This window comes from Cupressus sempervirens, chromosome 2, assembly GCF_028749045.1.
Source record: "Cupressus sempervirens isolate cs-2001-9-10 chromosome 2, ASM2874904v1, whole genome shotgun sequence".
Classification (NCBI taxonomy): Eukaryota; Viridiplantae; Streptophyta; class Pinopsida; order Cupressales; family Cupressaceae; genus Cupressus; species Cupressus sempervirens.
Genome location: NC_143119.1, coordinates 124,055,319 through 124,127,407, shown reverse-complemented (window position 1 = coordinate 124,127,407; position 72,089 = coordinate 124,055,319). Strand labels below are relative to the sequence as shown.

The 72,089-nt window shown below is 33.0% G+C and overlaps 2 protein-coding genes across 2 annotated transcripts; both read right to left on the bottom strand.

The window, feature by feature from the left end:
- Positions 1-36,989: 36,989 nt before the first annotated feature.
- Positions 36,990-38,600, bottom strand: LOC149571333 (putative aspartic proteinase GIP2). The gene has a single exon (XM_089812887.1). It carries the CDS (start codon positions 38,504-38,506, stop codon positions 37,217-37,219), a length of 1,290 nt encoding a protein of 429 aa, XP_089669013.1. The 5' UTR covers positions 38,507-38,600; the 3' UTR covers positions 36,990-37,216.
- A 10,513-nt stretch (positions 38,601-49,113) lies between these two features.
- On the bottom strand, positions 49,114-50,878 carry LOC149571332 (EP1-like glycoprotein 2). Its single transcript, XM_089808879.1, has one exon. It carries the CDS (start codon positions 50,768-50,770, stop codon positions 49,301-49,303), a length of 1,470 nt encoding a protein of 489 aa, XP_089665005.1. The 5' UTR covers positions 50,771-50,878; the 3' UTR covers positions 49,114-49,300.
- Between the last annotated feature and the right edge of the window lie 21,211 nt (positions 50,879-72,089).

Here is a 72,089-nt window from a genome sequence, read left to right as displayed (position 1 = left end):
CATGGGAATGTCTAGTGGCTCCCAACCTAGGTTGTACACAATTTCTATTATGGTCCCAAGTGCTCCATTAATGAGTCATGTTTGTTTCCATATGTTTACTATAAGCATTATGCATTTGCCCTTGCATAAGAGTACACTTTTTAAAGTTGGTCTTCATCAATTTGAGCATATTAACTATTACAAATGTTCATGGTAGTGCTCATGACAAATAGATCATTTAGTTACTTTAATATTCTTCTATTGTGTAGGTCCACAATATATTTTGTTGCAAATATGTGGATGAGATAATTGTATTCTTTGTTTTCTTCAGGTGGAAGCCATTGTTTAGATCTTGTCATCAGTAGTTCCCAATGATTGTGTGTGGGTTCTACGTTGCATATATTGGTTGATGCCTATTTCAACTGTAGTTCTATACGTCCTTCACCTTATTGCATAATATGGTTTGTAATGTTGCAATAGTTGTGAATTGACTCTAGATTGCAAGAGCATCTGAGTGGGAAATGTATAGGGGCTTGTCTAATACTAGAGGCAACTATGTAAGGTCTCTAGTTAGGATTATGGATCTTCCTCCAAAGTGTTTAGATTGGTGATTAGGAAATGTCTCATGTAATCTAATGTTGATCTTTAGTAGTAATATGAGTCTAATGAAGCTCATTTCGTCGATAAGGATGTACTTGATATACTTCATGTCTTCTTGAAATGTGGTTAGTGCTTACCCATTTAGTGGATGCATCTCCTTGATTGGGATTTTGAGTGTTGAATGTATTATTTTTTCATTTATGTTAAATGTAGCTACTCCTATTGGTGCAAGTATAAGAATTTGACAATCCTGTTGTCTGGCATTCATGTCTAGTGCATGTCATATGCATTTGATCAGGTAAGATTTACCAATTCCTATTGTAACTTGGATTATCATGCATAGTGGATTGAGATTAGGATATTTAGTATTCTCTTTAATGACCTTAAAGATGTTCTCTTGGCCATTTGATAATGCATAGTTTGGAGTATTTTACTAGTTGAGTCCATTCATGAGGTAGTGGCAGATTTTGTTGGTACTTATAAAATCAGTTGCAAATTCATGTAACTATTGTGGTACACCATGTTCATCCCACTTGTAGTGCTTCTCAAATTCTCACCTTCCTAGCATCTAGATATCATCCAAATTATCATAATTAGTATGGCCCATACCTGATAGTAATTCCCATTCTTGCATTTCTATGTCCTCTAGTGAAGTTGTCTCATTTTTTGCTATCATCTTACTTTGTTTCGTTACTGATATTTTCCATGGAATGACTTACATGTCAAAATATATAGCCATTCAAATTCACTTAGTTTCAATTGGCTACAATTGCATCTTGTGTGAGACCTATATCAATTTCAATATTTTGAAAGTGCTTGTCTAATAGTAATTCATTCCAACAAAAAGTTTGGAATTGTTTAGAGCTTTCATTTGGAATGTTGTAGAATTTGGGATATACATTAACGATAGCTCAAACTTTATGCTCTTGCCATATTTTTCCTTTTTGTCGTGATACATAGGTGAATGATCAAGCTGATTCAAGCAATGATACTATTTCCATTTCTGGTGGCCGCTTCATATATGTCTGTAAGTAGTATTTTTGTATATGTGTTTTGCTTGTTGCGCCAGTAAGGTGATGTAGAATCTTTCAGCCTACATTTAGGTTGGAAAAAGGTCTATTGCATATGAATAGTGGCAATTTCTATAGCATATGATAAGTTTCTTGGGCACTTATATCTCATTCTACTACTAGCTCCATCATAAAATTTTGGTATGCTCTTGTAGTACTTTCTTTTTTTTGGTTGTTGGTACATATTCTGGTTAACATGTCCTTGCAATTTTTTGATGTTCTTTCCACCTTCACTCCATATTTTTCTGTATAGTTCAATACTTAGTCCTTTGAGGTTACAACTTCGTAGTCAATATTTTCTCTCCATATGGAGAGCATTTTAGGATTGTGTACATTCAACATGTCATCATTTCTTCTAGGTTCATATTTCTTTATGTTAGACTGGTCACATGTCAATGTTGAGCAAGGTTCTTCCTTCCAAGATGCCTTGTACCTACATTCTTTTATTTGTCCTCTTTTCTATAAGCATGTTCCCTCTCTATATTTCATGGGTCTTTTGACAAGATTGAGTATTTCTATGTAATATTTAAACCAATCTCTAGTGAGGATGTCATTGGTTTGTAGTAGGTAGGGATCATCTCTAGCTGAGTAGTGTATAGAGTTTCTCCTTTCAATTAGTTATCTAGGATTCCAAGCATTGATGTAGACATTGAAGAATTTTTGGGCTTCCTCTATGGGAACATTGTTCTCCCAATCTAAGTTTTTCATGTCTGGTGCATTTTCTATCCAAATGAACCCATGTGCATGTGTGGTGCCTCAACTTTTCCATTCATACATGTACCAATATTCTTTTACTCCAAAGAGTTTTTCAATTACTTCTTCATGGAATATTGTAAAGTGTTGATGTAGGTATAGCAATGTTTTGTGGGGGTTATTTTTTACATTTTCTAAGCAATGGCTTCCTGAATCTTGATGCAATGTGGAATTCCTGCAAAGGATGTTTTGTAAATCTAGCCATTTTGTGTTAGCTCCGCTTAGCATGAAAAATAATGTAGGTGAGCCCAACTAGTGAATCATGGTTGAAATATATGTTTTCCTTTTATTCTGATATGGTCATGTTCCCCTCATGGTTCTTCCATAATGCATAAGCTCTTCTGCTAGTTATGTATCAAGAGGTGTGTTCATATGTGTTTGTACATCATCCATATTTTTGTGAATATTTTCTTCTACATTTTCTTTATTTAAATCGTTGCTAATTGCTAGCTAGGATGGTGCATCATTAGGTTAAACACAAAATAGGGAAATCTTGGATGTCTTCCAAATCTCTAGTTTTAAAATCTTATTAAGTGTACTATGTACTCGTGCAACTTGACCTCCTTAATCTGCAATTTCATTGGAAGTGCTAAACTATTTGGGAACAATGTAGAAAATTCGGTATCTAGTAGTCCCTTTGTGTTGTATTCATTAATAGGAGATGTTACGATGTTAGGCCAATCAATTGTATCAATGCTATGATCTCCAAGGTCTAATGTTTGTTTGATAACAACAAGTTCTTGTTGCTTATTGTGTAGAGTAGATAGGAAGGATGATATATTTGATAAGGAAATATTTGTAGTCTTTGTCACTCTCACCTTCTAATATATCATTTGATGTGTCATTTATAGTTTTGATGCTATGAACGACATTTGAGACATTAGTTTTTCTCATTGGAAGTTGTGCGAGGTGGTCATTATTTATATTGACATCTCTATATAGTGGATAATTTTTTAATTTTTTATTCCAATACCTCTCTTACATGACTTATGCTTATGTAGCACTCGTAAGAATGGTCCTTTCTGTCAGACCTATGAACTATGAGAACATCTAAATTTTAAATTTTATGCAAAAGCTCTCTTGTTATGTTCTTGATATCTTGGGGAAAACTTATAGTATGTCCTCAATACATATACTACCCTCCTATAGCATGTGTAACTTGAAAAATTAGGTTGACTCTAGCTATGAGAATTTCTTCCACTTGTGTTAACCTAGCCAAAATAGATGCTTTTTCACCTGGATACATATTATATTGTTGTAATAATCGATGGGTACCATTTTCACTATGGCATCTTCTACAAGTTGTTATATTTTTTGAGTGGACTACCATGCTTGGATACGACTCTTAACAAATGGTACATGTTTGTTGGTCACTTAGAGCATCTATTCTTTGTCAAAATCTTTCTAGTGCAATTCTGAATTTGGGGTTGTCAATGAAGAGGTTTGTAGATTTTTTTAACTATTTGTTAAGCATATTTGTTAGTGGTTCTTTATTGTTGTTTCAATTTTCTACAAGCACATATTTGTTCTTTATGTCTTGCGTCATATGCTTTGCTTCTTTCTCTACATTGTTGTCTCTTCAACTCGACATTGTTGGTTGCATCCATGATGTTAATTGCATTCATATTTATATCATGGTTCTAAAGAAAAGATGGACATATTTCATGCTAATTGAACTTCAAATCAATGACAACAATGACATTTCATTGCAAAAAAACATTAGCAAGGTGACTATTATAGAGAAATGGATATAAAGTAAAGGAAAATAATTACTTCTATTGATTCAAAATCTTATTACATTGAGCACTCTTCCTTGTATAAGGATTTAATAGCCTTGATCATACATAATAGTAAATGTACAAGGGAAAATATTTTTCCATAGACATGGTGAAGTGGTTTGGAATAGTGCAAATTGACACTATGATTTTCCTCACTTATGGAAGGAGTATGAATAAATATGAAATAAAGATGTGTATAGTAGAAAAAGTATAATTACTGATTAGATTTTGCCTACAATGTGGAAGTGAAGATAAATTTGTATATGCTAATGTTGTATTTAAACATAAAGGTACAAGTTTTGATAGATTTTTACAGTAATAAAAGTACTAGTGCTAATATATTTTCCACATGAGAGTAGTCTGAATACATACATAGTAAAGATGTATACAGCAATAAAAGTGTAAATGTTGATTAGGTAATGCATACAAGGTGGAAGTGAATATATTTAGGAGAGTAACTATATTCGTAGCTTATTTTCTATTTTTTAATATGTTTAGCCAATGTTGATTGTAAATTGGTGATGTGCCTTTTCAGTTGGCTGGGTGATCTTGTGTCTCATTAGTTATCTATATGTTCTAGTGTAAAAGTGTGTTTCTTTTTTCCATGAGGTCCAATTTTTCCACTTGGACAATGGCCGCCTTCAGGGGTTCTTCGTTATTATATGTCTTAACCTAACATGTCAAGGTAAATATGTACTACTTATTTAATATGCCCCTAATAAATTTTAGAGTTTTTTCTTCATCTTCGTCTTTGCTTTCTACTTCTAGCAATACATATGTAGACATGTCAAACAGTTGTGTTACTCCATCAAATGTTGTTGCCCAAATCTCACCAATATTGTCTTGTAGTTGTATGCATACCATGTAGTTATAGTTTCATTCAGCATAAGTAGTGTCACATTTTGTGTAGAACCATTCTTCATTTTCATTTTGCATCAGCTTTTTCTTGCATTTCTTCCGTCTCATTTGATTGGGGCAAGCTAGGTAAGAAAGATTGTCTATGTTGATCTCTATAGTAGTTACCTTTAGTATACACTTTAGGGTGTGAAGAGTATGTATAACATGCTCGTGCATATTACCAATTTTCATTCATATTAATGGAGGAGATAGTGGACTGTATGTGACTGATGGATCACCAGAACCTTTGACATTGTCATCAAGCCATGTTTTTATTTGTTCGACCTTTAGTGTCTGAACATTCATCATTATGTGTGTGTTACTTGTGATGTTGATTACTTTGCCATTAAATTTTTTGACCCACCCACCCTTGATGACAATAATTATTATGTCTTGCAAGTAATATCTTTCTTGTAATTGGTTGCCCAATTGTTCAACTGGTGGTCCCTAGAGTGTTACATCAAGTGTATGAGACATATCAAGCAATTGTATAGCGTGTCAAGGTACCTCAGTTCTATTTTTTGTTCTTAGTGTAGATGTTGGTTGTACATAGGTCACAAACCCTATGACATCAACCACAAAGTTGTTTGGCATGTGTGCAATTAACTCTAGTGGTGTGAAGGAGAACTAGTGGCCTGGGATGTTGTGGTTGTCTTCACAAGGTACTAGTTTTTAGTTTTCTTGTAAGGTCACTTCTAGTCCATTGTTTAGTTTTATTTACACCTAGTTTGTAAGGTTTTATCACTCCACTTTTTCATAGTAGCTTGTTACCAAATCATTGAAAAAACACACTTGAGTTTCAGTCCCGTCACTGTCTATGATATCAAAAATGAACATTTGAGCTGACCCTCTTTTCATATTGTAGTGATGCATTACCTTTTCATAGTTACATAGACCTTGACATTCCATCACGGCTGGTAGGGATTTATATTCTTTATAGGCATCATTGCATCTGGTAGCTCCTTGAGGGTTCATGGCGGTGTGAGGCCAAAATGGTGTTTCCATTTCTCATGACTATCTAATGGCATTTAGTTGCTTTGTCTTCATCTACGTGTTCTAGTCTAAGGTTCATTGGTGTCCCAATTATTTCATGCATTTTAGCTACCAAATCTAATGCTAGAATGATAATCCACCTTAATTTTGAGACTATATCCAAATACCAATATTAGATTGTCTACTGTTGGAAGTATAGATCCAAATGTGGTAGTGTGTATGACTTAAATTATCTTATCATGCTTTATTTTTTGTAGAATAATTGTATCCTCTCAACTCTATTATCAAGCGAGTGATAATCTCTCCCACAACAATTTGTCCATTGTACCTTCTAGGAAGTGAAGCTCAGTGCACATGTGTACCATAAAAATTGTCGGCTATAACGTTCTCTATCAACCAAGCCTTGGCAAAGTTTACTAATTGACAATACTTGGACATTAGGTGATTGTATTTCATGTCCATCAAGAAACTAACATATTCAATTTGGTGTGAGTTTGTTCATCATTTATGGTGCTTTCATTTCTCCCAAATTCAAAAAGGATGTATCAACATTGCCAAGATTTAGTTAGAAGTCCTTTTTTGGTAGTAATCATGATGAGTATAGAATTTTGGAAACTTTAACAGAATGAAAGAGAGTAACAACAATATTTCTCCTTAATGCATTATATTTGTGACTTTAATCTCATACTGGTGAGTACCAAAGCTAGCAATTGTCTTACCTTTATTTGTGAATGTATCAAGAATAACAAGGGGATGTTTTGCCTAAATTCTCTAGCAAATAATTAATTAAATACCAACGCAAAACATAAGAATAAAAAGGGGCCTACTTGCCTAAATTCTATAACAAATAATTAATTGAATATAGATGCATAATATAAATCAAATCTAGGTTGTCATGCCCAAAATTTTAGGGAAAAAACACAATTTTCTTTTAAAGGTAACCTTAAGGTCTCATGTAAGAGATTGTACATGGACCACTAGGTCAAATAAATGACCAAGAGTTCTAAATATCAATAGTTAGGAATGGAGGCTTGCAATATTCTCAGTCTCCAAATTGAAGTGATCCTTATTGGGTTAGTTGAATGTTCATCTTTGATTGGCTTTGGTATTCAAGGTAGTAGTTTTTTTGATACAAAATCATAGTAAGGTGAGAGATAAATCAACTCTTAATAGTTCTTGATGTTCAAAGTGCAAATTTTTGGATTATACGACTTGCACACTCTTGTGTCCCTCTTAGTTTATGTTTCATAGTTGTTTCCCCATTAACAAGTAACCATTAGGCACAAGGTTCAAGGGTATGAAATGTAACTAAAGGCTAAATGCCCTATATAAAATAATGTTTGGTTATTTAACACATATTAAATGTCAACTGTAATTGCTAAATAATAGTGGATAGATAGTTTGTATAGAGATTTTGTAGATCATTATTAGTGGATGACATGGAGGGGTTAGTATAAATAACTTGATCAAATACATATCTTTCATAGCACACACATATAAGTGGTATAAAATAAGTATCATATGTGTATGTATATGTAATAGTCATGGGAAAGGTATGCTATACTCCAATGATCACCATTCACAAAATTGAAATGGTTATTATTATATATAGATATCTAATTATATCACTTAATGTTTAGCTAACTAACATATGATAACGTATCATGTTTCATAATCATTAATATCATTTGATGAATGCATCAACGTATTATAACTCACAATATGAGTTTCCTCTTCTAGACCTACCCTAATTTCTTCACCCTTGCTTAATCATACTTCCAATGTTGATCACTAACATTCACATTTAATTTTAGTTATTTTCCAAAATTACATCTTACTATCTCAATCATATTCATTAATCAATACATTTATATATTACCAAAATAATTATGTGAACCTACTAATTACTTCATCTACCTATTATTCTTAATTATTCACAACATGAAGTAATGATCTTACTAACTATGTATTAGCTCCTTACTAACTACTATATGAAGAACAACATCATACTGCTATTAATTCCAATATATGTATACCACTTTATATAACCATTATGAGCAACATTCTTTCATATATTTAATATGTCTTGTTGACAATATATAGGTTATGTTCTCTAATATTCATTACTAAATATAATTATTATACATACTAACCTTTACCTTTTACAACCTACTAATTATATAAAATTAAGTACCAATTATAGATTATCATCTATCTCCTAAGTCTACCACCCATCATATCATTCCTAAATCCCTAGCATGCTTTCTAGCACATAAATTTATGTTATAAATTATCCCCAACATTACTAACTAAATATTACTAACTTCCTAACACTAAACCTTTTTCGTAACTTCCACTTGACAAGCGCTCCCACCTAGGTCACGTGCCTTTTCCAAGCGCTTTTCCCTTAGCATTATCTCCTTCCTTCCGCCTTAGCTCACGCACTCCATGGTTGTTGACTTTTGATTCGAACTCTAAGGCATGTAGACTAATTGGGAGTTGTGGTGGTCATCAATCCCAACACCTTGCCTCAAGCACGAATATATGTTTTTCTATATTTATAAAAAATGACTCTTTCCCTTCCCATGTGTTGATTGGGTTCTTGACGATGTGTGCCAAGGGTGTCTACAAAGTGGTGCAGGTATTTCTAGAGCACCTAGGGAGGAAGAGGTATGAGTGTGGAGGGGACTGTAGACCCAAGGGGTTCCCATCATATGATCTTTCCTAAGTACTAAATGTACCATCCTCCATTCGAATGGGTGAAATAAAGTTTATAATATTATGTTTTCCTTTTTTCAATATGACATATTTAAGGGGTGATAGCCATAGGATATTCTTATTTGTTTTGAACTTGAAAATTTAAATCCCTATAGTATTATTAATCTATTATTTATATTTTTTTTTTTGAAGCTAGAGATTCTTAGGAATATCCTTTAAGAATATTTTACTGCTCTTTAATTGGGGAGTGGATTATTTCTCCCCCCCCCATACATTTTCTAGAGAGTAATGCTCACTCCCAGCCCATAGTTTTAACCTATAATGTGTTCCCTTTTGATTATTTTTGCTCTAAAATATATTCAACTATAGTTTTGTGAATCTTGGTTTGACATAAAGTTATGATGTAATTTTAATGTCTCAATGCAATTAACTAGATTAATGAATCTATTTAAAATATATGGAACAATAAACATAATGCATGGAATGCAATGGAAACAAGATCAACATGAAACTGGAAGATTAATCATTTCTATGAATAGTGGAACTCTAAATGACATTTATTGAAAATCTAATACTTGGTAGAATTTATTTACATAACAATCTAATTGAAAGAAATTTTGTTTGTGTTGTCTCATGATTCAATTGAGCATGATTCCAATAATTCATATTTATTAAATGAGTATGAAAACAATGGGCTATCATTTAAGATGTTCACCTATTTCATATTCCACCTATGACTATTATGATGCATCAATCCTTCCATTTCATTACATCTAATGCATGATATAGAACCTGACAAAACATATATTTATGATGATGTCCAAATTTCTTTCTTTCTTCCATGAAACCATTCTTCACAGTGATATACATAAAATGGAGAGCTTCTTTTTGCAGCACAATACACAAAACAATAAATGAAAACCTTGTCCATACAAATACAATATTCAATGGCATAGAGCAAGGTTCCACCTTTCAAATGCATTACATAATGAAATATCTCTTCTTTTCTACCATGCAATCATTCATTGCAACCACATGAACAATATGGAGAGAAATCCTCCAATACTTGTACAATGCAAAATGACAAGTTTTCTCCTTCAAGAAACATCTTCAATCTCATCATTCCAAGATTTTTCCATTGCTCCCATGAGCACAAAATCTGAAAATACGTCACAACAAAAAAAAAATACCATGGGTACTCCCCACCCAACCATAGTCCTCCAAAGAGACCACCCCCAAGCTAGGGGAACAAGGCTCAAACCAGGTTTCACATACAAACCTACAAATGCATATACATTGCATGGTAACACTTGAACAATCCCATCCCAAGGTATATTTCACAATGGTTGACAAATGGAACCATGAACATAGGGTGAAGGTGTGCTTTTCAAATAGAGACTTCCCATATCAAACAATATCTACAATAAAAAAAAATTCATGCCCTTTCAGGGCTTTCACAAGCATCCTCCAAACACACTACCATCAGTTGTAGCTTCCTTGGAGCCCATACTCAATAAACTTCCTTTCTACACCATACTTCCCTTATCACCCCCAGTAAGATATGAATGATTATGGCATACAATGGAGCCCATATTCTAAGGTTCTCAAATACATTTTCAAGCCCAACTAACCCCTACACCCTGGACTTCTCTTCTCTTCCCAAAGGGTGAGTGAAGTCCTCATACCCATAAGAAACTTACATAAAAAAATGGAGAAACAAGAGAGAATCAAATGCAAAAACACATTTCATCTCAACACAACAATGTTACAATCTTCCCACCGCATAAATCACCATTCAAACATTCACATGAATGCTACATCATAGTACAACACCATGCAATTTATATACAATATGAATGTCACACTCCTTCATGCTCATGAATGGAACACCATTATGAAAGTTTGAAGAAAAATACTACATGGGCAAGAAGAAACCAACCTTGAATCCTTTTGGAAAAATGGTAATGAATGGTTGTAGAAGAGCTCCCTCCCAAGCTTCCAAACCCTAAGAGTCTCTAAAGTTAGGGAGTGGGTGAGCAACAGACTAATTTCCCCCAAACAAGAAGCCTCCCTTTTCTTACATCTCTTGCCCCTTTCTAAAATTGTAATATTGACCAAGAGGGAGAAACATGTGAACTCTTCAATTTCGAAATTCTAAGAAAATGACTCGTATGGAGGGTTCCCAAGTTCATCTAGGCCTACTAAAGGTTAAATTTAGACCCCCAACCCATATTACTTTCATGAGAGCACTATTTTTCACCAAAATAACCGCCTAGGACCACTTTTTGATCCTTAAAAGTTAATAGGAAGGTGGAATTCGAATTTCCCTCAAGTGATGGAGACTTTTCTTAACACTCTACCATAAGGGGTTAACTTGGATACTGCATTGGGTTAGGTTTAGGTTAGGTGACGTTTGCCCAAAACCCTAAATGAAAATTCATCAACACATGGACAACACAAGTGTCAAGTGACACACAAAAAGAACACATTACATTAAAACTGACTTGTCTCCAATAATACATGAATTAAACTATTACACACATACAATTCATGTTTACACAGCAAAACACATTACAATGAGGTTGGAATCTTTTCCACCGATTCAACCTTGGCTATATCATGTTCACATAGGCTTGATCCTTGGTTCCCCATTAAAGCCCATGGCTAAATTCTTGCACACTAAACTCGAGCATCAATATTCCAAGAAAAACATGTAAGAAATATGTAAATATGTGCAATAATTCATTATCACATTCAACATTAGGCTTGCATATTTCATTTCCAATTAACTTACTTTTTTCCTAATCATTCTCACATTAAACATTCAAAATATTTAATATCAAATTCTGATTATCAACATTAAACTTTACTTAACATGATCAAATCAATATTCTAAATAACTTCATAATCTATTTTCCACCATAGTGATGAAATACTGAATCTGTGACTATTGATTCCCTAGGAATGTGAATTAGGTCATAGTGCATATCACAATCTATCCTTTAACTCTAACTTCCACTTAAACATTATCATTTGACATTTCAAACATTTCGACAATTCAATTTCTATTAGTGTAATTACATGAATGAAATTATTAAATATATCAATTAGGTCACAATGTGCAGACAAAATTGTAGATCACCAAAATGAAAATATTAAAATGGCATAACCCTATAGTCTCAAAAGTGTATCAAAACATTGAATTAGAAGTATCATAATGCAAATGTGTCATCTATGCTAGGGTAGATCGGGTGAGGCCTCACATAGGGGTCCCGACATCCAATTCCCACCTATTAAATTAATAGCTCTTCATTCAAGATCATCAATTTCTCAATAGTTATTTTCTTCGAAGTTAGAGTTATCCAAGAAGTAGTGATTATTTTGTCGAATAACCATATTGCTGGTGTGTATCCTACAACTCTAAATTAGATTGTACTATTTGAGAAATGTTGATGTCATTTAGATTGTAATGTTTGATAAATGTAGATGTCATTTTAAAGAAGTCCCTACATATTTTGGAAAATAGTGTAATTATAGGAGTGGTAGCTTTGCTTCTTGTGTCAAGGTGGCTATGATATTGTGGTGAAGGGGAAGCCATTGGGATAAACTTAACGAAGCTCTAGATTTGACAAGGTGGGTATGATATTGTGGTGAAGGGGAAGCCATTGGGGTAAACTTAATGAATCTCTAGATTCAACTCTATGTAATAATAATTTGGGTGTAGCTGTATTTGTCTGGTGTGCTCACTTTTAGGCATTTGTGCCTTCAATTACCAGAAACACTTTTCTTCATAAAAGAAGGTCCATTTGACCATCTATGTTTTGAAAATCACTAGTTCTTTGAAAAACAATATAATGGAGTGAAAGGTGTTAGCAAGTATATTGGTCCCCTCTATTTTTGACTAATGGAGGTATTGGTTCCCTTGAATAGTGATCGGTTTTTTATGTGAAAGTGTTCACTAATGAATGATATGGAGATGGATTATATGGAAACCATCATGGTATTAATAATAAGAGTAGTAACTCTGATGAGTTAGTTTTTGACATAAATTGTGCAATGCATATTTTGAGGAGGTTGCCACAAATCAATGTTTAATTTTAGTAAAATAGTAACCATTACATAATTGGGTTACTGTTGAAGGAATGTAATATTTGTTTGAAATTTAATATGTACTTACGTATATAGAGATGTGTAGAGGAAACTCAAAATCACAAACCACATGGTATCGACTCTAAATCACATTAAGATTTAGTGTATTTACATATCTATTAAGATAGGTCTTGGGAACAAGGTTTTTTGTGAGCCACAAGATATGTAGTAAGTGAGGTTTTGGGAAGCCCAATTGCTAACTCCTATGTACTCATCTACTATAGATATCTATATTTAACATGGCCAAAAAGTTCATGCCAAAACTTGCTCATTGTGTCTACATGAGCAATGAGAGAAATACCTATAGAATCAAAGCTCTCAAAGCCATCAAAATGATATAAGTAAGACTGAAGATCAACACTCCCAATAACAACAACCAGATTAGGATCATGGAGGTCTTGAATAACCACATCATGTGGTGAGAACTCAACTATATTTCCAAATCTAGAATGACAAATTTGAAAGATAGATAAGAGTTTCATAGAAATGGTAGGGACCAAGAGAACATCCTATAATGAACCACCTTCGAAAGAGATAGTTCCTGAACTTGTGACTAGTGTAGAATCACCAACTACAATCTATGTAGTAACACTATGAGTAAGTCAGGTAATGAAATTAGGTGAGTGTACCATATGGTGTGAAGCTCTGGAATCAAGAATCCAAGTAGTTGTAGAAGACAAAGCTCATGTAGAAATAACATGTCCTTTCCCTGAAGGATGAGGTGTTGGATTTAGAGAAGCAATACTATGCTACTACATGGCCTCCTCTAAAGTCTCAAGATGTTTCCAACACCTAAAAACTAGATGTTCTTCCTTGCCATAAAAACTACAAGGATCACCTATGTACTTCTTAGTATTGGAGGAAGACTCACCAGACTTAGAAGATTTACCCTTTAGAGAGGGTTTTTTAGCATCTAATTTAAGAGTAGGTTTGGAGGAACTCTCACTGCCTATTGAATTTGTCTTGTGCTTCACTTTCTATTTTGGCTTCACTGTAGATGTCTAAGCAACCAATGCTTGTTTCTTTGAGCCAGTGATATTATCCAATTGTGTAAGCTTGAACTACTCGCTAGTCAAGTGATCACAAAAGACCTCAAATGTGGGCATAACAAATTAGGGACCCAAGGTATCCATAGTGGAATGGAAGGTAGAAGGGAAAATTTGAAACTTTCCTCAAAGCTTTGAGAGAATCAGATAGATGCACTCCTTATCTATCTTCCCTTTCTTACATCCTTGCAACAAAGTCTTGTACTATTTGAACCCCAATAGAGAGGAAAGCATCAGGTACAAGAGAAGTAAGCTCCACCTTAATCTAAAGTTCTCTAAACTCGTTGATGGTGCCAAACAAGTCATTAAACTTGTCCCACATTTCTTGAGGAGTGGAACACTCATCAAGATGAAACTATAAGTTGTCTGAAACACTCAAAGAAATTAGACCCATGGATTTATTCATCTAATTCCTCTATTGAAAAGTCCAACATTGACTCTAAAATACTAGTTGCACTATATCTAGACAAGACCATAAACCCTTTCAATGGAGAAGCTGTTGCGTATGGGATTCCATGTATGATAGTTGTGTGGGTTTAGAAGTACTAGACAAGAAGAGCTCTCAGCCATTTTTTTAAGAAGGGGTTTTGAAGTTATCTAATATGTTGATATTATAATGTAAAGTAATATAAAAACACCCTCCATAATGAAAAAAACCACACCCCAACTTGCAAAAGGAATGAGTATACAAGAAAAGAGAAAAAAATATTTAGATGTGTATCAAAAATAGCTAGTATAAAATACTGGTAAAATGACAAAGAATTTGGAAATTACTTGAGAAGGGCTTTATAACTCTTTTCCTAGATAAAAAAATAGAATTATAATGAATAAGTTATGCCCCCAGAAGATGGAACACATTATTAGACTTCAAGTGAAAAATAGGTACCAAACTAGAAAAAATTCCAAAAAATGTGTGCACCATTGTCTCTATCTTTGAATCAGATTTCTAGCACTTCTTTTAGATCAAAAAAAGACCCTTGTATGCCCAAGTTATCACCAAAAAACTGACAGGGCCTCTAAAATTTTATTAAAAAAATTAAACCCCAAATAAATTGCTAAGGGGCTTTAATTTTGGGCCTTGGCCGCCCATGTGTCTATGGGCTGGGAGTGGCTAGGTGGCAGAAATTTGGCAGAGGCAGTAGCAATTGAGCTGAGGCTGGGCAGTGAGCCAAGGTCAAGCATGGGTAGTGTTTTGTAGTAGAGGTTAGACTGCAGGTGGCTGAGTGGTGGTCACTCCTCCCTCAGTAGTTTTGTGGTTTTTTAATAACTAAAAGTGTTATTTTTAATGCTTTTTTTTGCAAAATTACATCGAAATATGTGCTAGAGGTCGTACAACCCTGTTATGCAAAAAAAGTTCCACCTAGGTCAACATTATCCAAAATTGAAAAACTTTATATAAAAAGCAGGGGTTGTGGCACCTTCTTAATGAACTTGTGAGGTCTGTTTGGCCTCAAAGTGCTTCAAAAATTAGAGACCCCCTATTTTCGCTGAAAATACCTAGAAATGCAAGATATATTCTATCAAACTCTCATCGTTCTTTTTGTCCAAATACTAAACAAGCCCCAATAGATTTGGCTCTAATACCGTGAAGGATTTTATCAATAAAAATCTAGAAATCTCAAAGAATAGTTGCATGCAGGAACCTATCACATAAAATAAAAATCAAAGAAGAGGCAAGGGTTTTTCTCTAAAAATATGCAAACTGTATTATCAAACTGAAAAGAATTTAAGATAATTACAAAAGATCAATCCTTATAGGAGGAGATTAAAAACCTAAAAGGTAAACCCTATGAGGTAAATAGCATTTAATAATTACCAATTAATTTTTAAATAGAAATGCAAAGTGCATAAAGTGAAAACTTAAGAAGGGACTTAACGCAATTTAATAAATTAAATTAAATTAACACTTACTCTAACACCACATACCCCTTAGAAAAATTCTATAGTATTTATATATTAGAAATTTAATTATATCTTTAAAAATCATTTTTTAATTTTTGAGGCAAATGTGGCAGGTCATAAAATATATTAATAATAAAAATCTTATTCAAAAGCTCAATAGGGAAAGAACTAGAAAAGAAAACTGTAGGGCCCATTTGTCGTTGCACCAAAAGCCATGACTATTAGTGAACATGGAACACCACATAATTAACCACCTATGGGCAGGGGAGTGCGTCGCATCACCCAACAATCTCCCCCTCAACGTGCATACCAGGTGCTTATGTGGGTCGGGAAGGCACTGGGGAGATTTAAACCCATGACTAGGCCAAAACTAGGCTTTGATACCAATTATAGGGCCCATTTGTCATTGCACCAAAAGCCATGACTGTTAGTGAACATGGAACACCACATAATTAACCACCTATGGGCAGGGGAGCGCGTCACATCACCCAACAAAAACCCTATATCATCACTCCTATACAAAGTGCATAGAATAAAATAAAAAATAAAGTATGATCTAAATGATCAGTAATATTCATATGGAATATGACACAAGACCAATGCTTATAGATAGAACAATACATGTTTAGTTGTTGTTTTAGTTGCATAACCATGACCCTGTAACAAGAAATCCACAATGAAAAAATGTAGCTGAAAGAGGTACCACTAATAACTAATTTTTCATGTTTCTTGTGGAATACTTTGTCAACATAACCTCCTAGATCAGATGTAGCACCTAACCAAAATTCTTTTGTCACCATCAATGGTGGAAGATATGACCCTCTTATAATGTCCATCAACTAGAGGCATTACTCCCTTTATAACACATTAAAATACTACCCTTGTAATGGAAAAATACTTGTACTGTGTCATGTCTCTCACTTTGACAAGGTTAAGAATGAGATCAACATGGATTAATTCCTAAACCACACCACATACACCTATTTAGGCATGAACTTTAACACTTAAATTAACAAACATGTTTGCCACATATCCAATGAAGGGAACCATAGATACCATGACTCTGATCATAACCATTGTAACATTTTATACGTCCTAAACTAAAGTGTAAAGACTACATCCATATTGTGATAATGAAAGTACTTGTGAGGCTCAATTGGCCCTGATGTCAAAATATTTTAAATCTTCCAAGAATCAAAAGCTTTAGATGAGTCTCGCAACCTCAGGAGAAATTTAATGTTGAACTTAATCATAATTAATTATATGGAAGAAGGATTGTTAATTCTTAGCTAAGGGAGATGAGTGAGACTTGTTAATTGTGACATTATCACACCCCATATTAACTAAACAATCTGCTAGTTTTTTTATCTTCTCTGTATGTATGTGATATGTAGCATTCTTGAAATGTAACCAACAATGACCATATGTGATTAAAGATATATGATATTTTTCTATTTGAGAGCTTCTTCTAGTTACATGAATTTATGGTGACAAAAGAATCATCTTCAATATGAACATGTTTAAGAACCAAATTTTTTCTAGTAACCAACCCTTATTATAGAGAGAGTGCCTTAGTAATATTATTTGTATACAAGGGAGCAGGGGAAGATTTTAATGCCAATGCATCTCCCATATAATTACTAATGCATATGCACATCTCCTTAGGAGAAATTTAATGTTGAACTCACTTAGAATTAAATATCTAGAAGAGGGATGGATAATTCTCAGCCAAGGGGGAGGAGTGAGACATGTGTCAATTTTGACATTATCACACCCATATTAACCAAATAATGTGCTAGTTTGTTACCTTCTATGTATGTATGTGATATGTAGTGTTCTTCAAATCTAACCATAAATGAGCATATTTGATCAAAGATATATGATATTTTTTATTTGATGACTTCTTTAAGATACATACATTTATGATGAGAGGAGAATCACCTTCAATATGTAAATGTTTAAGACCTAGTTTTTTGCTAGTAACCAAACCTTGTAATAGAGATAGTGCCTCAACAATTTTATTTGTATCTAGGGAAGCAAGGGAAGATTTTAACGATAGTAAATCTCCCAGATAATTACTAATGTTTATGCCAATCCCTAATTTCCCAAGGTTTTCTTTAGACACCCCATAAAAATTAATTATAAACTCACATAAGAGGAGGAGATCATGTGATCAATGATCTTTAAGAAGCATTAGAATGATGGATTGTGGGAAAGGAGAAAGAGGGGAACTTGACACCCTTCCACACTTGAATGATTTTAGAATCCCAAGTATTAAGAACATGCTTACCTTTGAGTCTCTAAGTGACAACATTGACCATTTTGGAAAGATATTTGTCAAAAAAGATTAGGCCAGATTCAATTAGCAAGGCTTGTTGCATGAAGGTACATTTATTTCTCTACCACCATATTGCCCACAAGATTGCTTCTGGTGCATAGATCCAAAGGGAGGAAAATAGTGATTTTGAAAAAATAGTTAGCCATGATTGGAATAAATCCCAAAGGGAGAGAGGAAAGGGAAAAGAAACATTCATTTTTTGCAATGGGTAAGGCTACAATAATGATTCCCACTTCTCATCACGAAGAAATCAGATGAAAAGTGGGAAACTTATCTTTTAGGAGCTTCAAATGAAGCCTATGCTTTGAATTAAGCCCCCCTAAGGCTTCATTTGAAGTTGTGGCCCTATGGGCTTCATTTGAAGCCTTAGGCTTTATTCAAGGCTTCTTGTGCCAACTGCCACAAGGGCTTTGAGTGAGGGCCCTAAGGCCATTAGGTAGCCAAAAAGTGGGCTAGGGGAGTTCCTTTGAACCCCCTAGGGCCAATAGGTGGTTAGAAAGTGGGTCAAGGGGCTTTGTTTGAATACCCCTGGGGCCACCAAGTGGCCAAAAAGTCAGCCAAAGGGCTTAATTTGAACCCCCCAAGGGCCACCCAAATAACCCCTTCATTTGAAGCCTCTCCAAGGGCTTCATTTGAAGGTCCCAAAACTGGAAATTTTACAAACTTACTAAAATTTCTATCAATTTTTTCCCTTTTGATGGCTTAAACAAGGGTTAAATAGGTCCATATTTTAAAACTAAATATAGAAAATTATTGTACTCTGAATAATCTTTCCAATGACTATATTTTTAGTATATATTGTGTTTATCATGATGTTTAATTTTTAGATTTATTAAATATAGGTTGTTTGGCCATTTCACAAATCTAGATTTGAAGCTTTGGGAAAAATAGATAATGAGAAAATAAAAAATTTCAAAAATATGTCCATCAAAGGTATGTGTGTTACCTTTCTAGAAATCAAGAAAAAAATCATTTTGATAAATACAACTCAAATTATATTGATTAAAAACAAGCTATGCTAAGTTATCGTTAGCGTCACTTTGCCACTAAATAAAATCTATATTTTTTAATGAAATTGAATGAAACCAACTAAACTTGCTAGATAGTGATGTTACTATTCTATCCTTGAAATAATTTTCTCATTATCATTTTATTTTATTTTAAAGTTATCTTCATCAAACGACTCATCACTCTTTGAAAATGCCAATTTTCATATAAACCACTTCTCAAAGGAGATGGAAAAATGGACTTCAACTAATGTTTTTTTTTTTTAAATTAAAAAATACTTTAAAAACTAGATAGAAAATTCTAAGAATGACTAGGTTACATCATCATCAAATTCTTTACAGATTAGTACAGATTTGAAAATCAAGTCTTTGTTAAAAATATCTACTTTAGTGTCAAACTTGGCCAGAAAGTGGGAACCATTACTATGGCCTTAGCCCAATAAAATGGACTAACATTCCCTAGCAAATGAGCATTGAAGAAATAAGTGGTCCATTGATTACAACACCTTATTACATAGAATGCACTAGAATGGTTGTGCAATATTTAGATGATACAATCTATCATTGGTTATTATCCTATTTCTTAGTGCCAACCATGCAAAGAAACTAGATTCGGGGACGACAACTTTATTCTAGTAGAAGGAAAAATCTCTACATTTGGTTTTGGTATTAGCCATGTATTGAAGATCCTTCTAACCTCTCTTGAATGTATAATTGTCATCTAGTGAGGGAGCCCAAAGTAGTACATCTTCTTTGTTGGACGGATAAACAACCCTCTTCACAAGGATATCTTTTTGGAGTAATTTTTGGGGCTGGGGGATAATTAGTTTTGTAGTATCCTTCCATATAAATTTCCCAATTTAAAGTGATCAATAATAGAAATATAGCCAGATAATGAATTATCCATTTGGTTTTTAACTGAGGCAACAATGTCTAATAAATTTTCATTAAGATAGAGTAATGGGAGTCCATTCTAGGAATCATCCCAAATGTCCATTTTGACTCCATTACTGACCTCCCATGAAACAAACTTGGTGATGATATCCCTCAAATTAATCACCAAGTCCAAAATCACTAAACCTTTAGGTAAATCTTGAGTTATGATTATCTATGTGGGATCATGAGAGTCTAATTATTTCTCTTGTAGAATTGTATACCATTTACTATGGGGCCTAGAAAGCATATGCCACATTAACTTTCCTTGGAAAGCTTTATTGGAATTGACAAGTTGTGTAGCTCTGCACCACCTTCATTAGATGTGGAAACCATTCTTGGAAGGCTATTAATGAGATATTTCTTTTGTCTATCATGTTACATGGACCACATATATTCTCTCATGATTTTTGCTAATTGATGAATGATAGACCTAAAAGCTTAAAAAATAGATAGGAAGTATTTTGGGATGGCTACAAGGACATATTTAATAAGTTATTCTTCCTCACAATGAAAATCATCAAACTTTCCAAGACGAGACTCTTCTCTTGATCCTTCCACTATTGAATTCGTATATGAAATATTATTACCACCCATAAAGAATGGTATGCCAAGATATGAGGATGGAAGAATATAAAGAGTAAAGCCAAGAATAAATATTATGCTAACTGCTAACTTCTTAGGGGTATTGAGGATAAACACTTTCAATTTTTTAGTATTAATGCACTACCCTGATATAGATGTGTATAGGTTCAAGGCCTCTTTAATATGTTTAACCTCTTGTAGATTATACCTCCTAGATAGTATTGACTCGTTAGAAAAAATGGAGTGATTGAAATAGATGTAGCAACAATCAAAATTATTGTCTCATATTTCATGATTAGTGGTTCAAAAGAACACATATTTTATAAAAAATTAATGTGCTAGTTGAAATATACATTCTTTTAAAACATTTAAATAATAATTAACTATTTTAATATTAAAAATTTTAACATTATAGAGAAGTCAAGAATTCAAAAAAAATTGCAGATTATGAAAAGACTCTTGGAATTTTGGGCCAAAACCATGGTCATTGATATCAAGATTGTTTTGGGCTTTCATATTTTGCATTGAAATGAGCACAATTAATCAAAAGTATTTGGCATGATGGGAAACCTCTAAAATATCAAACCCCGTAATGACTATGAAATTGTAGAGGGATATAATGCATGACACTACATTAAGATAATAAGGTGAAATTATATTGGTTAACATAAACTTTGTTACCCTTTCATTTATAGACATATATTTCCTCACCAATTTAATGGACTAATTTTTGAAAGGCATGCAAATTCACAAGATTTATAGAATCGTAAGAAGTTACACCTCCATAAAAAATATCAAAGTCAAATAATCCTTGAAAATAAAGATTTTTAACCTTATAAAAATTGCACTAAATTCATAAATAAAATTGTCAAAATGGAGAAGAGTACTAAGGAATTATTGCTAAATGTCGGGGTTTACTCAATTCTTCGAGGGACTACTTGAACAGGGTTCTCAAAGTCACAGATAATGGTAAGTAAATTAACCTGGTGCTAGATTTGGAGGAACCAAAAAAGGATGAAGAAGAGGCTGAACTTGAAAAAGAGATGTGCTCCAACATGAAAAAGAGATAGAAGAAGTAGGTTCAAATTGACCAAAGCAACATAAAGAAGGTCATGAAGCGAATTTATAGGATTCAACATGAGTTGAAAGATAAGGTCAAAGATCTAGCCTAGGTGGCCTCCTTTTGTGTAGGTTACTTTTTTTCCTTATTGTTGTAGCTAGGTAGATTGTTAGTTTTTTCCAGATTAGGTTGCTTGTGGTTTTGGGTGGATCTATTGGTCATAACATTATTTTGTTTCAAGACTTAATGCTTTCTTTCTTCTATGTAACTGTTGGGGTTTTGGGTTTCCTATAAAAAGCCTATTTTAGCCTTAATAAAAAATAATTGCATTTTTCATATTAGTTATAGTTGGATATCAAGAAAGCATTTGAATGAGAAAATACCAACTACTATTGGGATCATTATCATCCTTACAAAATGAGACAACTTAATATGCCAATTTCTAGATTTTTTTAATCTATAATAAAAGAATGACGATATCAAATGAAAAACTATGTAGACAAACAAACACTATTTCTTCTTTTTTGTAGAATCTATCAAATTAGGCGATGCTTGGGTACATAAAATGATTAGATTATAGAAAGTAGAAGGAAATTTTTTCCAAGGACCAATTACTTCAAACATATTCGTAATAAATAGACCAAAATATTTATAGGTGTTTTCATGGTTTTGAATGTCCTTTCTATTAAAAAACATCTTACTTTCACTATTCTCAAAAAAATAGAAAAGATAAATAGTAAATAACACTAAATTCTTAGGGTTTATTAGCTAAGTTGAAGATCTTTAAGGAAAATTTATGTTTTTAATTTATGCATTTAAATATTTTAGATCTCACATTGTGTTCTATTATCACAAGATAAGTAGACTTGCAAATCTATAATTAATTAGCAAAGTTATTTCGCACTTAAAAACATGTTAAACTTACTTCCAAACTATCATAGTTAGATCTCAATTTAAACTATATATATATATATATATAGAATTCATAAACATGCATACATGTTCTTATGGAAATCTCTTTATGAATTTTAACAAGGCTCCAATCCTTCTAAACTATAACAAAAACCTAAGCACTCAATTGTTCTCCCTATTATGCTCTATGATTGTGAATCTTCTAATTTCTTGTACAATATGATCTTAAATGTATTAATATGGTCCAAGACTAAATAAGAGTTTTATTTATCCACTCAAGTTTGTGAAACTTTGAAAATCACTATTTTTATACTCCTTATGACCATTATTCACAAAATTTGGTCAAATCTTTTAATCTTGGTCAAAAGATTGAAAATAGTGCCTAGATACACTGTTAGAAATTACAAACCTCACAAAACCCACACTTTATTATAACTATGTTTAACAATGGTCCCTTTACTAAATCTGGATAACTTTTGTGCTCTTTATGTTTTGGTAGTGAAGATACTACACCTTTTAGTTGGACAGTATTGAACTCTAGCTAGCACATTTTATTTATTTATTTATTATATATTTTTTTTAAGGTTTTTACTCTCTTATGCTTTTCATAGTTGATCAATTTTCCAAATGTTAAAAAGGAACAAATAATTAAAAAAGAATATGGTAAAAGATTTTCTATTGATAGAAAAACCAAATAAAGTATGTGAGGGATGTATTTTAGGAAAGCAACATAGAGAGAAATTTCACATTGGCAGGTCAATTAGAGTAAAGGCACCCTTAGAGACAGTTCACTCTAATTTGTGTGGACCAATGCATACACCCTCAATTGGTGGCAGTGTTTACTTCTTGACATTTATTGATGACTATTCCAGAAAGACATGGGTTTATTTCTTAAAGCATAAGTCTGATGTTTTTGATATCTTTTGTCAATTCAAGTCTCTAGTTGAGAAGCAAAGTGGATATTATATCAAAGTTCTAAGAACTGATAGAGGTGGTGAATACATCTCAAATCTATTTCTCAAATTTTGTAAGGATCATGGAATACAAAAGTAATTTATTGCTAGGTAGACTTTGCAATAGAATGGTGTTGTAGAGAGAAAGAATAGAACTATTATGGACATGGCTAGGAATATGTTGAAGGCTAAGAATATGTCAAATGAGTATTGGGCAGAAGCTATAGCATGTGCAATCTACATAATGAATAGATGCCCAACCAAAAGAGTTATGAATGATGTTCCAGAGGAAGCATGGAGTAGAAACAAGTCTAGTATTTCTCATTTGAAAGTATTTGGATGTGTAGCATATGCTCATGTCCCAATGAGTTGAGAAAGAAATTGGATAACAAGGGAGAAAAATGCATATTTGTTGGTTATAGTGAGGATACAAAAGCTTATAAGTTGTATAATCCTATAACTAGAAAAGTGATCTAATAAGTAGAGATATAAAATTCATAGAAGAGGCAACTTGGGATGGAGCATGGAGAAAATAGTTAATGTTTCAGTATGTTTTCCGCAAGAGGATAGTGAAACTTTACAATTCTAACAAATGCTCCCGTAGCAACTCCACTCGTAATCACTCAAGCTCAACAAAGTGGTACACAAGAAATACCATCTCCAATAAGAACTCTTGGTGGAGGACCATCAAGCCTGAATCATTCAGGATCTACTCCTAGTGAAACATTATCTGTCTCAAGGAGACCAAGAACAAGAAGCTTAAGGGACATCTATGATCAAAATCAAGGTGAGAATAATATTGATCCACTTTCTCTTTTTGCATTATTTTCGCAAGTAGATGATCCAATTTATTTTGAGAATGCATTCAATGATGAAAAATGGAAACATTCTATGGATGAGGAAAAATTGCCGCTATTGAAAAGAATCATGCGTGGGACTTAGTAAAAATTCTAGAAGGAAAAGATGTGATAGGAGTAAAGTGGGTTTATAAGACTGAGATAAATGTATACGAAGATATACAAAAGCATAAGGCAAGACTTGTGGTAAAAGGATACTCATGACAACCTGGAGTTGACTACAATGAAACATTTACTCTAGTGGTTCGTCTGGACATAGTGCAAACAATATTGGCAATTGCAACTCAGAACAAGTGGTTAGTATATCAAATGGATGTCGAATCTACATTTTTAAATGGTTTTCTAGAAGAAGAGGTATATCTAAAGCAACCACAAGGATATGAAGTTCTAGGACATGAAAGTAAGGTCTATAGACTCAAGAAAGCACTCTATGGGCTCAAACAAGCTCCTAGAGCATGGTATAGTAGAATTAATTCTTATCTCATATAGGATAGATTCAATAGGTGCAACAGTGAGCCTACATTATGCACAAACATGAATGAACAAGGTAAAATTTTAATTGTGTGTTTATATGTTGATGATTTGATATTTACAAGTGATCTATCTGTTGACTTGTTTAAAGAAGCTATGAAGAAGGAATTTGAAATGACTGATCTAGGCCTTATGAAGTACTTTCTTGGCATTGAGGTGAAGCAAGATGAGAATGGTATATTCATCTCACAAGCCATAATATGCTAATGATATATTGAAAATGTTCAATATAATCAATAGAAAATTAGCACCAACACAAGTTATGACAGGTTTGAAGCTAAGCAAGGATGATAAAGGATCCAATGTAGATCAAACATTGTATAAAAGACTTGTTGGTAGTCTAATGTATTTAACCACCATAAAGCCAAATATAATGTATGTTCTAAGTCTCATTTCAAGGTTCATGGAGTCTCCAAAAGACTCTCACTGGCAAGCAGGGAAAATAATTTTAAGATATCTAAATGGAATGAGAAATTATGGAAGTCACTATTCATGTTTGGATTAGTTCAAACTCATAGGGTACACTGATTTTGATTGTGTTGATAGCATTGATGATAGGAAAAGTACATCTGGTTATGTATTTCATTTTAGAATAGGTGCAGTATCTTGGGCATCCAAGAAACAACCTATTGTGACTCTTTCATCAGTAGAGGAAGAGTATGTAATAGCAACAAGAGTAGCATGTTAGGCCATTTGGATGAGAAGAGTCTTAGCAGATTTGAGGCATAAACAAGAGGAAGCAACAAAAATATTTTGTGATAATAACTCAGCAATTGCATTATCCAAGAATCTTGTGTTTCATAAAAGGAGCAAGCATATAGATACTCAATACAATTTCATAAGAGAGTTAATTAACAATGGAGAGCTATATTTGGATTATTACAGATCTAAAGATTAGTATGCAGATATTTTCACCAAGTCACTAGGATGAGAAAGCTTTGATCACCTCAGAGATTGTTTAGGAATCCTAAGTTGTGGTAATTATGATTAAGGGGAAGTATTGGAAGTTGTAATCACAACCACCAAGACACATGCATTGTCAATATTGTAGTTAGATAGGTGCAGTTTTCAATATTGAGCACATCAAGAACTAATAAATTTTTTCTCTCTCCAAAGCTTATCTTATCTACAATTTATAGAGTTTGGAGTAACCATCTGAAATGATAGGAAAGCTCATAAATATTGAGATAAGAAATTGACTATAAATGAAGGTTGTGGGCAACAAAAGAAATATAGAGTCCTTTCTAAGAGCAGCAGCTCATAGGGAGTCTTTTAGTTTATGTTCCTTGTAGAAGGAACTTAGTTTGAGAATTTTTTTTCTAAGCTAGATAGTTTTTAATGTAAGAGCAATAGCTCTAATTTCTATGAGTGGAGTTTTATTTGTAATAGCAAATGGTTCTAGATGTTATGAAAAATATTGAGCATTGTTTTATTTGACCAATCTATTTGTTCGAATCAAGTGATCTATGTATATTATAGAATGAAAAGATCTCAATCTCCATATTAATCAGCTTAATCCAGATCTATGAGGTTGATTTTTTATATTTCCTATATCCATTTCACTCCTATTTCCTTCATAATAATCAGTTGAATATCAAACATTATTCTCATTATCAGAATAACGGAATAGGTCTAAATCCACTCAACATCTGTTACAATCCTTAGTCGGATACTCTTCAAAATTGAGATGCAGAGCACATTAAGATCCAAAAACTAGGATTCGAAGCACACGTTTCAAAAAGTCCAAAGGAAAACAGTTTGGAAGATAACGAGGTATGCAATCAGTGCGTCACCCGAGACAAGAATCCGTGCACACAGACAACCAGCACGCAGGCACAAATTTATTTATTGAAAGAAACATGATAAACTATTTGGAATTCAAGTGGTGGAAGTGAAGTTGAAGTTGGAGCACGTGGTGCTCATGCGGAGCAATGTGGAAGAGAATCCAAGGCGAGAAGTGGCCAAGTCGAAGTGCAACAGATTGTCTTGCATCTGGTGCCCTCCGATCATTATGTTATAGCTGCTACGCCACTCCTCCGCTTCAACCAATGCAAGGCACATGGCTCCCTCGCTCACCATCACCATCGAGTTCGCCCCCGTAATTCTCCAGATCGTCTTGCTGTTGTGCAACACGAGATCGATGGCCGGTACAGCCATCCCAACTCTGGTGGACTTGACGGTGGTCGCATCGAAACAGGCGTCAAATGGTGTCACAGCAGCCACGCGTGAGATGCTCATCGCCTCCGCTTCCTTCACAAAAGCGTCACGAATGGCGTCACAAAAGGGGTTGCGCGGCACGTGTGGTTATTGCAACCGATTTCACGAGACCGAAATAAGCAATCCCCACAACCGCCGAGCAAACCGCTGAGTTGCAGCCAACTGGTCGGAAGGTGGAGGAGTTGTATGTCACACCTGATCTCTTCCGAGATTTACCATCAGAAGTTCTTCTGAAGTGGCGACCCTTGCTCGATTTACGTCAGATATTGCAGAGTTTTCGACTCCCGAGTGACCTTTAACACAAGCCCACTTGGCCGTTTAGATGTTGCAGCTCCGTCAGTGAGAGATGCACAGAATAGAGCCAAGAAGAAGAACACAAGAACGGGAGCTATAAACTGCATCGCCATATTGTTGCTCGCTTCAAAATCTTTCTAGTGATGAGAAAAAGAAATATGTAAGAATGTGAAGCAACACGCAGGAGCGGGTATGGTATATATAGGTAGCATCGTCGAGCTCTCATTTGTTTATTCTATCTCTCATGCTGGTTCGGATCATTAGCACACCCACGTTTGGAACGTTTGGATTTTTCAAAGTTACAAATAAATGTACAATTATATAAGCCTCCATTATTGACATATATAAATGCACTCCCCTTATTTCACATGAGCGCCTTTGCATATCCATTTCAGACATCGGACATTACATATTAAATTCTCTTTCTCGCCATTCCTTTATTTATTTATTTCCGAAACCGAGTAGAATTATTTAATTTGTTGAACGTGCAAAAGATCGAGTGGCTTCATAGATTTTGCATTATTTGCTTACACCAGTGGATTAGTCCCATATAATATACACTACAGCAAATGGCTTTCTAATATTTCATATTATTAATTCTTTTTCTCAATTGTCTGCATTAAGCACAAGTGGAAGAAGTCATAATTACATGGACCAGTTTGAGAGACCTTTCCTACGCACAAGAGTTTATTGGCATAAACGCTCCCCGCCATTTTTTTTTTATCATTGCTGTTCTTTCTTTGTCCAAAAGCTTTTAATTGTCCTCTGTCGGTGCTCGGAGGACTCCCAGTCAATTCAAACTAGAGAACAAAGTAGGTGATACGGATCGTTACCTTTTCTGATTCTGAGTCAAAACAGCTATGGGAGCTTACAAAACAAAACCCAACCAATTGGAGCTTACAAAATATCAAATTGCTCCATGTGATTAATTATCTGCCATTGTATTACAGAGACTTGCGCAATAAAATAATAACCTATATAAAGGACACACACCATTTACCATAGAATGTGCCATTTTCTGTAAAAGAGTTCATCCATTTATGATGGCCCCTCTTTACCTCATCTTCTTCTTCCTATTCTCAGCCTGTTCAACTGCAGATCGGGTAGCCACTGTGGTTGCTCCGCTCTCAAAAGACTCCCCTCAAGAAACAGCGATTGGTGGTGGATCTGTCTGGAGATTTCCTGTGGCTTCACTGCAAATCCTCGTCCTACAAATCGGCCACGTACCTTCCCAACCCCTGCCACACTCCTCTCTGCACCGCCAATGTTTGGGGTCTGTCACATTCGGCTGTGGGGACTGCTCCAACGTGCCGCTGGGAACAAACTCATGCAGAAACAACAGTTGCATCGACTTCAACTTCAAACCAATAACTACACCACATATATTTAATTAAGGTACACAACCTACAAGATAACAAAAAGAGATAGGGCCAAAGACCCTTAAGATTATTGTAGATTATTCAAAACCTTAGTAACTTATCAAAATATTTATAGATGATTTCCTCGTTAATGGCCAATACATCATGAAAACGTTAGAATGTTACTTCTTTCCTTTGACATGGATACGGGTTCTTATAGGCTACCTTTCCATTAGAACTAAGCCTTCACCCTTATCCTTGTTTTTCATCATTATAGAGGAGCCCATTGACTTAACCTTCTTCATAGCATTCGTAGTGAGAACTAATGTATCTCGTTCATCTTACCAGGATCATTTGAATTATTCTCCAAATTATTTTTGTACTAACTACAGCCACAACTTTTAAGTTTCCACAACTTTTAAGTTTCTCATGAAACCTTGCAAATAGTTTCTTCAAAGAGTGTAATCTTTTCTTCCTGATCCATTTTCATGGTTGTGGCATCATTGGCCATAAATTGAATAAGGGGGAGCATACTATTAGATTTATCTATATAAAAACTAAAGCTTACATTCTATTATTGGTTAGTAGCCCTGGAATTGATGGAGTTAATAGAATCTCTCAGAGAGAATTAAGATCATTAACAGACTAGTTTAGACATTTTAACCAACTAATTTAGGATTAGTTCTTCAATAAAAGATATTTCCATCTTATAGGCTCTTTTGTTATATTTTCCCATTAAACAATAACAGAGGCCCAAAAAAAAACCAAAGCTAGGAAAGAACATGGGAAACAAATTGGAAAGCTCTCCTAAAGATATTTTCATCTTGTAGGCCCTATTTCTATATTTTCCTTCCTTCTGCATTTGATCATTTTAATTTTGATGTCAAAAATTAGTATGAAATGATGTCTTCTCACTTCATTTGATCATTCATTTTATGTGCAATCTATCCATTGTTATCCATGATATACATAGCTCATACAAGAAAACCATTTTTAAGTGTTCAAGCATGTGCATTCAAGGAGCATTTAAGAAATCAAGGGATTCATTCAAGTATTAAAGATCTTCATTATGCATTCATTTTCTTAGATCTAGCATCTTTCTTCATTGGAGTTGGTCATTTAAGAGCATATTCACTTTCACGCATGTCTAATTGTTCATCATTGAGGCAGATTATAAGAATTTGCACATGCAAAGTTTTGTCTTACATGATTCTTTTTATTTTGAGTCAAGACTATTGTATTAACACATTTGATCACATATTAAACATACACATTTATATGATATTATCCATTGTTAGATTTACTTCTACTACATGTTAGCATTCCTTCATTTATATCTATTTCAAATTTAAGGTCGATTCCTCAATTAAGGCTTGACCAAGGCAAGACCCTCCCCAACAATTTTTTTCCCCTATTCTTGTGTATAGGAACATGTTACAAGATATTAGGATTGAGTTTGTAGATCCATGGTTATAGGTCAAGGTTTACCTCAACTCTTGCTAGGACAATCCAAGTTGTCCCTTACCCTCTAGATCATCTCTTCCCTCTACATTTCCCCTTACCTAAAGCCTCTATAATTTTACGGTTAATAGACTAAAATCTCAATTCAAGATCCTGCTTAATTTTAGTTTTATCCATAGTCTAACAATCTATTCTAAGGTTTGAATCTTGGTCATCTTCATTCCCTGTTTTTTATTTCACAAAACATACTTTCATAGATTACAATTCATTTCATTATGGTTTGGGTTCTCTTAGGGAAATGAGGAATAAAGCTCAAGGGGACCTCATAGTATAGAGATTACACATTTGTACTTCTCTTTGTACTAATACAACCTCCCTTGTGGAGGAATCTTGGTCCTCCTCCAACATGTGTAATGGTGTAGCCTATTTCCACCATCATGTTTCCAAGTTGTTTTGTAGTCAACACCCTTTTTGTAGGATATAGGTCCCTTAATCAACTATGTTTTCTCTTATTTTGATGTCCTACGCGTACCAATTTAACCTAGATATCTACTTACTCTTTTCTATGTATGGCCTTGGAGACTTCAATTTTCTTTACCAAACTAGTGCATTTCAAAAACTTCCATTTCTCTATATCTAGTTCCATGCTCTAGTAAGGTTGTAAAATCTTTATGTTTTCTCTCCTTGTATTTCTCACATATTTCCTTCAAATCTTCCAAAGTAATTTTCCTTTCTTCCTCTATTTCTCATTTTCCTACCCTAAAATCCTTCATCCAAACCCCTTTTGAAATATTACATTGATATAGGTTAGTTAGTATAGTTAGTGATAAAATAAACAAATGTAGTTCATTTCTTGTAGAAGGTAGTTATAGTTTTTGGTTATTATTGAGATAATCATAAGACATTAAAAATTCATTGAGATTGTGGTATTTTGAGTCTAACTAATCACCAAATTCATATTTTCTTCTCTACACTCTCATGTGGTTTTAGATAAAAATGGTGATGGGTTGTAAAGGGGACTAGAAAAGAAAACCCTAAATATAAATTGGAATAGTGTGTAGATTTGACTAGGCATGTTAGTGTGAGTTATAGAGATGCAAAAAAAAAAATTATACCTAACAAAGAGTAGTTGGTGAGAAGTATTCTTGTAGCTACAAAAATGATGCTTTGAAATTCCCAAGCAAAACAAAAGAATAAGAACCTAGAATTTATCAATGGTTCACAAATGATTTCTTGTTTGGTTCTTGCGCATTCTCTATCAATTGACTATTTTTTACCTTATAATTGTATGAAGGTTGAGTGCCATTCAAAGTAGTTAATAGTAGTGATTATAGTTTTTTTACATTTTCTAGTGACATTTTATTGAGCTTTTCAATTTTTTTCCTTTAATAGATTGATATTTCATGTATATTGTCTTTCATTTTGACATTTTAAAAGGACATCAAGACCTATATTAGTAGGATCTTTATATTGACTTGACATTATGTTTGAGTTTTTTTAAAGTTGCAACTTAAAGAAAATCACATCCTATTTGCTAAAAATTTGCATTTGGATCAATACTCTAAAATTTTGCATTAAACTTTATTGATTGGAGCAATGATAAATCATACGTTGCACAATGGAAGCCATGATTACCAATCATTATTTTTATTTTTATTATTAGACTTATGCTTCCTGTTTTAGGAATAAAGACATTGGGCTTACATGCATATTTATTTCTATAAATATGCATTTAAGGGGAAGTATTATCGATGGGTAAAATTACATCAATATTTTCTCCCTACAAGAATGGAACCATTTCTCTTTGAAGGTGGGGAAGGATGCACTGGAAAAATTGGTGAAAAAGAAGTGCATTGCCGATAAGAAGGCCAAAAAGTAGTGCACTATTTTTCTTGAACTATATAGTTCATTCTAGTTGGTTAATTGGTACTTTACATGTTAATACTTGGATTTTAAATGGTATAGTCTATTTGATATATTTACTTCTTTTTTATAAGATTTTGAAATTTTGAAAAGTGGGCCAAAAGACATATTATATGTAGATAGTGTACATCGTTCTTACCAAGAAAGACCATATCAATATTTTTTGTTCATGATATGAATTGTTTCAAAAATTAAGGGTTTGATGATAATTGTAGTAAAGGTGAACTATTTTGTAGCGTGAAAAGGGAATCCAAAATTTTAGGTTTTTCATTCAACAAAAAGACCTTGATTAATAGTAGCACATGCAAGTGTATGATTATCAAGGATTTTTTTTTTCACATGGAAAGAAAAGAGAATGTTAACCTCAAATACATTATAGGATGCAGTATTATTAGTTTAATCTTATATTCCTATGTATGCAAACTTTTATAAATCAAAAGATGATGTATTCGTAGCAATTAATTGAGTCTTTGATAATTAAGACCTAAAGGGGTCCAACTGGAGGCTAGAAGCAATAAAGGAAAATGGTTTCTTATCATGCTTAATAATATTTTTTATAAAGAAAATATAATCTACTTTAATGCATCAATAATAAAATCTCCTTTCTCTGGTGTAGTACTTGCACATGTGGATATTTTTGTATTTTAGTTTGTACATTTGGTATCAGAGTTAGATTATATTTGAGAGAGTATTGTAGTCTAAATATAGATACAATTTCAAAAAGAAAAAAGAAAAAAAATCTCAGACCTTCAAGGAGCATTTAAGGTCTATTAGGTTGTTGATGAAAAGAGTTTGTGGTCAATAAAAGAAAGTGAAGTATAGTTGTGCAAAGAGAGAGAGATAGTAGGTTTGAAGTATATTATAGTATATTGTCCTTATTGTCCATTTTGAATTTTATTCTCTAGGAAGTTTATGAATAAGCATGTACATTGAGTTGTAATAGAATGATAAGGTAACATTTGTAACCAATTTCTTTAAATTTATGTAAGCAATAAAGAAGGAGAGCATGTTAAAATTTGGATCACTAAGCACTTGTGTATGGCACAATGGGAGTTGTTGAAAAATTACAAGGGTTTCACACCTAAACCTACAATAGAGTGGAGATCAAGTGTGTCAAAGCTCACGGTTAGAGCATCCCAAGAAAATGATGGTATTTCCTAAGTTTTATCTATTTGTGAAGATTTTAGATATGATTTGAAGTTTGAAAGAATTTGAAAAAGTTTGAGGAATTGAGTTGTATACTAGAACTGAGACAAATGAATGATAGGGATCAAGAAAAATGAATTTTTTCAGTATAATAGCATCTATTGTCGAAGCTAAGGAGGAGTGATGGTAGACGTAATTAGTTGTAACATATTCATGGGTACAATTAGAAATAGAATCTAAAAAATAAGGATGAGTGATTAGTTAGAACTCCAAGTAAATAATCATTTGTTTTTGTCCATCATAGTAGAAACCTATGTTATATTCTTGTTAAAATGTCAACTAATATAAACAATAGTATTAGTTAGGATCAAGCTAGATTTTTGAATGTAATCTCCACCATTGTTGGTGTAGAGACACTTTATAAAGAGAAAATGGAATATGTTTTAATGCATCAATAATAAAATCTCCTTTCTTTATTGTAGCATTATGTTTTTTTGTGTTTCTATCTTCTACAAATCAAATATTATTACTTCATCTTAGTGGTCATTGACATTCTTTGTCCACTCTATATTATTAGAGAAATATTTAATAAATCTTCAACTATTGAGTACAAGAAACATAGGGGGAAAAAAATATGTGTATGTACAATTTTATATATATATGTGTGTGTGTGTGTGTGTGTGTGTGTGTGTGTGTACACACACACACACACACACACACACACACACATATATATATATGTATATATATACATATACATATATACATATATATACATATATATACACATATATATACTATTGACTCTTCAAAATAACAATTGTCCACATATCATTACTATTAATCATTATTATAATAAATTATTTTAAACTAAATATTCAACAAAATTTAAGAATTTGTTAAAACATCAATAATGGTTATTTATATAAATCAAAATTCCAATTTATCATCTAAACATATTTAGAACTAGCATTTGCAACAATAGTTTACTCTTTGATTAATTATTTTTTCACATTCTTAATTTAAAATAAAATAAAATAAATAACATATTAAAGCTTATAAATTTTAAATCAAAATCACTAATGTAAATTATGGCAATGTTAAGTTCTTATCCATGTTCACATTTTTATTTTAGTATATTGATGTAAATTAACTCATAAATTCATTATGTATTTCCAAACTCATTGCCTTGTTGTAGTGCCTACCCCTAGTTTACATTTTTTTTTAATTCCTAAACTCTTTTAGTTTAGTTTTATGCTTGATAATTAGTGGCATTGTTTCAATATTATCATATATTGTTTCAAATTTAGTTGATTTATGATGAGATTACTTGAAATTATTTACTTCATGTATGCATGATGATTATTATAGCGATTTCAATTATTCACGATGATTAGTTAGATGGATTAACATATGTGTTTTCTTATGGATACTTACCCCATACTGCATGTGTATGGTGTGCGTGTATGTTTTCTTTATGTATGGCATTTCTAATGTGGTTAAGGAAGGGAGTCGTAGTCACCTGCTAGTCAAGATCTATACGATGCACCACTTCTTGCCATTACCTATTTAGGTTAAAATATTGTGTTTGTATATGCATGAATTTTATGTAGATTACAGGTACTAGATATTGACTTCTGTGAATTATCAAGATGAGCGTACCCTATCGCATTATCTCAATGGTAAGAGAGGGGAGATAAATTCTTAAATCCAAATCCTAAACCTTTAACCCATTTGTCCTAGAAAATTAGCACAAGTATCTAAATTTATTACCTTCCAAATGTGTCATATGACTTTAATTTGTGATTATAACCCTTTTGTTTGATCTTGTATGTGTTTTTCTTTGATGGATTTTCGTATTTTATTTTATGAGTCTTTGGTGATTTTTTTATTAATCAAGCCAAATTAAATTATTAAATTAATGATTTAATTTAATGGAAAATTATTATGATATTTTAATATTTAATTATATTTAATTAATTAAGAAATTAATTAAATAAAAGAATTAAATTTAAAGATTAAAGTTATAAGTTTAATTTCAGAACGTGATAATATTTATTTAATTTAATAATAATATATTTAGAGTTCATTTTTCAATAAATGTTAAATATTATTATTAGTTAAGTTAATAAATATTTTATATATTAACATTTCAAAAATAAAGTAAAACATGAAAAAGCTATTAATTTATTAAAAGTTTAAAGATTGCATAAAGTGTGCATGAGATTAAAATTTAATAAATTAATTAAAAAGAGAAGTCAAGTGAATTTAATTAAGTTATTTTATAATTCATTAAACGTGCAAGAAAAAGATAAATAAAAAATAATAAAGACTTAATGCCTAGTGAGCAAGGAGTCCTCTCAACAATTAGTGCCTTGAGTTTACGAGAGAACTCCTTATCAACAACTAAGGGTTCATTTTTCAAGGGACCGAAATTTTGGGAAGAAACCACAAATTTTGGAAGAGGAAGAATTTTGGAAGAGAGAAGGTTTTGAGAAGGGAAAATGTCACTTTTAGATACTCTTATATATTTAATATTAGATGAAAAATATATTGTATATTTTAAATTAGTTATATATTTAATACTTAGTTGTACAGTTTTTAATAAATTTTACAAACTAATTTTTTGTCAAATATTAAGTTCAACTTTTTGAATCTCACATCTTACATCTAAAACTTGTATAATCAATTAAATGTTATGTTTCAAGTGTATAAAAAATAAAAAAGAATTAAATATTTTTTTGGGCAAAACATAATGTATTAAATTATACATTTCAAATGACTTAAAATGAAATAAGTGAATGTATGAAAAAAGTAATTTTTTAAATTATACTATTTCAAATTAATAAATTTGATTTATCTCTTATTTAAAATATAATGTAATATTGATATGTAATTATCAATTAATAGAAATATGAATTATAAAGATTTAATTAAAAAATTAATTTCATTTTTAAAGTAAAATAACTTCATAATTTCTTTGATCACAATCGTATAATTGAAATTGCATATTTTATGCAAGCTTCATATCACATTATTAAACTCTATTAGTACTAAATTCATTCTTCTTTAAAAAAATGTTATTCAAATGTTAAAAACAAAAGAAATGGTACTAAATTGTATGTCTATACAGTCATGACTTGCAATGTTTTCAAGGAGGTACTTTATTTTCTAATCTTCATTTTTAACTTTCCTTTATAAAAGTTGAGTTTGTGATGATCAGTGCATAAACATGGCAAATTAATATGGTATAGAAGTTCTTTCGATTTAAAATATATATATATTATGAAATCCAACCTACCATTTGTAGTAAACAGCTATTTTCATTCTGTTTGATTTAGTATCAATGTTTTCCGTTGGCACGTCTCCGAATAGATAGCTTGTCGGCAGAAGCCCGAGGAGATAAGACTGCCCGTTGATATTGGTTATTTCTTTATTTAACGTTTTTAAAAATGATGAGAACTAGGAAATACAGAGAGAATATGTGTATTGACGAGGGAGGAAGAAGGGTAAAGTAGTACGCGACAAATACCATAATGCAATTTATTACATTCTGTAGTCTACAATACAGACAATAACATCAGCCACTACAGATGAGCTCCATCGAAGATTTTAAGTGGAGTGACACAATCACCATGAGAGATTGTTGATTTATTTGAAAAGCAAAACTCCTCAGCCTAAATTATTTGTCAAATAAAATCGAATCTGTAACGCAAATTCAACATAACATATTGGCGAACTGTTGATAGAGGATTTTTATGCGGTGGAGGTGAAATTGAAGTTGGAGCAGGTGGTCTGCATGCCCAGCAATGTGGAGCTGAATCCAAGGCGAGATGTGGCCAGATCGAACTGCAAAAGATTATCCTCCATCTGATGACCTCCGATTACCATTGTCGTGGTGGGATCCTCGCCTCCATCTACAAATCCAAGGCACAACACATCATCACTCACCTCAACCATAGAATTCGCTCCCATGATTCTCCAAATCGTATCGCTGTTCTGCATCACCAGTCCGATGGTGGGCACAGCGGCGCCAACTCTGGTTGAACCAACGGTCTTCGCATCGAAGCATGCATCAAACGGCTTCACACCTCCAACCCGAGAAATATTCCTCGCCTGAGCTTCTTTCACAAAAGCGTCGCGAATGGCAGCGTATACGGACGTCGCAACAGTTGTGTACGGAACCACCGTGCTCAGCTTCGTGCCGCCCTTCCCCTCGCTATCGATCTTCAACTTGGCGGCGTCGATGGCGACGTTCTTCTCGCCCACTTGGACGGCTTTCACAGAAATAAAGTACTCGTTTGGAAGCTTTGAGTTCTTCACAAGAGGAGTGTAAGTGAGCCCCTGAGAGACGTCCTTCCCGGGAAGGAGCACGTAGGGGCCATTACCGAAGAAAACGACACCCGGTGCTCTGGCGGCGGGGAGACATATGGCGAATTTGCGAGCGAAACTGAAAGCGGCGGAGAGCTGAGAGGGCAGAGCGACGGCGCCTCTGCTGAATCCCGCCATTCCGGCGACACCCTGAGCAAGTCCTTCCAAGAGAAAGGCGGGCGCACAGGAGAAGATGAAAAGGGGGAATGTGACTTTGGGCCCCGGATTGTTGCCATCGGTGGAAGAAAGAGCCACCACGTCTTGCCCCAAATCGCCGCTCGTTTCGGTTCGTGTGACGGTGTTCTCGGGAAAAGCGCCGCAGGTGTTGTTATTGCAGCCGGGCTCCGGTGGCGCATAGCATTCGCCGCATGAGATGGAGCCTGCCTTTGAGCAAACAGCCGAGCGGCAGCGGGCGGGGCGGAAAGTGGAGGAGTTGTAGGAGCCGTCTCGGCATTGCACCCACACATTATCTCCCGTTATGTCTACCACTAGACTTTCTGTCTGCAGCGGTGTTTTCTGCTGGATTTGAGTGACATATTGCAGAGTTGTAGAGTCTCGAGTGATCTGAGCAACAAGAGCATTTGGCCGACTTGTTGCTGCCTCTGATAGAGAAGTGGACAGAGCACAGATAAAAACAGAGAGGACGAGGAATACTGATTGGGATCGCGACGACATGATGGCGTCTGCTTGTAGTATTACTCGATGAAAGGAAGTGGGAATAGTGATTTAGAGGTAAGGACGTATGGGATATAAATAGGATAACGCAAGCGTGTTCTAGAGTGGTAAAATACCTACACGTTCTTATCCTGATGTCTCGCAGCCGAGTTTGAATTTGACCTGAGATGAGCAATCGAAACTCTTTTGTCGTCGTTATCTGATAAGTGCAGACTTGTTCTTGTGATCACGCAAGCAAACCCCGTTTCCCACTCTAATGTAGCCCCAGTTTACTATATGCTACTTTACAGTTGGCAGATACAATCCCAGTGTTCTACAGATGGTCAAAATCTGTATCTGTTTGACTGCTCCTGTTTTGCTTTATGTTCACTTTAGGCTAATTTGATTCAAAGATTTCTGAAAACGCGTTTGGGCCGGAAGTGCCATTCATGAGAACTCCGTATTTTTTATCGGCAGCAAAAGACCGGCTCTAATCAGACAGCCTGGCATGGCCAAACCTGTGGACCCGTATTCCAGTCAATGCATTTGTTTTTGACAATACCAATATTGTAATATTTGTTGGGCTCTCGAGTAAGCAAACGACTGTCTAGAAAGCCCCCATGCTTGACTCGGCAATATTCATTGCATCGCATTAACAAATAAAGAAACGATGCAACTCAAATCAAGTTTTATGCTACTGATTACAAGTGTGGAATATAATTATGCTTAAAGAAACCTGCATGGTCCTACTTGTCTTGTTCATATGGAGGAAGGTAACTAGAGTTAATAATGCTGAAAAATTTGTAGGAGTATTTTAATATTGCTTTTAAGATAATACATTGTGTTATGTGATACATGATTATTCTAGAGTATATAAGTATCATCGTGAAAATTTATATTTTCTATTTTCTTTTCAAAAATCATTTGAAAATGGTTAAGTTGATACTAATTTTATTGCTTGATATTAAAATCTAGTTTCAAGTCGAAGAAAAAATGTTATTATTCTTTAATAATTAGTGTGAATTCTGTTCCTTCATGCTTTCTACTTCTTATTCTACTCTAAACTCATGTCTTCATGGCAATTTTATATCAGATAATTTATTATTAATATATATGAAAAATATGTCTTTTGTTTAAAAATTAATAATTATTAGTGCAAATTAGAAACTTATCAAATGGAAAAGTAAAAGTGCCTAATTATCTTAAACAAATTGTGGGTTGCATAAAGATTTTACTCAAAAGATAGAACCATTTATGCCAATAAGTTTAATATTATAATTATTTGACTAGACTTAAAATCTTGGTCTATTGCATGTGTACTCTTTTAAAATAACTTTGAAATTTAACTTTAAAAAAAACAAATCAAATATTAATTTAATTTACAATTTAGCTTCTTATCATTCATTCCATTTTAATATCTGAAAATAATTATTGAAAAGAAAAATAATTGATACAAATAGGGGAAAGGGGTGAGTGCTTGTACATGGTTCAAAATTTGTAACCAATTTAAGGTTATAGTGTTCAATCTTGTAGCACATTTGCACTAGATATTATAATTAAATAATGTATATATAATCAAACAAATTAAAATGATCACCAAAATGGACCAATAATTAGCACATAAGAGTTTATAAATGCTATATTAAAAATAATACATTAATAATAGATTAATTTCTAACAATGACTCACAAAGTTGGAAACTGAGAAAGTAATTTGTATCTTATTCAAATGAGAAAAAGAATCAAATACAACATAAGCCTGTCAATTGCGATAGAAAGTATCTAAGACAAGTGTAGGAGGTCATAAAACATTTAGACTTTGAGGAAAGCTATGTGCATTGCCTTGTTGTAGTGCCTGCCCCTAGTTTACATTTTGCTTTTATTGCCAAACTCTTTTAGGCTAGATTTATGCTTGACGATTAGTGGCATTGTTTTAAGATTATCATATATTGTTTCATATTTAGTTGATTTATGATGAGATTACTTGGTATTATTTACTTCATGTATGCATGATGATTATTACAATGATTTCAGTTATTCATGATGATTAGTTAGATGGATTATCATATGTGTTTTCTTATAAATACTTACCCCATACTGCATGTGTATGGTGTGTGTGTATGTTTTCTTTATGTATGGTGTTTCTGATGTGGTTAAGGAAGGGAGTCGTAGTCAGCTGCTAGTTAGAATATACATGATGCACCACTTCCTGACATTGCTTATTTAGTTTAGAATATTGTGTTTGCACATGTGTGGATTTTATGCAGATTGTAGGTACCAGGTATCAACTTCCCTGAATTGTCAGGATGAGCATACCTTATCACATTATCTCAATGGTAAGAAAGGGGAGATAAATTCTTAAGTCCAAATCCTAAACCTTTAACCCATTTGTCCTAGATAATTAGGAGGGGTATCCGAATTAATTATCTTCCAAATGCATTGTATGATGTTAATCCATGATTATAACCCTTTAGTTTGATCTTGTATGTGTTTTTCTTTGATGGGTTTTTGTATTTTGTTTTATGAGTCTTTGGTGATTTTTCTACTAATTAAGTCAAATTAAATTATTAAATTAATGATTTAATTTAATGAAAAATTATTATGATATTTTAATATTTAATTATATTTAATTAATTGATAAATTAATTAAATAAAAAGAATTATTTGTGAGTCTGATTCCCAAGTGGTGGTGAACATGCTTTCTTCGCAAGAGCTTGAGGATGTTAGTTGGAAGCTGGCCACTATTGTTAAGCAGATTCTTTTCTTCTCTTCCTCTTTTCAGTTCATTAGGTTCATGTATATTCCTCGTGAATGGAATAGAACTGCTGATTGTTTAGCCAAATGGGCTTCTAGTCATGATCCGGGTTGGAATATTAGGGATAGGGGGCAACTGTCCTTTGAGATGGTGCAAGAATTTGATGATCTTGTTGCTCAAGATCGAGCTCCTTGTTGAGCTCTCCTTGTTGTATTCCTTTCTGTCTTAATAAATTTTTACCCCTCGTTTTGCATAAAGATTAAAGTTATATGTTTAATTTCAGAACATGATAATATTTATTTTATTTAATAATAATATATTTAGAGTTTATTTTTAAATAAATGTTAAATATTATTATTAGTTAAGTTAATAAATATATTATCTATTAAAATTTCAAAAATAAAGTAAAGCATGAAAAATATATTAATTTATTAAAAGTTTAAAGATTGCATAAAGTATACATGAGATTAAAATTTAATAAATTAATTAAAAGGAGAAGTCAAGTGAATTTAATTAAGTTATTTTATAATTCATTAAATGTGCATGAAAAAGATAAAGAAAAGATAATAAAGAGGTAATGTCTAGTGAGCAAGGAGTCCTCTTGGGTGATCACATAATTAGTGCCCCACATTTAGGAGAGAACTCCTTATCAACAATTGAGAGTTCATTTTTCAAGGGACTGAAATTTTGGGAAGAAATCGCAAATTTTGGAAGAGGAAGAATTTTGGGAGAGAAGCTTTTGAGAAGGGAAAATTTCTCTCACAATCTTCCTTGGCATAGTGATTAGCATCAGACTCCAGGTAGACACTTGTGATTATTCGCTCAATTTATTACGCTCTTTCTTTCCTATCTTCATCGTGTCTGTTGAATGGTTATCTAAGAAATTCTTGCGATGAATGTTTTAGTATTGTGTATTTCTAGTATGCATGTTAAATCTTTTGTTTACGAGAAAATCAAAAGATTAATATGGATGAATGCACAAAGTTGGGTCGCAATTCCATGGAAGTCAAATCCGCAAAATGAAACTTCTTAGAAACGGGTACCCGATTTTAAAAAACGGGCACCCATTTTTGGTTCGGGTGCTCGACCCTAAATTTAAAAAATGGGCACCCGTTATTTTTAAAAATCGGGTACCCGTTTTTTATTTTCAAAAAACGGGTACCTATTTCTCAAAAAAAGAAAAATTTAAATTTGTAAGAAATGGGCACCCATTTTTTAAAAATTGGGTACCCATTTTTTAAAAGTAAAAAACGGGTACCCATTTCTTAAAAATTCAATTTTTTAAGTTTTCGGCAGATTGTACATGCCGCTTTTAGCTTTTCAAAATGGGTACCCATTTTTTGAAATTCAAATAACGGGTGCCCATTTCTTACAACATGAGGCAGGATTTTATTTTCCTGCCTCGGATTTCGGTTTGGGACAGGCTTGGTGAGACCAAGCCTATGCCTTGGTCTCTTAAGATTTGGCTAAGGCATTGAACTAACAAATTCATGCCTTGCCATAATTTTTAGAGGGTCTTCCCGATCAAATTTTTTTATGAAACAAAAACCCATTAGAGCTCTCACTGTCCTGATTTCAGAAAATAAATTTTATAGAGTTATGTTTTTATTTACTATTTTTTTTAATTTTTTAATCAAAGGTGGTACCTAAATGTAAAATAGCAATGTTCACTAAAACTTTAATAACTTTTTTATTTTATTTTTTTTCTTAAATTAATTTATATGTCATCAATCTACATTCAATTCTTTTGAAGTTAAAAGAAAAATTGAAAAAAGTGAAATTTTGATCAAATTATGGTGTCCATAAACAAGAGGTTTTAAAATTTTCTTTTATAGCCAATTAAAAATTAATAAAAAAATATATTCATTAAAAAATTCAAGAAAAATATTCTCATCAATCTTTGGTGTGTCAGGTAACTCTATTTAAAAGGATTCACAAAAATTCATTCATTTGTGTCAAATTATGGTGTCCGTACACGAGCATGGTATGGTCCTAAAAGAGGCATTTTGAAAAAGTGGTTTTTAAAGATCCATACCAAAAAAATAATCTATCATATGGGTATACAAATAAATTACATATTCAAAAAGAAGATTCCATGCACTACAATTTTTATTTCTGAAGTTTTTTTATATTTAATCTCTAAATGGCTCAAATTTTGGCATCAATTGACAAATTTTTTCAAAAACAGGAAAAACACTTCCACTTTTTGGCCAAAAGTGAGACCCAACTTCTTGCACTGACCCATATTATCCTTCATCAATAGATTTAAAATTGAAAATTGAACAGGGACAGGTTTTGTATTAAATTCAAAGATTTCAATTGAGAATTCAACCGATTAGTCGTATTACCTCTATTAGATTAAAGCTCAAATTTTGTATTAAAATACACACACACACACACACACACACATATAATTTTAAAGGGGGGCTATTGTCTTCTTTAAAAATTTTATATATTATAAAATTTATTGCAAATACAATTTGAATTATATATATATATATATATATATAATGAGGAAGAGGTGGGGAAACCCCATACCCCCTCCATATGCCAGTAGCCAACTACTACTACAGGTACTGCGACAACATTGTTGTTGCAAGCCTATGTTAGGAGGTGACCGCCCTTTTTAAAAGGGTCAGCAGCTATATAAAATAGCCCCTACTTTATTAAATTTGTAGGGTGTAATTTTTATTAAATTTTATTTTATTTTAAAAATAATAATATGTTATTTAATATTAATTTTTAAATATTATTTATTAAATAAAATTTTATTAAATATTTTTAATTTTTAATAATTAATTAAGTATAGTTATTTTAAGTATTTAATTATTAATTAATTTAACATAATATAATATAATTCAATTAAGTATAATTTAATTTTTTTTATTTTAGTAATGTAATTTAGCGAATAAGGTTGTGGATTTACTTAACTTTTATTTTGATTTTAATGAAATTGCCAATTATTTTATTTTAAAATCAATGAGAATTATTGTAATAATTTATTTAAGTAATTGATTATCCTTAGAATATTTTAGGGAAATTGACTTAAAATATAATAGGGTGAATTCTACAATTGATTCGAATAAATGAATGGGTTGATTTAGTAGGGTAAACTGAGAGTCTTATATACTTGAAACGTACATTGAAAATGAAAATTGAAACCTTACATTTAACTCATCATTATGTTTTCAAAATCAAACCAAACTATGAAACCTACATTTTGTATCTATATGTTGTCTATGTTTTGGGTTTGGGTTGACTAGAGTGTTGTCAGTTTTAGGATGTCTACCAGAGGCTTGGGAGTTCTGTGATTGTGATGCTATAATGATTTGATCTCGATCTTTAAAACTCAACCATGGTAATGTGTTGGTATGCTCTATGATGAGTTGTATTTATTGTTTGTTATTGCTTTCTAGTGTTCTTGTGAGAAGCTGAGGTGAATGTTATGACATATTTGACTTAACCATTTTGGAGTCTTCGATCAGTTGTATTTGTATTGTTTTCCAGATAGTTTTATAGGATTGATGTGTTTGTATGATTTGTTTTGGTGATGTCGTGCTATGACATATTTGTCTTAACCATTTTCAGTCTTCGATTAGTATTTTTGGGATGCTTTCCAATTGCTCATAGAGAACTGATGTGTTATTGTGAATTATCTTTTGACGCTTTCTAGTCACATGTATAGGACTGAGGTGATTTTATATGATTATTTGATTTATACTTTTATGAGCCTAGGGTAGGTTATCTATATGTAATGTATGGAAGTGGCTTGCAATGGAGGCTGGGGCGCCAAGTGGCTACCAGGGTAACCCATTGTAAGTTGTTTAATAAGTGAAAAAACTACACTAAATGGGAATAAAATGAACCTAATAAGAGTCTTTTTATGTTCTCACCCATGCCTCAAGTGCTAGTACAAACTAGGATGGGAGTAGAGAGAATGCTTGGTTGTGACCATGCATCGTTAATATGCCTTGTCAGTACGAGAGGATACTAGTGCCACATAGGGATCACTAGGGGGCCAAGGTCCTGAGAGACTATGAGGGTAACTCTTGCATGATTCATGTGATGACACTTGCCCGCTTACATAGTAGGTTTCCTATGTGTCTTTGTGTGCCTCTAGGTATAGATGTCATTTTATCTTGGAACCTTTGAGCTAGATTACTTTTAGGATTTCCAGACTTAGAGAGTACTTTTGATATTTAGATTGATATCCTGTTTGGGACTTGACACTATCTCCTCAACGTAGTGGGAGTGGGCCTTTTTGGGTTACCATACAGTCGGGTGGTAGTGCTTTTTACTCTTACCATTGAGATTCGTCTGTTGATGTCATGGCTAGAGTTTCCTTGTCTATATTTGCTTTCATTCTATTTTTGTGTATTGTGATGGATGGTTGTATCTTTATGATCGATAGTTATATCTTTATTATGGATGGTTTCATTTATTGTATTTTACTTTGTATCATAGATCCAAGGACGATGATGTAATTCTATTTTTATAAAGGTATTTTCTTTTAGCCTTTCATACCCTATGACATGTAAAATAGATGATTGAGTGTAATGTCCCCTTTCTAGCATTCATAGCATGATGTTGTCATTAGCCTATTTCCCCACAGTCCTGTAGGCTAACTAGGACATTAAAGGGGCTTAGAGGCCATTTGGCCTAGACAGTTTCAGTTGCAGGTCTTTCTGAGGGGTTCTGAGGCAACTTTGGGCATACTTACTATTTATAGTAAGTCATCTTGGGCATGGCCGGACATTTAGTCACAGTGGTATGTCGATGGTAATTGTTTAAAATCGACAGGAAGACTTATTTATCATTTATAAGATTTGTTATGCATTGATAAAGCCATTTTATAAAGTTAAATTTAAATATTTAACTTTATTAATGCATAGACTATAGTTTGTGGAAAATATTTAAATTAAAAGAGTTCCCTTTATTTTTATAACACATTGGAGACATAAGGTACATAAAGGGAGTTATGTTTTATCCCACATTGAGAAAATGAAGGATTGAGCTCTTGTGAGAACACTATAAAAGAAATGGAAGAGCTTTTTTTTTGTATGCTTGGATGAAGATTAATGTTATGTTGCTGGATATCTGATTATCGGGCTTGGAGGATAGAATCCCTCTTTGCTAGCATTCTCTTCGCTGTTGGAAGACACAGTCAGGAGGATCAAAGGTGTTTTCACTTCAGGAAACACACTGGGTTTCATTTGGGGTGTTTGCATAAAGAAATTTACAAGGGTTTGAGGTGCAAATCTAAAGTTAGTTATTGCTAGAGCGCCGCATGAACAGTATTTTGCTACAGTCGGCATGAACAGTATTTTGCTACAGTACGGTGTGAACAGTGTTGGTATCAAGTTTACTTGTTTTTCCAGCTGATTAGAAGTTTGGAGGGCTGGCCGACTACATCTACAAAATACTACGGCAACTAATTCCAAGTTTCTTCTGTCAAATTTTGATATTTTGCATAATAATTGTTGAATACAAGTCTGAATAGTTTTTGCAGCCTTTAAGGCAGCTGTAAGTGCACATCTACATTTAAAAATCACCCTTTATTAGCAGATTGAAAGAGTTTCCAGAGTTTTCATATACTATTGAATGTATGCCAAGTATTTGTGAAAATGTTATGATGTGTATTATGCATTTTAATGTCACTTCATAGTTGTTCGTAAATCTACTCATTAGAAAGCAATTTATTGAGGAAATCAGCTTTATGAGTTTGCATACAAAGTGTTTGACAATATTCCTTAAGTTAAATTTCTGCAAGTCAAAGTTCAAATCAGGGGAGGATATTACATTGAGAATTCTGAATTTTATTGCCAAGTGGCATTCAGAACAAATGTATATTATTTAAATGGACTTTGGACTTTTAATTATTCTTTCATATGGATGTGGTATTTGTTAGACTTAGTATTAATTAAATTTAAATGTAATTCAACGTCTTGGGATCCTTAAGGAATGTAATCTATTATATATGCTTATAGATGATTGTATGTTATTGCTTTCGCTACTTTATGTTTGATATGTATGTTATTCTTTCTTGTTCTTTAAAAAAAAAGTGTGGCAAACTTAGTAAAACTCTAGGTTAATTCTTTTGGATCCCTTGGCAGGGCGTTGCACTTGTGGTCAATAGTAATAAGCTACAAAGTGTCCATGCTATCAAATTTTAAAAGACATGTATGCAAATTAAAATGAAAGAAAAAAGGATATGATTAGCCTTGTCAAAGTGTCCACTCTCACTTTGACAATGCTATGCTTAGTGAGAAAAAGGCTCTACACAACCCTCATGGCCTTTTATAATGCAGTGCAACTACAAATAGAAGAACATGTCATGTGTGCAAAGTCCTCAAGAGGCATGAATAGACATTGGATCTAATGTGTCTACAATAATAAGTGTTTATAAAGAATTCTCAATCGATTCAGAGGATAAAAAAGTTTCACCAATCAAGTGCATGGAACCTTATCTATAGGTGAAGAAGAGGAAACAACTTTTTATTTTCTTTCTTCTCTACATTGTTTCCTTAGTGTATTAGTAATGGGAAAGTGTTATTTTCTTTCATTTTGTTTCTCATACACTTGCTTCTCATCCTCTTCTACTCTATCATTTCCTCAACCATCTCAATTTCCCCAAAATGTTTGTTCATCTTCTCAACCTTCTCAACAACCCATCATTGCTACTAATTTGAAGAGTTTCTACATAAGTTCAATTATATAAGGAAGCTTCATGATTAGATTGATTTCATTGAAGATCTATTGAGGATCATGGTAAGTTATTTATATCCACTATTTTGTAGAATAGGGCTTTTTCTTGGTTAATACTACAAGTAACCAAATTCTTAAACATAAATTTAAAGTTTGTTAACTATCAACTATTTCATTCATGTTATCAGCTAACTTGGTGCATATTTCATATGATGAATCGCTACACCTTTATATTTAAAAGCATTGGATGTGCATTAAGTAATCATCTAGAAATCATATATATATATATATATATATATATATATATATATATATATATATATATATATATATATATATATATATATATATATATATATATATATATAAGAAGAAACATTATAGGAATAGTTGATTTGGAACAACAAAAGAACTTAAGTATACATTATCATTTTAGAAAAATTGTGTAATTTAATAGTTGCATTTTACAATTTACATAGTTCTAAAAAAAAGTTTTAAGACAATTATCTTCAGAAAATTTCAACAACCTTCTTAATATATTTTAAAATATTACTAGTCTTTAATAATTAGTGCAAAGTAAAAAATTTAGTTAATTAAAAAGTAAAAGTACATAATAGTCTAAATCAAATTTATGGATTGTAGAATTGATATTAGTCAAAAGATAGATTCATTATTTTTTATAATTTTGATATTAGAATTATTTATCTAACTTAAAATCTCAGCTCTTTCAAAAAATTAAATAATTCAAATATCTTTTAAATTTGAATATGTTTAATTTCTAAAAAAAATCAAATTAGCAAAAACATATTGATTTTTTTTCAAAATATGTAGATTATGAAAAAAAATGATGAAAATTTTAGAAAATCTATTGTATTTTTCAATTTTTGAAAATTTTGCGAATGATACATTTTGTATGGAAGATAGTCACATCTATTTCTAATAGATTATTCAATTTAACTATTTTTAAAAAAATAAAAAGAAAAGGATCAATACAAATAGAAATGAGGAGATAGTAATTCTACATAGTTCAATAGATATAAATGATCTTGCAACACATTTATTCTGGATATTTGTAATTAAATAATCTATATCTAAATTTTAAAAAATCCAAATACTAATTAAATAAACCAACACTAATTATATAAAAATACATAAATTAAATCATTGAGTACTGACATAAATTAATTTCTCTTTATTAGGAGCAACTAGAAACATGCAGAAGAGGTTGATCAAAGAGTCGAAATGTGAGAAAGTGGTTTGCGTATTTGTAAGAGAAAAATAATCGAACACAACAGAAATTGCGTCAATCACGATAGTACAAATCGACAACGAATGCAGTAGGAGCTCTTAAAACATCTAGACTTTGAGGAAAGCTGTGTACGACGCCTTGCGATCAGCGGTAACAAGTTGCAAAGTGTCTACACTGTCGAATGTCAAAAGACATGTACGCAGATCGGAACGGAAGAAGGACGCAACGCAGGTGCATTTAGAGAGGCACAAATCTTTGCATTGCTGGGCTGTGGAGGTAGATGAAGCATTGAAATCGAGGTATTTGTTGGGATAATAATCGAGGCCCTTCACTTCCACCATCTGCTGCCCTTTCCTTCCTTTGCAAGCCAAGTCGAGCGGAGACTGAAGAGAACAACCCGCATCAGGCTGAAACGCCTCTCGCATCCTGAACATGGAAGCCGGGCAACTGCACTGGCCATTCGAGCAGACGCCGTACGGACCGCAAACAGAAGGCAGGCTACAGTTGAAGCACGACGGGAAAAGCTCATAGTCCGACGTCCACACCTGAGGATTCGATCCCATTATTCCCCTTATGGGTTTCGCCATGTACGCTCGAAGGTTTCCGTCCGAATCTAATCTCAGGAACCGCATTCGGGATTCTCCTTGGAATGTATGAAAGGGCAGGGTGTCTGAATCAGCCGTGGGGAAACAAGTTGACCCATTACTATTGTTAGGTAAATTTGCTCCCGCTTTGGCATCGCCTATGTTCCCCATTGATATCAGATCTGCAGCGAAGACTATCTGCACCGTGAACGACCCTGACCCGGAAGAGGTGCAGGGACTCTTTATGTATCGATAGGAGAGACCAGGGAATGGCCAGGCCCAGTATGGCAATGAGTTGGGAGAAGAATAAAGCACCACACCTCCTTTCTCTGCCACCAAAGAGAAACGTCCCTCGGAGGAATTGGTGGGAGAGCCATTGCTTACGAGCTTCTGCCCGGTTCTAAATATCTGCCCGATCATGAGCGTGTTGGTAGGATGCTGCCAGCTGGACCAGACAGTGGTATTGTCCTTCGCCAGATCTGAGTCGGTGGTATTGTAGAGCACCCAATTTCCCGTCTCCCACAAATCCATTGACTCTACCGACCCCTCGGAGGACCAAATTGCGGCCCCGTCGGATTCGAGGAGAGCCAAATGTCCAAGCGCATTGCGCGCCACCGTGCTGTTTTCCCCCACTGGATTGTTTCTGTTGGCGCTCCAGATTTCTGTTCCCTTGGGAGATGAAGGCGATGCGAAGAAGGGATTGAAAATGATGGAGAGAGTAAATTTGCCGGAGTTTTGGTGGTCAAGAAATCCGAGAGCACAGTCGCCGTTGGGGCTGGTAATGCGGTTACCCGATGCGTCCACTGCAATTCTGAAATTGCCATCCAACACAGAGCGGCTGGGTAGTGCTGCAGTGTTGGAGAGCACGTAATTCTGAGGCCATGTGAACAATGCTGCACTTGTATCTGTTGCCGCCACCACCAACATCAAGAGTATCACAACGTAACTCAGCTGCTTCGTCATGGTTAATATGATGCTCAAGCAAGTTTTCATGGAAGTAGAGGAGGGGGAAAGCGCAATTTATAGGTATTCATGGGCATTGGTGGGTAGGAATAGTTTTGTATAGACCGTTCATTTCATTTGCAGACAGCCGTGCGTAGGCTGGCATGGTGAGGCTACGCGAGGAATATCCCACTGATCTTAAAACGAGTGACAAGTGCTCGTTGTTTTGGGCGCTTGCTTGCTGTCTTTCGTTGACTCTTTAACAGTCTGACTAAACATTATAGCTAAATCTAGATTATTCAAACCAATTCCATACATCTTAGTATAAATTAATCATAGATTGTAGTGGTAATGAACAATACGTATGGTAGCAATTGCAGTATTCTAGAACGAGTGACAATAGTTTGTTATTTTGTGCGCTTACTCGCTGTCTTTCATTGACTATAATGCTATGGATAGACATCTCTGGTTGAATCAACATTAGTCCATACACCTTAGTATAAACTAACCTATAATAAACAAATCAAAATTAGGAAGTGATAATGAATAACATATGTTCTAAAATAAGTCAGCTGCTAGAAATATATATATATGTGTGTGTGTGCGCGCGCGCGCGTGCGTGCCTAGTGTCCAATTGATGTGAATGACAAGTTTAATAGAATAATATTAAAAAACTCATGATGTTAGTTTTTTATGTTTAGTTTAATTTTTTTTTATAGAATTATAATTTTTTATTTTATAATTTTATAAATTTGGATCTATATAATGGTTTGTGAATCTATATTTGATTTGATATGTTTTACACTTTTGTTGTTCAATTCACTGTTATATATCATTAAGAAAATATTGAGATATTTCTTATAAATTTATTGAAATATCTTAATGACTATAAAGGTTTATAAACAACTTAAATAAAATATTTGGATCATTGGAATCAAGTACTCTATGTAAATCCTTTAGGCCGCCCACTATTTAATAATGGTAAACACAAGAAACCAATAAAAAAGTATGCAAATGTTCTACGAGGAAAATTTTGATACAAATGTATTCCTTTTAGACATACAATTAAAATATTCTTTTGAAGAATGTTATTTTGATTGGAATGAATATGTAGGATTGTCGATTAGTATCTATCTATATGAATTCATATAATTAGTCTTGTCTATTGATGATCACTTGAAGAGTGTCATAATAAGCCAATTTTAAAATATCAGCATGGAATGGACAAAAAATATAAAATTATAATATGGGGAATTAATATATGGACATGAGAAGTGCAATAATTATAAAATGTATGGAAAAGTATGTATAAATGGATAGAGGAAGGTCAAATGAGTGTGAATGAATATGAGTAATAGGACCTTACCAAAAACAAATGTAGCAATTTTATTAATATGTAATTGCATTTATAACATTTTTTCAAATGTACCAAAAAATAAATCAGAATCAATATAAGTATGCAAATCTTATTAGTATGTTTTGACACATTTTTGAATTGTCATGTCCCTATTTTCCAAGTTTGGGTTTTGGCAAATAATAATCCATTTTATGTTTCTATCAAAACTTTAAAGTCATGCATCTAATGGACTTTGGACTTTGGATGGTTATAAATATGGTTTTTTGGGTCATTGGACAATGGAATGTTGATTGTGGATGAAAACCCATGATTCTTAGGTGATCAAAGGACAAAATCTCTATGATTACAAATTAAATTCTCATTAAAATAGTGTATTTGGGATAAAAAGGTATTTGTAAGATTTCTTGTTGCCTCCTTTATCATTAAAATGGTCTTTCAAGTGTTGTTTAGCATAGTTGTGTGAGCTATTGGTTAATCAAGTCTTGTAGATATGTACAATAATATACTTATGTAATTATGATTGTCATCAAATAAATGTTGGTATTTTCATTTGGATTTCAAATAGTATATCTTTTTTTGGTGTTTTGAGTAAATCAAAATACTAGATTTATCACATTTTACAATTTTGGTGTATAATTATGGTGTTTAAAGATAAATAATTCAATATTAATGTATATTAAATCCTATACTTGATTTTTTGTTGTTAAATATAAAATATTTCTTTAGTTTTTCAGGAATTTTCAATTGGTTTTGTTATTATGTTGGTGGTGAAATTTGGAGTAAATTGGGTAGTTTACTTTTGATATTTTTTGTAGATTTTTTGGAGATCTTCGGAGTATGAAGTTATATATCGGTTTCTATTGTAAATTATGATATAATCCACTTTTAGTATCAATAAAAATTAATTTAATGATACTCTTTGGAAACTTCATAAATTTGCTTTCCTCTCTTTGCAACACTAGTTACATAGTTGGGAGAATTTGGATGAAATTGGCATAAATTTAAAATTTTATTTTTTAGATCTAAATTTGGTTAATAATTTATGGTTCAATGCATTGTAGTAGTGTCAAAGCATGATCTTTCCATCATATAGTGGGTTGTAGAACGTATCTCAATGAAAATGAGATAATATACCAAAGAAAAAGAAAAAGAAAAATAACAAAAGAAACTTCAAATTAAATTCAAGGGAAGATTTTAAAAGAAGTAGAATTTAAGAAAACAATTGCAAAGATTCATGAAATTAGAAGGGATTTAAGGGATATAATAACAACACTATAAGAAAAGAAATATGTGTTGAGAACCTTGAAAGAGTAATTAACAAGTGGGAACCCAAATCAAAATATATAAAGGAACAAAGAAATATTAATATATGAGTACATCATGGCATCCAAAGAAACATTTAAAGGCATTGATTCTAACAAGGTTCATAGATTATGCAAAAATTACAACTCTCTACTTGGTAGGATCAAATTTAAAATGTGAGTTAGAAGACATTTAGAACATGTGAGGAAGAGTGAACCATGAAAAAGAGGTCAAGGAAATCCCTACAAGAATCAAGGTAATGAAAAGATGTTCATAATAGATTTACGGTAAAGTATCAGTACACCATTCTCATTATGGGAGTGAAAAAACATTTAAGCTTCCCCAAAAGGATGTTTACAAGAGAATAGTGAAAAGAAAAATAAAATATTATCAAGGATAATATTGAGGAGAATAATAGAAAAGAAGAGAGCTATCCAATGGTTGTTAAGAGATGGTATTTTTTCTACATGTTAGCTAAAATATGTTTATAGAATAGTAACTATATATTGTTCAATTTTGTATATTTAGATTGCTTTCATTGATGTATATTTGTATTATAATACTTTTTAGATTTAATTTGATAAGTCTTACACTTCTTTTTTGCAATGTACTTCTACATATAGTCAAGTAAATATCGATAAATGCCTTGTATAATGATTAAAATTCTTTATGACCTAGAAATATTCAAAAATACCTTAAGAGAATTGTTGAATCATTAGCATCAAGAAATCCTAAGTCCATCTCTTATAATGATTCACTTTATAACAATGGTAACCATGAGAAAGTAATTTAGTTAAGCATGAAAAGATCTTAGGATGGAAATTTTGATAGAAATTACATTTATATTAGTTCTTTGATTAAAGTGTTCCTATGAAGAATGTATTTTTTACTAAATGAGAGTTAGATGATGTGAGGATAATAATTAATATCTATGTTGTAAAATATAAAATCGTATATCAATATTGTGTTAGAAATTTGTATAACTTATGCTTGTGGTTGAGAATAAAATATAAGGGGGTTAAAATTTTGACTTTGAAGTTTGGAACTTTGGGAACCAACTACAATGTCATAGGATATATATATATATATATATATATATATATATATATATATATATATATATATATATATATATATATATATATATATATATATATATATAACAAAAAATTATAATTATAATATAGAAAATTAATGTATGGACATTAAGAGTGAAATAATTATGAAACTAATGGGAATGTATGTAAGAGTATTTACAAGTGGCATAGAATGCCTTAGTACTTTCCTTAATTATTAAGTTTTATTTTATATTAAATTTCAATTATAATCTAATTATATATTTATTAAAAGTATAAATATATTAAAATTTGCATAGTTATTTTTAGTTATAATATAAATAATATTTTTCTTTAAAGAATTAATATAAATTTATTTTGGAAAGTTAATTCTAAATATAATCATTTCAAAAAATATTGATTACAAGCTATGAATAATTTAAAATATAACAAACTTAGTTTTACCTATCAAAGGAAAAATATTTTTAAAAATAGAATTTTTTTCATAATTACTTTTTCAAAATAGCATAATAATCTTTCGTTCTATTTATCAATATTATAATATATATGGCATATATGATAGTTATTAATATGACAGTTTTAAATGTAAAAATATAATTTGATTCAAAAATTTACTTTGATATAATCATAATTAAATAATTTGATTTGAAATAGTTAGAAATAGAAAAAGATTAAGTAAACAAGAACAAAATTTTAAAAATAAAAATAAAAAATAAAAATTACAAATAATTTTTATTAAAATAAGCATATACATCTACACCCATCCAATTCAAATAAATTTATTCACTTTACTTCAACATTGAAATTGTAATTTCATGATTATATATTGTACCTTGCATAAATATGAGGCAACGTGCCATTAAAATTGGCTAAAATTTTGAAGTGACATGGTGGTTGTGAAAATTTTATGTATAAGACCTCAATTATTTTAGCCAATGGGATAGGTTGAAATTAGTTCCCTTAATTTATAAATGTAAGAAATATACATCTTTACTATAAAATTTATTGTGTATATAATAAATTTTTAAAATAATTAATTTTGATTGGTAGAAATCATGAATTTTAATTACTAGTTACAAGAAGGTGATTAAAATAGTACTATGCCTAACAACAAGTACTTAAAAATTAAGGTAAAATGAGTGTGAATGAATATGGATAATAGATTAGGGAAGCTAAACCTTCCAAAAAAGGGTACCAATTTTCAATATGTAATGTATTAAAAATTTGTCTTAAAATGTTCCTAAAATTATATTGGAGTTAATATCGATATGTGAATTTATTTACTTTTCTCATCTTTGTGGTGCATGTGAATCATTGTATGGATATTTATTCCCAAGCATATGAGGTCCCACAATCATGTATGCTATAAGTAAAAATATAGGCATAATAAGGTCCATACAAAGTGTGTGTAAATTGTAGAAGTTATCAATTCAACTCCATGAAACCAAGATCACCTGCATGCAGAGATAACTTGCCACCAAGAAGAATAGAATAACAAAGAAATGGTTTGGACTATGAAAATATTAAAGATTATATTATCACATCAAATGAATCTATAAAGAATTTCTAATGAACTAATAAAAGATACAATGACCAATCCTTATTAAAAACCCCTAAAAATAATTATGTAATAATTAATATTATTATTAAATGTCACTAATTCATGAAGTGTTATCTTAAAGAGAAGTAAAGGTAACTTAATGATCAAGTCAAGATGAATTAATAATTAAGTTATTACTTTATTCTAACAACCCCCTTAAGATGAATGACAATGAAGCTACAAACGATGCATAAAAAGAAAAGGAAACTACAATGTCAAAAGAAGAACTTGTGTCTTGGCAACATGGCTTGATGAGGTACCCAATCAAACAAAATCTCTATAAACTAGAGAAACAGAGAAAATCTCATGGAAAAAACTCTACTCCAAAAAGTGATGGAAATAATGTTGAAAATCTAATGAAGGATTGAATAAGCCTACAAAGTAGAGAATGTCCTAGAAAACTGGAACAAAAGAATGCTCATGAAGAACAACACTAAGCTTGAAGAAGTTACAAAGCTTTGTCAAAAATTAATTGTTGATCTAAAGAACCTCCACTATAATGGAACATGACCAAGTAGAGAAAACTATGATTTGCATGAGTGCCCTCTAATGACACTACTTGAATTTGGAAGAAAACAACTAAATTTGAAGATATCTAGATGGCATGAAATACTAAAGCATAAAGTGTTGATCAATCAAATATAGAACATGATTAGGTAGAGACCACTATAATCTACATAAGTGCCCTCATATGACACTACTTGAATCGAGAGGAAAATATAGGAAAACAATTGAAGTCAAAGATATAAATGGCATAAAATACCAAAGTCTAAAGAGATGGCCAATGAACATGGAAGGTTGCCACTTTTCCATATGGTAAATGATCCATCTTACCAAAATAAATATAGGTACCTAGTCATTGCATCTTCCTAGTACATAGGAACAAATATTATATATATAGCTCACTCCATTGAACCAAGGAATGATAAGAACCAATAGGAGAAATCCCCTCTAATGCAAACAAGGGAGAGATGATAGATAACCAAGAAATATGACCAAGAGGAAGTACATGTGAAGGAACCATAAATAAGATACATTGAAAATACATAATAGTTTCATGAGGTGATCATTCTCTGGAAAAATAATGAGGCTAATATCATTGAGAGAACACTCAGGTAAATGGAAAATAAAGGAAAACATGACCCCCCTGCCTCATGGAACTTAATTATAGGAGTGCATGTACAATAAAGCATGATATATGGTAGATCTCAAGAAAATAGTGACAAGTATCAATTCTCTTTGATGACACTACTTGAATCATGTGGAAAAATAAGCCAAATAACTTACACAAAAAATACAGATGAAAAATGGGACTTTATCTTAGTGCATTTGCATAAATGCTTACAAAATATGTCAACAAAGATCAAAAGAGACATGAGGCTAATACAACCAAAAGTGCAACCTAAGAAGAGTCATCTCATGTAACAAAAATGATCCCTAGACCTAAAACAACCAAGATATTCATGCTAGAGTGCAAAATTGTAAAAGAATGAATAGAATGTACATGGTATTAGAGCATTGACTTATCATAGATTATTATGGTTTTGAAGGATTTTTTGGAGTAACATGGGTTTTCTCAAACAAATTATAGTTTTTTATTGAACTTTTATTAAATAGAGAATCACCTTTTGGGGGTACGCTTTGAGCACAAACGAACCTCACCATTGGGTTTATAGTGCCTAAAAACCCCTATTTCCATATAAACCTTGCCAAGTTTGGACAAAATCAACTTCTTAAAAAAAAACAATTTGCCCCAAGGTCATACATCCTGGGCACAAAATATAAGCCTATAGTTTTTATTTTTTAAATCAAAATAAAAATAATAATTTTAAAAGCATTTTTTGGAAAAGTTTTCAAAAATTCTAAATACATACATACATACATATATATATATATATATATAAAGGAGGGCACTTTTTTTTAAAAGTTCATGTATGTTGAAATAGGTACTCAAGTACATGCACTCTATTCAAAGTGCATGTAATGCATGAAAGGATGTAAGATACTCTACCCCATCTGTATCACCTGTACTACATAAAGGGACATGTAGGCCCCATGTAGTCCATGTCACCTTCATCAAAGCTACAATTTTTTTTATGAATAGATCCTTTATATTAAAATAAATTATAAAGTTCCATATTCACAAAAAAAGATCAAGGGATAAGGAATTAGCCCATGAGAGCCACATGGCACCAAGGCTAGAAAACCAAATACAATAACTATTCATAAAAAAAAACAAATAGAATGAAAGCTCTTGGGCTACAAGAGAAGTATTTGTTAGAAATAATAGTCCACCAAGATAACTTGTGGGGGAGGGTGTTGAATCAATTATCTAGCTAAAACATTTATCAGCCTAAATAAATCTTAACCATATAACCAAAGTAAATAGCAACCATAACAAGATGCACATACACAATTCGACTAGATTTGTTAACTAAGGAAACCCTTCATTAGAGGGAAAACCTTGGTAGGAATGATGCCCACAAAGATATACTGATGTGTGTGTGTGTGTGTGTGTGTGTGTGTGTGTGTGTGTGTGTGTGTGTGTGTGTGTGCATGCATGTGCGTGTGCGTGTGAATGCACGTGCGTGTTAGAGGATGGACCCTATTAGGAGTCTATAAACAAATTCAGTATAATAAGAGTCCCTATTAGGAGACTTTGAATCCTTGTTAGAAGATTCCAACCCTATTAGGAGTTGTGTCAACCCTGTTAAGAGTTGTAGAAGGTCGAATAACCCACTATCAAACTATTAGAGTAAATAATTAATTTACTAATTATTTATTCTATTTACTTAAGCTTACTTAGGTAAATGCATTTATTTAATATTTTGTATTTAATGCATGTAGTGGTTAGTTGTTGACAACACAGGAGTTTTTTCCCTTCTAGCATGTTCCACCTTTTGTGGATATGTGCTGAGTTATCAAGCTTATCTTCTACCACCTTCTAGCTTGTTCTACAAGCTTCCATGAGCTCTTTATAAGCGAGCTCTCTCATTGTATTTTCATCATATTACTTATCATTGTAAATACATTTTCATTGTGTTTGCATTTGTGGTCTCTCATGTCCATTTACGGTTTTTCCCTTGCTCCATGCTCTTCCTCTTCTTGGCTTCTCTTTGACAGTTTATCATATGCAGGTGATCTTGGGCATCTTCAGAGTTGGCTTTTCTCAACTCTAACATGGTATCAGAGCCTTCCTACTACTGCTTCATTGAAGAATTTTGAAGTCGTGATTTGAAGTCACAAACCCTAGTTTGTTTGTGCATTTTTTCTTCAAATTAGGGGATCAACAATTTTTTGGAGCACATTGGGGCCAAACAAACATCACCATTGGATCCGAAAGGCCGTTTGCAGCTAGGATTCATATAAAGCTTGTCGATTTTGGAGATAGAGCTCCGAGAAGCAAAAAAAATTTCATTTCAAGAGGTTCCGTACAGACGTACGGATGATTTTTGCAGAATTTTTTTTTAAAAATATATAAATTTTGGTGCACTGCCGAGCGACCACCACTGCGCCACCCGGCGGTCACCCGCACTCCGCCTGCACCTCCCCAGTCACCGGCGGCTCCGCTTGAGCTCCTCCTTCGGTGACGCCTTTCCTGTCGCAGGTGGCGATGCCAACAGTCTCCACCTCTGCCGACGGCAACAACTTCTCCATCTAACAGTGCCACCGTCCGCCAGGTTTTCCACCGCTCTGCCTCCTGTTTCTGCCACCTCCACCTATTCCTGCACTCTGATCTCCACCTAGTACAATTAGCACCTCCTCAACTCACATGGATTTCATAGCCGCATCTAGTGCTTGACGCGTGGCAGGTCTGCCATGTGGCACTTTGCCACGTGGCCCCTGCCACGTCTGCCTTTTTGCCACGTGGCTGCCACATGGCACTTTTTTGTGAAGACGATTGTTTAGCTATCAATTTTAATGTAACAGACTGCTGATGTCAGCATGACATCATCCTTGCATCATCAGCCTTACTTGCACCTCTCCTGATTTTGTTTTGGACCTACTTGTGGTTTTTTGGCCATAACTTTTGCATACGGAGGTATTTTTCCAATCCGAAAGAAGTGTCGAAAAGCTAGTTCTGAGATGGAGACTTTGGTGTAGGTATTTTTAGGTTTTGATCGTTTTTATTATCTATTTTTTAGTCAAAGTTTGGAGTCCTTATTTTGACTTCGACAAGCATATCTTTTGCGTCTCATGCCTATTTTTTGAAAACTTTATATTTTTGAAAAACTAGTTCTGTCACCTTTTTAGAAATGTGGTCCTTTTTCTAAGTTTTTGGCCCATGCTCTTTCTATTATAATTTTGGTGTTTTTGCTATATGGTGGATATTTTGAGTGTTTTAGGCCCGAGGATCGTTTTCTTGGCATGGATTCTCTTGTTTTCGGCTGTACTTTATTTTGTTGCAGCTTGTTTTTAGTTTTGATCATTGTAGCTATCATTTTGAAGCACTTTTTTGTATCGCACTGAGATAAAGTGCCACTTTTGCATTCTGGGGGTCATGAACGTTGTTTTGAGTCAGTTGTACATGCACTATTTTCATAAAGCAACATGGGGGGGATAGTTGTTTACTGTTTTAGGTGTTCTCCCTTTGTCAAGTGAGTGTCCCTTCCATGAAATTAGCCCCATGTAGAGTCAGTTTGGCCATATCTTTATAGGTGTCTGTACCTCTTTTCCTCTCTCGTTATTTTTGGTTCATTTGCAGGAGACTTTGGCCCACCTTCTCAGTTTCCTATCATCACACCTTGTCTACATTAAGGGGGGGCTATGTTGTTGTTCTAATACATCCATGGTTTGATGGTTCGATAGTGTGAACTATGTATTCAGTGGTTGATCCTATGTACAAGGCTATTGTAGTGGCTGGCTACCTATGCATTTCGGTGAGATGGATCATCTACCATATAGACATGCTCAGTTCGTGCCTTTTTCTTCCATGGAGGTTCTTCAGATCAATAGTTTGACAAATTTTGTGACTTCTTTATGCTTCAGTGATGCTCTTCATGATCACTCCTTGTTCCTATTTAAGGAAACATTTCCCTGGTTGGAGACTTCTTCAGTTCTTTACTAGGTTCTTACCTCTTTTTGGGGAAGGGTTTTTCCCATGTGGTTTTCTCTCTTTCCTCATTTACAGAAGTTGCATTTTCTTGCATTGTACTTGGGTACCTAACATGGCCTCGTTGCTGGGACCCATTCTGCATTCATCTTATTTTTGTGAGCTTAAGACATTTCCCTAAGTTGCACTTAAGGGGGGGTTTTAGAGTAAATAATTAATTTACTAATTATTTATTCTATTTACTTAAGCTTACTTAGGTAAATGAATTTATTTAATATTTTTTATTTAATGCATGTAGTGGTTAGTTGTTGACAACACGGGAGTTTGTTCCCTTCTAGCATGTTCCACCTTTTGTGGATATGTGCTGAGTTATCAAGCTTATCTTCTACCACCTTCTAACTTATTCTACAAGCTTCCATGAGCTCTTTATAAGCGAGCTCTCTCATTGTATTTTCATCACATTACTTCTCATTGTAAATACATTTTCATTGTGTTTGCATTTGTGGTCTCTCATGTCCATTTAGGGTTTTTCCCTTGCTCCATGCTCTTCCTCTCCTTAGCTTCTCTTTGACAGGTTCTCGCATGCAGGTGATCTTGGGCATCTTCAGAGTTGGCTTTCCTCAACTCCAACACAAACAACTTATGGGGAAAGACCATTCAACTTCATTGTTCAACTGATCTCTCAACTATTCCTTGCAGAATAATTATTCATACTATGTGTTATCCTCTTTCCTTTGTCCTATCAATTAGACCAATCACTGTTAGACCTTGTAGACTAGGTCACAAACCTCAAATCCAAATACCAAACCTCAGATGTCAAAATAAGACTTTGGCAATGAAGTTTTCTCCTATTTCTCTCTGCTCTACTTATCTTTGCATGTCAACATGATTACTTAGTGTTCATATTTTTTCTCCTCTTTTTGCTCTTCTTCCTTATTTCTATATCAGATAAAAATGTCCTTCCTTTGTACCAAGTCCATAAAACAATTCCCTTGAGTCGGCTATTAAACCTGCTCAATTAATTATTATAGGACCTCATTAAGAACACATTTTACTTAATGATAACATCAATCTGTCACCTTGTAACTTGAATACATTTTTGCACATGTAATATCATGATGAGTGAGCTTAGCCATGTCATCTCTAGAATGTCTTCTACATGCCTTTAACCTCACTTCTCAAAATAGAAACTCTGATAAGAGATATAACAAGTTTACCAAAATATGCTTCTGTAAACTCTATCTTTGAATAGTCTTCACCAAAACTTGCATGACTTCTTCCAAACTTAATATTTTTTCACCCAAGGTTAGTTGCATATATTAGATACTTATTAGTATCTCCCATTAACCTCGCTAGTGAAAATACTCAATGATCTATCTAGATCAACTTAATCTTTACCGATGTTCTTTTGTTAGATATCACATAAAACTACTATGTTGACATCAATGAAAAACATAATCATGAATGTAAGATATCATCATGATAATGATCTAATCATGTTTATACAATACTCCCCCATAGGAATATCATCAGCATTCATGCTTCCAATAGTATCGACCAAGGGAGGAGAATCTCATTTTTCATCAAAAACCTAAACATTAGTGGGTTTAGGAGGTGGTTCTAGTAGAGACCGCCCATCATTATCAATTCTTTTTCTTTTTATTCTTCTTCTTCCCTCTGATAGGGGAAAATTGCAAGTCCCAACTGAGGAAACCTCTTATTGAACTGATGGTAAAGGGAGACCCAAGAGTAGAGGTAGGATTAAGAGAAGCAAAAACATGGGACCTTCCAAACCCATGTTGTGGAGGAGAGGTAGAGCAGTGACGCCACCCATCTCCACCTCCACTTGAAGACCAATAAGGGGCTTAGGATCTTTGGGTAGGTGAGCGATAGGAAGAGGCATTCCAACTATGGTGTCCCCGTGGTGGTGGAGTGTAATTAGCAAAGGAAACAACTAGCAATACTCATGCCATCATACAAGGGGCATTTCTCAATGATTTAAAAGATCCTATAGTTGGGCCACCTTAAGGAAAATTTAATTATCTTGCACTTGAACCTATAACATCACATTATTACAAATATACTAATTTAGAATACATAGAAACATGAGTATCCATAGCAACTTGACTAAAAATTACAACATTTTTTATTTTCCAAATAGTGAATACGATCTCCATCCTAAAAGCATGCCAAATTTGTGCATATTTCAAAGGAATTTATTCACATGAATGTTAATGATACTTCTTTGGGGGAGTATCCTAAGCATTATTGGGACATTTTGCGAGATTAACAAGTTATATTCATGACTATGTTTTTCATTGATGTCAACATAGTATTATTTCTATATAGAGTGGTAGAGTAGTAGATAGAGAACAAGGTCACAGTATTGATGATGAAATCAAGCACAGTTGAGGATATGTTCTATAGTGTGTCATGATGACATGGACATGTGCACGTACAGGAAGTCAAAGACATGTGAAAATTATTTGTGATTTGTAGATGATATTGACAATAGAGAGCCTAATGATAACATCAGTGAGTGCATGAAGTTTGAGGTTGCATGCATTAAAAGTTGTGAAGACTATGATCTGAACTTGTTTTGTAATTATGAGAAGATGTAATGAAGTGTAATATCTTAATAAAATCCTATTGTATGTAATTGGGAAAGTCTCAAAGCCAACTCAATGAATTATTTTGAGGACATGGTATAAAGGAAAGTTATTTTCCTTGTGATGAGAAGAGAATGAATGAGTAGTAAGAAAATTGTATTGGATATGAAAAGTTGGTAAATGTAGTTAAGTGATCAAAGGCATCAGTGTGATGCAAAGTTGATGATCTATTATTAAGATCAGAGAAGTATGTGGTGTGGTATTGGCACAATAAGAGGACAACAAGATTTTGAGTTGCTAAGATCATATGCATATCTATTATTATGAAAAGAATAATATAGAGGCTAGTTGGATAGTGAGTTCCTTTGTCTTTCCCCTAAAGTTATTTGGATAATGGGTCAATCTGCCTTCTACAACTCCTAAAAGGGTTGGGACAACTCTTAAAAGGGTTGTCACAACACCTAATAAAGTTGGAATCTCCTAATAGGGATTCAACGTCTCCTAATGGGGATTGATATGCACTGAATGTATTTAATTAGCTACTAACAAAGTCCATCCTCTTAAAAAGAACGTATTTATTAGTACATCCTTTTGTGGGTACCATCCCCACTAGGGTTTTGACTCTAATCAATGGTTTCCCTAGTTAACATATCTGGTGTTATTGTGTCTATGTATCTTCTTATGGTTGTTGGTTATATTAATCACATGTTTAATAATTAATAAGGTTGATAAAAGTTATATTGATCTGATAATTGATTCACCCCCTCCAGTTATCTTGGTGGACTTTACTTTCTAATAATTGGTATCAAAGCATCAAGTCCTTAAAGAAAAACCTTAACAGCTTAAGGAGATCAATGGTGGGTCATTTCATAAAAGAAAGTCCTAATTTTGATGGAGTTAACTATGATAGTTGGAAAGAGAATATGAAGACACATCTACTATGCATTCATATAGGATATTAGTTGATGACTAAGAATGGAAATAAAATTGTGGAAGAAATAAAAATTGAGGAATGTAATGAAGCTAAAAGTGATTTGTTCATGTGTAACATACTTGCCACATAAGCACTTTTGTCAGTTCTTCCTAAAAATGGATACAATCAAGTAAAATCTTTGTCATTATCTCATGAAATTTGGGAAGTTTTGGAATCTACTTTTCAAGGTGATAAGCATGCTAAGAGAATCAAATTAAAAAATTAGATATGTTTGTTTCAAGAGGCTAAAATGATGGAAGATGAATCTATAAGAAGTTATATTGGTAGAATATCAAAAATTGTTGTAGGAATCAAGTCATGTAACAGAACTAAATATGAAGATGAGATCATATAGAAGATCTTGAAAACATTGACACCACCATTCAAGTAGAAAATGTAGATGATTGAGCAAGTGATACCTTGCGCTGAGAAATTTTCTAGAGAGACTCTTCTTGGAAGGTTGGAAGCAACAGATTTTCCTATAGTGGAAATTTTTTTTAGTGCATCAAGTGTTTGCCCTTCCTTGTCAAGAAGTTCAAGAACTAGTGGAGATTATGCTAGTAGTAGTAGACCTAGATATGATTAAGATAGAAGGAATGAAGAAGGAATTTCCTTGCTTGTAAGGAGAGAACTAGATGGTACAAGAAAATCTTTAAATGTTGGACTTGTGATGAATTTGGTCATTGTGCTTCTAAATGTCCTAAAAGAGTGAAAAAGTGCAAAAAGAATTTCAATTCTGGAAGGCCTAGAAAATTTTTGTATGTAAATGAAGATAATGAGTTTGATGAGAGATTTTAGAGTGAAAGTAATGATGGGTTAGGATTTGTAGCTATAAAAGTAGAAAATCTTGAAAAAGAAGTCAGAGAAGATAAAGCCCTGGTATCATAGGTTGAGAGTAAAGTTCATTGGATCATAGAAAGCTATTGTTTAGATCACATGAATAGTGATATAAATAAATTTATTAAGTTCAATAGTCATCATGGAGGAATTTTCAGAGTTGGTAACAATGTTGCTTGTCATATCAAGGGAATAGGATCTATTACTCTTGATGGGAAAACTAACACAGATGATGTTTACTTTGTTGATGGATTAAAACATAACCTATTGAGTGTTGGAAAAATGGTTTATAAGGGATACCAATTATAGTTCACAAAAAAGAAATGCATTATTAAGGACAAAGATGGTAAGTTGATTGGTATTGGCATAAGATCCAAAAGTAATGTGCTTCAACTAAACCCTACAGAGATGACATGTTTAGTTGGTAAATTTGATAATAGTTGGTTGTGGCATAGAAGGTTTTATCATATAAATTTTGATAATATTGTGAAGGTAAGTAGTACATTTTTTGTTAGATTTTTACCAAAATTTGTAAAGCCTACTAATGTTGTGTGCAAGGAATGTGTTATGGCTAAGCAGAAGAAAAGCTCTTTTCCTAGCAAGAAGTTCACTACAACAGAAAAATTGGAGATTACCCATACAAATATGAGTGGTCCCACTAAGACAAGAGGATTCAATGGTGAAAGGTACTTCATAATTATTATTGATGGCTTTACTAGGATGATGTGGGTAGCATTCCTTAGAAAAAAGCCTAAAGCATTTGAGAATTTTAAGTTGTTTAAGAATAGAGTTGAGAATGGGTCTAGATTGAAGATTAAATGTTTAAGATCTGATAGAGGTAGAGAATTTACCTTGATTGAGTTTAACACCTTTCGTGAAGTGAATGACATGAACAGACATCTATTATCTCCTAAGACTCCTAAGTAGAATGGAATTGTTCAAAGAGGAAATAAGTTTGTAACAAAAGAAATAAGAGCTACGATGTTTGAGAATGATGTATCAATGCCATTTTGTAGAGAATTAATTAATACAATAGTATATATAATGAATAGACTACAGATCAAAAAAGATACGAACAAGACACCTTATGAACTATAGTTTGGCCATGCACTAGATCAATGAAGTATTTTAGAATTTTTAGAAGTAAATGTTATATCAAGAGAGATGATGATATTAGTAAGTTTTATGCAAGAAGTAATGAAGGTATGTTTCTTGGTTATTCATTGAAAATAAAAGATTATAGATGATTTAATCAGAGGACTAAGACTATTGTTGAAAGTGCAATTGTAAAAGTAGATGAAAAGTTTGGAGTTAAAGAAAGAATGCTTGATTATAATTCTAATGATGAAGAAGTTAATAGTAAGCGTATTCGAGGAAATGTTGAAACTTTCTATGTGACTAACAATGATATGCAGAATGACATTCATGTAGTGGCATAGAGAGAAGAAACAAGATATGAACCTAGAGAAGTAAGAATTGAGTTAGTGACACCAATATCAAAAAAGAATTTGACAAAGAATCAATCTATTGATTAGATTATTGGAAGAAAAGATAGAGGTGTTATGACAAGAAAAATAGTTCATGAATAATTATCTTTTATTTCTCAAGTTGAATCAAAAAATGTAGATGAAGCATGTAAGGATGATCATTGGATTCAAGCAATGAAGGAAGAACTAGATTAAATTGTGAAGAACAAGACATGGGAATTAGTCCCTAGACCTAAAAATAATAATGTCATAGGAACTAAGTCAATTTTCAAAAACAAGATGAATGAACAAGGTGAGGTTGTGAGAAAAATGCAAGATTGGTATGTAAAGGATATTCAAAGCAAGAAGGTATAGACTATGAAGAGACATTTCCACCTATTGCCAGAATAATCAATAATGATGTTCTCATCTTGTGCATCAAATATGAAGTTCAAAGTGTATCAAATGGATGTGAATTCATCATTTTTAAATGGAGAACTTGAAGAAGAAGTATACATTGAGCAACCTAAAGGATTTCCTTTGTCAGAAGAAGGAGACATGGTACACAAGTTGAAGAAAGTGTTATATAGACTAAAGCAAGAACCTAGAACATGGTATGTAACATTGGACAAGTATTTAAAAAAATTGGGATTCACTAAAGGTACTGTAGATAGTAACTTGTATTTGAAATAAATTGATAATGGCTTGTTGCTTATTGTGATATTTTTGGTTGGAGGTAATGATGAAGCAAGTAACAAATTTGCTGATGAAATGAAGAATGAATTTGAGATGACCATGATTGGTGAGCTGAAATATTTTGTAGGTTTACAAATTGTGCAGAATAGTGATGGTATTTTCCTATCACAAACTAAATATTTTAAAGACTTGTTGAAAAGATTTGGATTGGAAATTTGTAAGCCTTTTAGTACACCTATGATAATTAGTCACAAGTAATCTAGAAAAGATGAGATACCTACAATTTAGTAGAAGAAGTACAAATCCATGATTGGAGGTTTACAATATCTAACTCACACAAGACCAGATGTAGAAAATGCAGTTCATATAGTGACAAGATTTCAAGCAAGCCCTAAGGAATCACACTATGTAGTAGTAAAAAGAATATTAAGATATTCAAGAGGTACACTTGAGTTTGGGTTATGGTATTGTAAGAATTTGGTATAGCTTTGATACCATATAAGAATTTTCCTAAGGAAAGAATGAAATGCCAAGATTTAGAAGCTCAAGAGATAACACAAAAGAGAAAAGATATGATCAAATGAGAATGGATTGATCAGATAGTTGAATGAATACATCATAAAAGAGCCTTGTATATAAAGGCAATCAAGATGACTAGGAGTCATGCTAAGAGATAAGTATACCAACTAATCACATGTCCACCAAGTGTGGATTATCCTCCATTGTGCATGGATTTATGTGCAACAATGAGAGGATAAGAATGTAAAGGTGTATCTCATAAAGAGATGTAGTAGACAACATGTACTCAATTGGATTGCAAACTACTGTGTTGCCTACATGATAGCTCATATGATTATGCAAACCCCAAGGTGTCTACATGACAACTAATATGAATATACATTATCCTAAGTAAACTTAAGTAAAGTGTACTTGTAGTAAATATTTGTTTACACCAACACCCCTCCTTAAGTGAAACTTAGGAGACTATACTTCAGATCACAAAAGCTAGATAATAATGTAAGATGGGTCCTAGCTACTAGGCCATGTTAGGTACCCATGTGCAAATATGCAAGTGTAAAATATATGCAATACAATTTCTCATAAAGTGGAGAAAGAGGGAAAACCACATGGGAAAAACCCCCCTCCAAAAAGAGAGATAAGTACAATAAAAGAAAATGAGATAGAAGAAGACCTCATTTGAGGAAAAGATCCCTCTCATAAGAGAGAAGAAGAGGAAGGTAGACCAAGTAACCCCCCTTTAATGTAAAATGTACACCAATGGTAGATGCTCTAGGCTCAATGTAGAAACTGCTCCATGAGTGTAGAACAACATTCCTCCCCTTAGGAAGAAACAAAGCCAAAGGTGTGTCAATGAAGCCTCCCCCATCTATAGGAAGAAACCTCAAAATTTATGAAATCTCTGAAACCTGCTCAAGTGTCTCCATGTCAATACTGAAAGGTGCCTCCTCCAAATCATGTGTACTATGCCACTTTGTTGAAAATGAAAAATTAGGATCAATAGAGGATGAATGTAGAATATGTATCAAAGAGTTAAATATCTCCTCTAAAAATAAAGTGACCTCCTCCAACTTCTATATCAAAGGATCTATCATCATGTCAACCTCAAAAGACTGATCAAGTAGAGAATGAAGATGAGGGTTAGAGTGTTCCCTCACAACAACTGGAGAAGGATCATCTCCACCAAAGAGAAGATGAATGTCATCAATAGTGTCTCCCAAATCTGGAATATAGGAGTCCACAAATAAACTAGAAATGTTTGTCAAGTAGTCATCCCATGGAACTAAGTCTAGAAGACAATGAATATCCTGTTGCATTGAATCACTTGAATCAATGGCTATGTGAATACAACTATCATCAGGAATAATAGTAGATGGAATATTAGGAGGAGAAGAAATGGAAGGCTCAAGAACTTGATCATATGTGAGAACACCTAAGTTCAAGTAGGCAAAGTTCTCCTCAAAGTCTAAATCAATAGTAGAAATGTGATCAAAATCTATAGAAGATTTTTTTGAGAAATCACTTTCATCATCATGAGAAAAATTTGATAGGTAGTATAGCCTAGATGTGTGATCAACCACCCCTATAGCAATGATTTGTCTAGTCTCCAAGTCTTTGATAAAAATTGAATCAAGTGTGAATTCCATGATCCTTCTTCTATCTCCATGAGTGAGTTGATAGATGGAAAGAAGATTATGACTTAGGTGAGGTACACACAACACATCTTTGAAGTATCCCTTCCCTTTATCAATATTTCCTTTCCCAACAATATTCATGTAAGTATTATTTCCCATCAAGATAGGTAGAGTATGACAAGGATCAAATGATGAAAACATAGACTATGAAGATACCATATGATGAGAAGCCCCTAAATCTAGAAGCCATCTCCCTAAATCTTAACTTGAAGTAGCTAATAAGGCTTGAACTTTGCCCATGTGATCCTTTCCTTTATCAAAATTTGAATGTGAAGAATAGAATGGAGTGGTCTTTCTTAATGGTAGACCAATTTGATTCTTCTTAAGAAGATTCTTGAGTTCATCTATCTCCTTCTTATAAAAATGATGGCCTTCGTGTCCATTCTTTTTGCAATATGCACAAGTAAGAAACTCCTTCTTGGATGACTTTCCCTTATTTGTCTTGTAGTGAGAAGGTTGAGTGTTCTATCTCTTGTTGTGAATTTTGTTGCCATGATTTATGCTTCTTGTTAGACCCTTTTCCTTGATTCCCTTTACTAGCCACCAATGCTTTAGACTCTAAAGACTTGAGAATCCCCATGCTCATAAAATTTGATTTTTGTACCATCAACATCTTTGTGAAGGAATAAAATGAAGGCATGGTGTAGGAAGAACCTAAGATTAACTTATGAGTGTTCAAGCTCAAAACAAATGATGCATACTTTGGAGGAAGTTTTCTCGTTAAATTATAGATCAATTGTTCATTCTCTATGGTAATTCCATGATCCTTAACCTTTGATATTAGCTCATGTGCCTTGGTGATATAGTCTTGAATTGTGTAAAACTCCTTTGGATATAATGACATGAGATTTTCATCAAGTTCAAAACCCCTGGCTTTGTCTACTTTTGCATACAAGCTAGCAAACTTATCCTATGCTTCCTTTATCATTTTATAATTATTAATATGGAAGATAAGATCTTAATGTACATACTTCCTCCAAGTACCAATAGCAACATTATTATTATGATTCCATTCATTTATTTTATCAAGATAAGATGGTGCAACCATGGTTTCATCAACATAATCAATTAAACCTTTTTCCATCATTTTACTCTATGCTCTAATTTTCCATATAGCATAATTATGTGGAGTTAAAAGTGGAAACCTAGGAGAATCCATGATGTAAAATAAAAGAATACAAGAGAAAGAGGAGTGCAAACACTCAAGACACCCCCCCTCCCCGACCAAAACACTTAATCAAACAACCCCCCAGAATAGATGATTTTGGCACTTTATACTTAGTGTGTATACAACTGCCACTTGTCAAAATGAACCAAAGTGGACTTTTGATTTTGATGTTTACAACAACAAATATGAAGCTATATCAGACTTAACAAGATAAGTCATAATACCTCTCAAGGATCTAATTAATTACAAGTGCCAAACTTGGCCAAAAATTACCAAATGCTTAAAGTACTATGTCTACTCAGAATTACTCTAAACTAATACTAGATTTGGAAAGTAGACAAAAAATCATGCACTTTCAAAAAAAATAACACATGAATATGTGTCCATATGAACTTCAACAAAGCCATTGAAGTTGCAAAAATTAGAATTTGTGATTTTCAAAAAAATTCAAAAATAGGGATTGCAAACAACCTATAACAATGTGTAGATCATGAAATTCTACCCCAAAACCAAAAAAAAAAAATTGAACAAAGGAGTCCGTATGAGGGAGATATCACAATTTGAAAATCATCTCTATAATTATTTTTCTTGAATTTTTGTTGTCACACCTCCAAAAGTCAAATGACTCTAGATTTCACCTTAGATGTTTAGTTTTGGTGAAATAAGAGTCAATTTAGGGGTTTGACCTTCTAAACATGATGCCAATATCTGATTTGCACCAGGAAGGTTCAATCTTGACCTACCAAAACAATTCTCTCTAATGGCTATGTAACGAAACTCCTATGGCTCTGATACCATGTAAGAATTTGGTATAGCTCTAATACCATATAAGAATTTTCTTAAGGCAAGAATGAAATGTCAAGATCTAGAAGCTCAAGAGATAACACAGGAGAGAAAAGATATGATCAAATGAGAATGGATTGATCAGATAGTTGGATGAATACATCATAGAAGAGCCTTGTATATAAAGGAAATCAAGATGACTAGGATTCATGCTAAGAGATAAGCATACCAACTAAG

Coding starts and splice junctions, on each gene's coding strand:
- LOC149571333 (XM_089812887.1), bottom strand. CDS start 38,506: ATGTCGTCGCGATCCCAATCAGTATTCCTCGTCCTCTCTGTTTTTATC.
- LOC149571332 (XM_089808879.1), bottom strand. CDS start 50,770: ATGAAAACTTGCTTGAGCATCATATTAACCATGACGAAGCAGCTGAGT.